A 72,089-nucleotide genomic window follows, 5' to 3' on the forward strand; every position below is an offset into this window, starting at 1 on the left:
CATCAATGTACATAAGATTAGAATCTATCTATCTATCTATCTATCTATCTATCTATCTATCTATCTATCTATCTATCTATCTATCTATCTATCAAGCAATTATATAGCGTTACCCATCACCATGCTATATGAGCACCTTGCACATAATATCAGTAGCAATAGCAAAAGTTCCTAGTGGGGTCTATGGCTCTTCTTATTTTGGGTGATGATAAATCTGATTGAGGTATCAATGCATTTGTTATTTGTTTCTCTGTTTTTTAATGTATTTTTGTTTAGCTGGTTGGTTGGTGGTTTGATTTGTTTCTTTGTTCCAGGTGGTTTTGGAGGTGGAAAGGCCTGGGGAGATGGTGAGTGTTTGGTTCAACAGGATTTTCAATGATTATCCTCTCTCGGGAGTGCACATACATCATCTCTTTGATGAGGTTTTTCTGAGCGCACTGAAGGTTTGCTCCCCACAATGATAAAAGGGTGCAAAAGAAGTTTCTGCATGGCTGAGTACCCGCTGAAATGATTATGTATATACTGTTGGGGTATTATTGTATTATTAATGATGTGTTAGGGAACAAAGAGCCTCAGGGAGGCATCTTTTTATGATTTTAACTTAAATGATTATGTAAAAGCTGTGTCATTGGTGCTGTGGTGGAAAGGCTGTTCTGAAGAGAAACTTTTTCCAGGGTTTCCTAAAGAAAATCTGATTTGGGATAATGAGGCCCAAACTGGATCCCATTGAAGTCACTGGGTCTAGCCCCTCACTTCTAAGAGATCAGGATTTGGCCAATGGCCAGTGCACACAAGGATCCAGATTTGGCTGACAGCACCCTGGTAAAAGTGAGGGTGACGGAGATGTAAGGGTCACATTTTCCAGCTCAGCTAGACCAGCACCAATGCAGAGTAGATCCACTGACATCACCAGTATAATAATAACCCAAAGTCTCTGGGTTACATTCAGTAGTAATATAAACACTGATGTAAGTTACTTGTCTGGGGTCCTTTTGTTCTAACCTTGGTGTATTTCACTAGGAGGGTGGTGAAGCATTGGAATGGGTTACCTAGGGAGGTGGACAAAGCCTTGGTTGGGATGATTTATTCTTCTACGTAAAAGAATAAATGGACACAAATTGGACATCAGCAAAGGTAACATACAAAAGCAAGTAGGGGAACAATTCAATCTTCCTGAATATTCTATAACAGATTTAGAAGTAGGCATAGTTGAACAAAAGAACTTCAGAAACAGATTTCAAAGAGAAACTGCAGAACTAAAATTCATTTGCAAATTTAACACCATTAATTTGAGCTTGAATAGGGACTGGGAGTGGATGGCTCACTACAAAATCAGGTTTGCTTCTCCTGGAATGGACACCTCCTCATCAATTATTGGGAATGGACTACATCAACCCTGATCGAATTAGCCCTATCAACACAGGTTCTCCACTTGTGAGGTAACTCCCTTCTCTTCATGTGACAGTATAATAATGCCTGCATCTGTAACTTTCTGAAGAAGTGGGTTTTTTTACGCATGAAAGCTTATGCCCAAATAAATCTGTTAGTCTTTAAATTGCCACCAGACTCCTTGTTGTTTTTGTGGATGCAGAATAACACGGCTTCCCCCTGATACTTGACACTACATCCACTGGATCTCCTTTGTTCGCATGCTTGTTGACCCCCTCAAAGAATTCTAGTAGATTGGTGAGGCATGATTTCCCTTTACAAAAACCACGTTGACTATTTCCAAACAAATTATGTTCTTCTATGTGTTTGACAATTTTGGTCTTTACGATACTTTCACCCAATTTGCCCGGTACTGAAGTGAGGCTTACTGTCCTGTAGTTGCCAGGGTCACCTCAGGAGCCCTTTTTAAAAATTGGCGGCATATTAGCCATCCTCCAGTAATTTGGTACAGAAGCTGATTTAAATGATAGGCTACAGATGACAGTTAGTAGTCTTGCAATTTCACATTTGAGTTTCTTCAGAACTCTTGGGTGAATACCATCAGGTCCTGGAGATTTATTACTGTTTAGTTTATCAATTTGTTGCAAAACTTCCTCTAATGACACCTCAGTTTGGGACAGTTCCTCAGATCTGTCACCCAGAAAGAATGGCTCAGGTCTGAGAATCTCCGTCACATCCTCAACAGTGAAGACCAATGCAAAGAATTCATTTAGTTTCTCGCAATGGCCTTATCGTCTTTGAGTGCTCTTTTAGCAACTCGATTGGTCCGTGGCCCCAATGTTTGTTTAGCAGGCTTTCTGCTTCTGATGTATTTGAAATTTTTTTTGCTATTGCTTTTGGAGTCTTTGGCTAGCTGTTCTTGAAATTCTTTTTTGTTTTTTTTAATTATATTTGTAAACTTCATTTGCCAGAGTTTATGCTCTTTTCTATTTTCCTCATTAGGATTTATCTTCCACTTTTTAAAGGATTCCTTTTTGCCTCTCACTGCTTCTTTTACTTTGTTGTTTAACCGCGGTGGTTCTTTTTCAGTTCTCTTACTATGTTTTTTAAATTGGGGTATACATTTAAGTTGAGCCTCTATAATGGTGCCTTTAAAACGTTTCCACGCAGCTTGCAGGGATTTTACTTTTGGTACTGTATCTTTTAATTTCTGTTTCACTAACCTCCTCATTTTTGTTTAGTTCCCCTTTCTGAAATTAACGGCAACAGTGCATTCTGTCACACTTACCCCTTAGGCCAGAATTTTCAGAATAACTCAGTTCCCATTCAGGCACCAGATTAACTGGTGCCCAGGAATGAATTTCTAACTGAGGGAACCATCATAACTCAACGCTAAAGCTGACCAGGAAAAAAAGTCCCATTATTCACCATTCCATCTATCTAGAGTATGTCTACCTGCCTGCCATGACTGCAGTATCTGCGCCAGGAGTGCTCAAAAATGTTCCATCAAAAAATTGCAAGTTTTCACTGGAAAAAAAAATCACATAAAGTCTCTACTACGCTTGCAATTTTTAAGTTTTTCTTTAAAAAAAAAATGAAATCTGGAAAAAGAAACATTTTGGCTGAAAATTGAATTTTTAAATTTAATTTAATAGTTTCTGGCAATTTTCAGACAAAAATGTTCAGTTTTAGAATTATTTTGAGAAAAAATCAAAATTTTCATAAAGTACAAATATTTCCAACCACCTCTGTTTTAACCCCTACCTATTTACTGTTTTTATCCTCACCCCATCCCTGTAAGGAAGGGCCGTGTTACATGTTATACCCATGTTACAGATGGGAACTGAGGCCCAGAGAGAATGATGTGCCCAAGATCACACAGGAAATCTGAGGCAAAGCAGGGATATGAGCTGGGTCTTCTAGGTTAGTATCATAGAATATCAGGGTTGGAAGGGACCTCAGGAGGTCATCTAATCCAACCCCCTGCTCAAAGCAGGACCACTCCACAACTAAATCATCCCAGCCAGAGCTTTGTCAAGCCTGACCTTAAAAACCTCTAAGGAAGCAGCTTCCACTACCTCCTTAGGTAACCCATTCCAGTGCTTCACCACCCTCCTAGTGAAAAAGTTTTTCCTGGTATCCAATTTAAACCTCCCCCACTGCAACTTGAGACCATTACTCCTTGTTCTGTCATCTGCTACCACTGAGAACCATCTAGATCCATCCTCTTTGGAAGCCCCTTTCAGGTAATTGAAAGCAGCTATCAAATCCACCCCCCCACATTCTTCTCTTTGGCAGACTAAACAATCCCAGTTCCCTCAGCCTCTCCTCATAAATCATGTGCTCCAGCCCCCAAATCATTTTTGTTGCGCTCCGCTGGACTCTTGCCAATTTTTTCACATGGTTCTTCTAGTGTGGAGCCCAAAACTATACATAGTACTCCAGATGAGGTCTCACCAATGTTGAATAGAGGGGAATGATCACATCCCTCGATCTGCTGGCAATGCCCCTACTTATACAGCCCAAAATGCCATTAGCCTTCTTGGCAACAAGGACACACTGTCGACTTATGTCCAGCTTCTCGTCCACTGTAAACCCTTGGTCCTTTTCTGCAGAACTGCTGCCTAGCCATTCAGTCCCTAGCCTGTAGCAGTGCATGGGATTCGAATGAGTGGCAGATCCTTTCTCAGTCATTGCAACATGACTAAGGGACTGAGATTCAGTACACCTGAGTTCTGTTCCTCTGAGCAGCTGTGTGATCTCAGGCCAGTCATTTCCCCTCTCTGTACAATCTGGAAAATGTGGCTGATGATACCGACCCAGCTTGATAAATCACTTTGAGATCGACAGCTAAATTTTATTGTTGCCTACATGTGCATGGTGACCGGACACAGACCACAGAAGAATACTTGCAGAGTAATTTTGGGTGGGAAATGGGTTTCCTGTCCTGCAAGACTTGTCAAGATTTTGAGAGAGACAAGGTAGGTGAGGTAACATCTTTTATTGGAACAACTTCTGCTGGTGGAAGGCGTAAGCTTTCACACTTCTCAGATCTCTTCCTTGCGTCCTGGAGAAGAGAACCAGAGTGTCCAAGCTAAATACAAGAGGGGACGAATTGTGACACTAAGAAGATCACACCTTGTAGGAGACCACTTAAAATGAAGTGGATAATTAACATGAAGTAGGTGATTAACACTCTGCAGAGTAGGCATCATGGACTCAGACTCTAAAGGAGCTACAGCCAATTTACACATGCTCGGCAACTAATATGAATTACAGGTTTTTAAAATGGCATGCAGCATTGCATCTGCAGCCCAATGAGCCTTTTAGTTTAGTGCTGTCTGCAGTAAGAGGAAAAACAATGTAAATGTTGAGAAAGAAAGAAAGAAAGAAAGAAAGAAAGAAAGAAAGAAAGAAAGAAAGAAAGATTGATTCTGGGCCATTCATCCCAAACAAAGTTGAAGATCAGATACAGAAAATCTTAGCAACACTGAATTCCTCCAAAGTTCTATCCCAAGTAGAAATGAATCTCTCCATAACCATTAAAAGTTTCACTTGTAATTAATCCCAAGGGGCAAAGACCTAAGAAAGTGCAGACAGGTTAGGAACTTTGGAATCAGCTTCACATCACTTTCACATGCAGAGAATATAGATTTGAAACTCTGTGGTGGGCCAGATCCCCAGCCAGTGTAAACCAGCATATCTCCATTCAAATCAGAGGACCAGATTCACAGTTGGAGTAAATCATCCTAACTACTGTGAAGTTAATGGAACTGTATCAATTTCCACTGGCTTTGTACCTGGCCCTTAGTTTTTAGTCTCTGCCTCAGGGTACCTCCTAGTGACCTGCTTCAAGCAATCGGGTCAGCCTGAGCAGAAGGTACCTCTGGTGGCTGCATCCCAGGAGATGCTGGTGCAATGCAAGAGAAAAAAATGTCTCTGTTCTCCCAGAGGTAATTATGTGAGGTTAATGAAGGAACAGGCTATATTAGGCCAACTGAGGCTCTGGTGCCACTAGGCTCTTAGCTATTGCAAGTTACATGTCTGTGCTATATATTTTATTTCTGCAAACACCTTGGGGTACCCTTTCAGACTCTGCCCTGCCTTGTTTTTAGACAAGGGTTCTTCCAGGGATGCTGTCATCATGAGAGATCCAGGATGGATGCTGTTTCACCTCTGTGCGTTTAGGATCAGGTAGGCAAGCTTGTCAGGATGGTTTGCTCTTGTGTTGAAATCAAAGCTGGGCTCACAGCCCTGGAGACTGGATTCAGCTGTTTAACCCCAGAGCAAGGACATCCTGGGCTGTGACCATGTCTGAAGCCCGCACAAGCTGGGATCAGCTCTAGAGCTGGGAGGGTCTTTCAGTCCCTGATCCCATTTAGTCCATCACCTCGCACCTAAGCTTGCCCTAGGAGGGAAGCAGGGAGCTCCCACCTGTGGAGTAGAACTTCAGAGAGAGCCAGCAACTCAGGATATATAGCAAGGGGACAGCAAAGTGTTCTAGATAACACAGTGACGGATGATAGATAGATAGATAGATAGATAGATAGATAGATAGATAGATAGATAGATAGATAGATAGATAATGTCCAAACAATTCTGATGCCTGAGAATCGACTGCATCACAAGCTGAGACAAATTCCACAAAGACCAGCACAGTAAGTTTGGTATTTCAATTACATATTTTGGGCTATTAATATTTAAGAACATAAATGTGAAACTACATTCTGAACTGTTTTAGGGCTGGTCTATCATGCTAAGTTGATCCGAGATACACTACTTATATTACGTAAACAATGTAACTGAAGTCAACGTAGCTTAGATCCATTTACCACAGTGTCCACACTATGCTATGTCGAAGGGAGACACTCTCCCATAGACATAGCTTCCACTTGTCGTTGAGATGGATTAACGATATCGACGGGAAAGCGCTCTCCCATTGATGTAATGTGTCTTCACCAGACACGGTAAATCGATGCTGCTGCATCATTTAAGAACTTTGATAAATCTTACTGGGTGCCTCTGTCCATCTTTAGGTTCCTAAATCCTTTTGTAATCCTGGTCCAAGGAAATTACAGAAGCTGTGGGAGATCCTAGCGCCTGTGCCATGCAGATAACAGACTAGAGGATTATATTTATATTTTAGCTTGAAAATCCATGAATTCATAACATTTTGCCTCTGGGCCTCGGCTTCTGAGCTGTTGAGGCCCCAGGGAGTGAGTCCCTGCAAGCCCTTAGAAAATAGACATGGATACAAGCCTTCTACAGCATCAGCCCTCTAGTGCCATGGAAGCTCAAAGTCAGAACCACACAGCTTTTCTACAGACCGCAACAGGTTTCAGTCTGGTTCTGTCCATTCATTCTCAGAGTGAGGGTTGAAAGGGCTCTAACATAGATGGGTCTTTGGCTTCTAGATACTAGAGTGGTAGGGAAACGGAAATAGAGAAATAATGACCAAAACATCCTGGTGCTGGAAGATCGAATACATCACAATTTGGGGAAAAATCCACAGTGACTAGCACAGTAAATTCACTATTTCAATTAAATATAGTCATGGATTAATATACAGAGCAAATGTAAGACCCTAAACATAAATTATCATTTGGATCCTTTAAGGCTTTTGCTGTCAATTACATCAGAGAGCTTGAGCCAGTCAGAGAAAAAATCAGTGCAAAACTTTGACTTTGCATCAGATACCCAAAATCAGAAAAATTTCAGGATTTGGCAACCAAACGTATTTGTTTTTAGCAAAATACCAGTGTTAAATGAAAATGTTATGTTGCCAACAAAAGAAAATTGAGGTTTTCAGTTAAAAAAAAAATTTCAAGTATAGCAGAAATTTTACCTGGACATTTTTTTTTAGTTTGAAATCCCATTTTAAAAACAAAAATGGGCAGAAAATCTCCGACCGCCCCTAATTGGAAATTGATCTTTAAACAAAAGTGGGAAACATTATTCTTATATTTAATAATGCATCCATTTGAAACCTGTTTGTTCTATTGCAAACGTGTTTATTTCTTTTTCAAAGGAATAGTTATGGAAAGGTAAAAAAACAGGATAGCAGCAAAGCCTGCAGATTGTGTTCTGTACACACTAGCACCTGTAAACACAGAGTCAGTGTTGCACCAGCCACCTGAAGCCTGTCTATCTCAACCCTGCCCAAACAGAATCAAGATCTCCTTGCTCTAGTCCCATATTCTCTGTCCCACACTGCTGCCAGCTGAACACCAATGCTGTAAACAGGTGCACAGAACATACAGATAGTAAAACACAGCCCCTCCCTAACCAAGATCATAGTCCTAGTAGACAAGGCAGAGAAAGTGGGGGAGAGAAAACAGAGGCACAGAAAGGGAAAGCGACTTGCCCATGGTCACCCAGAAGGTCAGTGACAGAGACAAGAACATAACCCAGGTCTCCTGATTGCCACTGACCTGCACAGCACAGACATGAAGGTAGAGAAGGAAACGATAAACCATAGCAGTAACAGAGGGATGCTCCCAGCCCATCATTACACAGAGATGCAAGTGCAGCTGGTATCAGGGGCCATGAATCAATCTGTAAGCAGGTAGCAGGCCATCTCTGCACAGAACTCAGTGTGGAATCATCACAGACGTGCTGGGGACAAATTTCCTTCTCATTTCCAAGCTAAATTTACTCATGGACAATTTATCCCCATTCCTTCTTGTGCTGACATTCTCCTTTAGCATCAATAGCTCTGCTCTTTCCCTGGTATTTACCCCCTTGATGTGTTTATAGAGAGTGATCATATCCCCTCTCAGCCGGCATTTTGTTGGTTAAATTAGCCAAAGTCTTTTAGGTTACATCCACTCAGCAAGTTAGGGCTGCGATTCACCAGCTTGCATACATGTACTCGTGTACGAGCTTGGTGAGATTAATTGGTGAGCGCTGTAGCTGCACTAGCCATGCTGAATTCAGACCCATCTGAACCCTGGGGCAATGTACTCAGCACAGTTTCCCCTTCTGCTATGGCTATACTAAGTTTTAGACTTGTGCTAGCCATCCTCGAGCTATTGCAAGTAGTGTATGTGATCTGGGAATCACTCCCCTGGCTCGTAGTGTAGATGTAGCCTTACTCTTCTTCCCTGACCTGGCTCTCCATTGTTGCAATAGCATGACCATCATTCTTAAGATTGTTGGGTTTGGGTTGTAATTTGTTCCATATTTACACTGCGTTCTATGAAGCCTCAACTTGGACCAGATCCTCAGATGGAGGAAACAGACGCCATCCGTTGACTGTAAGGGAACTGTGGCAATTTACAGTGGTGTAACAATGCTCCTCACTAGTGCTGTGCTTGTCAGAGGTGAGGAGATGGAAGGACTCTAGCCTGACCACTGCCCTTGCCCTTCCTTCCACAGACAGTCCATGATGTACTGAGAAAGAAAATGTCCAACCGCACCACCGTGACTGAGTTCCTTCTCCTGGGATTCTCTGAGGTTCGGGAGCTGCAGATTTTACACTCTGTGGTGTTTCTAGGGATTTACCTGGCAGCCCTGGTGGGAAATCTCCTTGTTACCATCCTTGTAGTGGTCGACCACCACCTTCACACCCCCATGTACTTCTTCCTGATGAATTTGTCCATACTAGACCTTGGATCCATCTCCGTCACTGTCCCCAAGTCCATGGCCAACTCCCTATTGAACACTAGGTCGATTTCTTATTCTGGGTGTGTTGCCCAAGTCTTTCTTTTCATTTTCTTCGCTGTTGTAGACTTTGCTTTTCTCACCATCATGGCGTACGACCGTCGCCATTTGCCAACCACTGCACTATGAGACTATAATGAACAGGGGAGCTTGTGTCCAAATGGCAGTCAGTGCCCGGATCAGTGGAATTCCCGTTTCTACTATGCAGACTGGGAACATATTTGCATTACCTTTTTGTGGTGGTAACAAGGTGAATCAGTTCTTCTGTGAAATTCCCCAGCTGCTCAAGATCACCTGCAATGACTCGTACGTCAGTGAAATTGTTATTACTTCTTTTCTCTTCTTCTTAGGTTTAAGCTGTTTTGCTTTTATAATTTTGTCATATGTTCAGATCTTCAAAGCAGTGCTGAGAATCCCTTCTGAGCAGGGCCGGCATAAAGCCTTCTCCACCTGCCTCCCTCACCTCATTGTGGTCTCATTGTTAGTTTGCACTGCCACCTTCGCCTACCTGAAGCCCACCTCCAGCTCAACATCGGGTTTTGATTTCATGGTGGCTGTTCTTTATTCCATGGTGCCTCTAGTGATGAATCCAGCCATCTACAGCATGGGGAACAAGGAAATCAAAGGTGCCCTAAGGAAACTGACTGTGGGGAAGTTATTCAAAAAGAATAAAATTTCCAGATTTCTCCCATGACCATGTTTTCATTCTGTACTTCTTTACAGATATAATCAACTGATGACATTATTGACTCCATGGGAATGTGATGTGCATGCTTTTATGCAAAAATGTTGTGTTCATAGTAGTAATAATCCAGACTAAATTCACTGAAGTCAGTGGAGTTACTCTTCTGTGAATTAGATAAGAATCTATCTAATATAATCTATCTATCAAAATTATGAGGGCATTTAATTCAATTCTGCATTTCCTTGTTAGAAGCGTGAGTTTAGCTGAACTTGACCTTCTGGACAGGCACCAGCTGTCCCTGGGAAACCTTAACTCTGTGTTAATGAAGTTTTTTGCCATTTTATTTCCTAGTTTTTCAACAGAAAAAAAACTTCTTGGTCGGAGTTAGTGGTCATTGTGGTGGCTGTAGGTCGCCATGGATATGGATGATGAGTGAAGGAACAGGCTCTTTTAAGAATCATCACGTTCTTCTAGAAAGGAGCTGCATTCTGTGCACTGCTTGGCCAATCTGGGTTCCCGTCACATCAGCCTCTCACCCCCAAATCTCTCAGTAAGTGAAGCACAAAGCTGGACACAGCCATCTGCAGCAATACAGGCTCAGTGAGGTGTGAAATGGCCTGTTCATCTCAATGAGCTGTTCTCAGCGGAGTGAGAAACACCTGCAGGAGATGGTACAACCTGAAACAATCACTCAGAGATGTGTGAACTGCTCCACTCATATCAGTCACCCAGGTGCCAGCAGGCTGTTCTGTGTGTTGTGGGTTCATGTCCCCCTTTGCCTCTTCTCAGCTTCACACCCCGAGGGGCGGCGCTTCCCCAGACCCTGGCACTCATTGGGAGTGGTGATTAGGGAGACAGGCTCAGTCCCCCCCCCCCACCACAAGCCAAGGAAAAAGCCCCCAAGATCACAAAAGCTAGAGAGGGAGGGGCATCAGACCGTCATAGATGTATCGAGAGCCCCCTGATATTGGCACATACAAGGGAGGGGAATGTGCAGCTGTCAGGCGCCCTGCCTCTTGTTCTAGTTCTGGATCCATCAGAGAAGGGGATAGACACACAGGCAAAGAGAGCGCTAATGGAAACGCAGTGGGTGCTGTGCTTGCTTTATTGTTCCCGTTGCAAAACTGGACCTAACAGGAAAGTGAGGCTTTGCACTTGGTAGGTGAGAGAGCATAGGGCCCTCTGAACATTGAAAGAGACAGAACATCACAACCCTCTGTTCTCCCAGTCCCCTGTCACTCACCTTCATGTCCCCTCTTCCCAGTGTCTCATCCCTCCTCATCTCTTGACCCCCAACTCATCTCCGACCCACCCACCCTATTCGTCCCCTTCCCCATAACCCCCTTCCCCTTGCTGCCCCCCAAACCTCACTCCCGCAATTCCCTCCATCTCTTCCACCCTCATCATCCTCCCCTCCCAGTGGGTAATTTCAAAAATTGTTTCATCAACTTATAAATATCCTGCAGTGCCCAGGTGACATTTCCCCACAGTTGGAAACCCTCAGACAGAGCCAGGTGCCTCCTTTTTCTTAGGTTCAGATTTTGGCTCAGGGTTAGATATGAACTCAAAATGCCCAGATGACATGCGGGTTTGTCAGCCACTACTGGACATTCCCTCTTCAAGGACTCACAGCCTTAAGCCAGAGGTAGCTTTCAACCAGCTCATCCTTCCTCCATGCACATGATCAGCGTAATCCATTCGGCGCGACTCCAAGCACTTTGAAGGCTGACGGGCCTAACTGAGAGCTAGACCCTTTGGCTAATAACGGTGTCACTTTATTTCCTCCAAAGAGCTGGTGAGTGGCCCTTGAGCACTGGAAACGCTCCCTGCTGTGAGGATCTGAGCCCTGGTTTGATCTCTGTCTGTGCACAATAAATCAGCACCAAAATACCCCAATGTTAAGAAAAGTTAGAAGTAATTTCTTTGGAGTCAATGGGGCTGATTCCCTCTCACTCACCCTGGTGTAAATCAGGAGTAACTTATTTGGAGTCATTGGGGCTGATTTCCCCCTCACTCACTCCATGGTAAATCCATGGTGTTACAATGGAGTATGTCTGGTCTAAGGAAGGTCCTTTGACTCCAGCCCCTGCTGAGGTGTGGCCCTTCTGTGTGTGGTCCTGGGCTCTTCAATCCCAAATCCCCTAGGGCAAAGCCCTTCTCTATGAGGTGTTGGGACCCTCAATCCCAGAATCCCCTGGAGCAAGGCCCTTCTCTGACCCCCAGCCCCTCACTGACCATAGCATCATCTACCCCATTTCTCAATCTCTCTGCCCCCCTCTGCAAACCCCCCACCTGGTGAATCTCAATGAGAACATCCTGATATAAGAGTGCCTGCTGTACCCCATCAAGGATGGCATGACTAGATACCAGGAGAGGGACATGATGGGGTACTATGGGTGGGGGTGTCCACTAACCTGGGTCTGACTGGGGCCAGCAACAGATGCTGCACTACCCATAGCAATGGAACCATACGGGTAGGATGGGGAGATCTGCCCCCACTGCAACAGGTGAAGCATTGTCTGCCTGAGTCTGAAGAGGGCCTGAGACAATGGCTCTGGGAGAAGGGAAGTGCCCCAGGCATCTCCATGGGGTTTGAACTTCCAGCACCACTGGTTCTCTGTGCGTTAATGGCTCACTGGAGACCTGCACCATGGCAGTGTAATTCAATCTCTGATCTAATCTAACCATGAAGGCTCTCGTCATCCATGACAATGTTTCAGCCCGCTGACCATTTTGTCTCAGAAAAACCTTGTGGAAGTGAGTTCCCCAGGTTAGCTGTGTGCTGGTTGGCACAGGGCAGAGGCAACACTGGAAATACTGTTCAGAAAAGGGGCTTGGCCAGGAAGAGAAAGGAGGAGAGCGGGGAAGGTAGGAAGTGGTGGCCCGGGCTTGCCAATGGGGAGAAGGAGGAGAGAATGGGCAGGTGTTAGGAGCCAGGGGTCACTGGCTGTTTCCTGGGGTTGGGGCCATGTCAGAGGAGTGGGGCTGAGCAGAAGAGAGGACTGGTGGACAGAAGAGGAGACTGGTGGGCAGAGGGGATAAGCAGGGATCTCTGAGGAAGCTGAGTCAGGAACTCTGGGTGAGGAATTGACTCTCGGCCATGGGAGGGGGACTCTCAAAGAACAGGGGCTGAGAGGGTCTGTGGGGTGGGGATTGTGAGAGGGGTGGGAGAAGATTAAGGGCTGTGGGTGTTTGCTTGGGGGTCTGGGTTAGGTGAGGGAGAGGGAGGGAAACTCTCAGGGTCTAGAATAAGATGGGTTCAGTAGGTGAATCATGGATCATCTCTAAATAAATGTTTCATTATAAAATTTTCATCCAGTCTCAATTATTATCCCTCAGATTTTGGTAAAGAGAGGCACAGAGAGTTGAGGTAATATAGCTGCATAGCTGGGCTTAGATCACAGGAGTTCTTATCATCTCTACTTTCTTTCTCTAGATGCCTGGCTGTCCAAGCTATCATTACAGGCTGGGATTCTCAAGGGCATCTAAGGGAGTTAGGAGCTCAGGATGTACATGCCTTACTGCCACAAGCACCTTTGCAAATCTCAGGCACCATTTTCTGAAATTCAGGAGAAGCCCAGGCCTTGGAAGTTAACGAGAGACATAGGGCCAGGATTACAAAGGGGTTTAGGTACCTAAAGCAGGAGACAGCTTCCTATTGCAATTTACAATAGCATCTAAGTAGGTTAAGCTCCTCACTCCCACTGAATGACCATGGGACTTAGCCACCTAGCTCATTTAGGAGCATTGATAAATCCCCGTAGGTGCCTGTCTCCATCTTTGTGATCCTGGCCCACAGATAACACAGAAGCTGGGCTGCAATCAGGGAACGCTGGGGGAGATTATAGGCCCCGTGCTATGTGAGAGTCAGACTTGAGGGACAGAATGGCTCTTTTGGCTTTATCATCTAGGCATCTATGTGCTGCTGAGCTGTGCAGGGCTCCAGGGAGTGAGTCCCGCTAGCTCTTATTAAATAGACATGAATAAATCACCTTCCCGCAGCATTAGTCCTTTAATGCCAGTGATACTCAACGCCAGCTACACACAGCTCATCTGCAGAGAGCAACAGGTTTGAGTCTAGTTCTGGCAGTGCAGGCTCAGAATGAAGGGGGAAAGGATTGTCAGATGCCTGGGACTCTAGCTTCTAGATTCTGGTACATAGGTAGATATTGACCAAAGAATCCTGGTGCTGGATGACTGAATGGATCATACGTTGGGAAAAAATCCACAAAGATCACTACAGTAAGTTTCTATTTCAATTAAATATGTTTGGGGATCAACATACAGGGAAAAATTAAGATGATAAATATGAATTACAATATGAACTTGTTAAGACTTTTACTCTCAATTTAATCAGATATCTACTGCTGATTGTAATCTTTCCACCCTTCAGGAAAATTTTGACTTTTCACTGAAAACCCCAAATCCATTTTTTCCCCCAGTTTTTGGCAAATGAAAACTTTTTGCTGAAAACTGGATTTTTTTAATCACAAAACCAAAAATGTTTGGGCTTTGAGTTTTCAATTCCTTTACAAACCAATCACACAATTTTTGGAGAAAAGCAGACAGATTCTGAAATTTGTTGTTGTTTAGCTGAAAACCCACTCGGCATTAAAAAGAAAACAGCTGAAAATTTCCAACCAGCTTAAACTTCAAATAAATTGGGGAACATTAATATTGCCTGATAAGACCTTAATTTCAAACCATTTATTCTATTGCATCTGTGTGATTTCTCTTCCAAAGGGATAGTTCTGAGAAGGTAACAACTGAATAACTGGTTAAGTTGGCAGCACACAGACTATATTTTATATAAACTAGCCACTTTAAAACCTCGGTTAGAGTTGAACCAAGCAGCCAAACCCTGTCTATCCTGACACCATTCAAGGACATACAGGAGATCACTGGGAGTAGAACTCAGAGCTTCTGTCCTAATCCTCAGATGGGGTGAAGTAAGGAAACTCCATTGCCTTTAAATGAGCCAACCCAATTTACACTAGTGTGATAACGTGACTGATTGATTGTCAGAGTTGAGGAGCACCAACAAAACCTCATCATTGCAAGTGATGAGTGCTGTGCACCTTTGACTTTTAAATAATGAGATATTAGAGAAAAGGGAATCAGGGCCATCCCCACTGTCGCTCTCATCCTGACCATAGTCTTTCTCATTCCCCCTACAGCCATCACAGAATGGACTGAGGAAGAAAATGTCCAACCAAACCACCATGACCGAATTCCTTCTCCTGGGATTCTCTGATGTTCGGGAACTGCAGATTTTACACTTTGTGGTGTTTCTAGCTCTTTACCTTTTATCGCTGGTTGGGAATCTTCTCATCTTCATAGCCATAGCCATCAACCACCAACTTCACACCCCCATGTACTTCTTCCTGATGAATCTGTCCATCCTAGACCTCGGCTCCATCTCTGTCACTGTCCCCAAATCCATGGCCAATTCCCTCATGAACACCAGATCGATTTCTTATTCTGCATGTGTTGCGCAAGTTTTTCTCTTTGCCTTCTTTGCTTCAGCAGATTATGCCATACTGACCATCATGGCGTACGACCGATATGTCGCCATCTGCCAACCACTGCACTATGAGACAGTGATGAACAGAAAAGCTTGTGTCCAAATGGCCGCCAGTGCCTGGATCAGTGTTTTTCTCTACTCTGCAGTGCACACTGGAAACACGTTTGCAATATCCTTCTGTGGAGGCAACATGGTGGATCAGTTCTTCTGTGAAGTCCCCCAGCTACTCAAGCTCGCCTGCTCTGACTCAGACCTCAGTGAAGTCGGGATTCTCATCTTTAGTTTGTGCTTAAGCTCAAGCTGCTTTGTTTTCATAATTGTGTCATATGTTCAGATCTTCACCACAGTCCTGAGAATTCCCTCTGAGCATGGCCGGCATAAAGCCTTCTCCACCTGCGTCCCTCACCTCATTGTTGTCTCTTTGTTAACCTGCACAGGGACCTTTGCCTACTTGAAACCCACCTTCAGCTCAACTTCAGGTCTGGATCTAGTGGTGGCTGTTCTCTATTCTGTGTTACCACCAATGATGAATCCGATCATCTACAGCATGAGAAACAAGGAGCTCAAAGGTGCACTGAGTAAACTGATAGGTTGGAGGTTATTCTCTAAGAATAAAATGTCCATATTTCTCCTTCAGTAACAATTTAATTCTGTGTTTCTTTATATAATCAGCTGATGACATTATTGCCTGCATGAGAAAATACTGTTCAATCTGTTTATGCAGAATTGGGTATTTATACTAGTAAAACTCCAGACAAACATGACTCAGGAAAAAAGAAGTTATTATAGGTTTACACAATGTAAATAAGATCAGAATCTATCTATCATATACTACTACCCATCACCATACTATCTGAGCACCTTGCCCATAGAATCAGTTGCCATAGCAAAGCCCCGAGTGAGGTCTCTGGCTCTTCTTATTTTTGGGGCTAATTTCTGATTGAGGTATCAATGCATTTGTTCTTTGTATTTCTTGTTTACTTGTTTGTCAGATTTTTTTTTTCTTAACTGGTTGGCTGGTGGTTTGGTTTGTTTCTCTGGAGGTGGGAAAGCCTGGGGAGATAGTGAGTGTTTGGTTAGACAGGATTTTCGATGTTTGTTCTCTCTTGGAAGTGCCAATATGTCATCACTTTGATGGGGTTTTCTGAGTGAGCTGAAGATTTGCTCCCCACAATGACAACCTCATTGAGTCATAATGATAGATTTCTATTTCATTGTGAATTATGTTAGCTAGCTAGGTAAATAATGAATAATCTATGGAGATTATTGTGCTTCTTTTCCTGTTAATGATTGTCTATGTCCACATCATGATTTTCTTATAAATACTCCTTCTTAAACATTATTTAACAATGATTTTTATGGCTATAACTTAGTCTAGCTGTCATTTACAAACAGTTCATCCTAAAATACTTGGTGTTTGAACTTTGAGCTGTTTTGACAGGATACATTTTTAACATGTCCTCGTTTGCTTTTCTGAACAAATGGAAGTATCACCCTCGGGATCCTTAAAAATCACGGAACCAATCCTCAGCTGGTTTAAATTGTCATAGCTCCATTGAGGTCAATAGATCTCTGAGAATTTTCACCAGCTGAGGATCTGCTCCAAACACTCATGATTATGAATTTAAAACTCATGCCCTTGGAATGTTCTGTACAAAGGCCCTGATTCCACAGCCACTTCAGCCCAGTCTTTACTTTAATCGCATGAGTGGCCCCATTGAAGGTTGAAAGGTAAACTCATGCTTAAGTCCCTTTGGATATGGGTTAGGGTTATGCATAGCGCTTAAGGCTAACAACAAACTGGTGTCAGACCCTGACACTGTCTCCATTTCTCTCCTTTCCCAGTCAAATAAAGCCTTACAATTGGTGCATTGGAATTACTCTCCCCTTCTTGGGTCTGAATTATTAACATAAAATAATTTTTTTATCTCAAAGCCAGAATCTCTGGGCCTTCTTCTCCAGACTTACCAGTCCTTTACAACTTTTCATCATCAACCTCTCCCTCTTGGAAATCCTGCTCACCAGCATGCTCATCACCAGGATGTTGACCAACATGGTGTACAATTGGAAGACCAGTTTCTTCCCTAGCTTCCATGCAAGTGCCATTGCGTGCACTGACCAAAACCCCGTCCAATTTGCCAAAATGTCTCTGTTTCCATAAACGTTCCAGTTTGCATGGCTGGAATGTTCACATAGGGGCCATCAACTCAGCTGAATCACATTTCCTGAAAAAGCAAAGTTATTACTCATACAAAAAGATGTATCTGTATTCATTCAGTTTTTCCAGTGACATGGAGTAGGAGCTCACTCCAGCTTCTGTCAGAGGTAAATCACAGGGTAACTCACAAGTAGAGGTGGCTGGAAAATTTATGCTGAAACAGAGTTTTGTCCAAAAATGCTGATTCATAGAACCCAAAATGATTCAAAGAAACATCTCAGGTTTGATGAACTTTCAGGGAAGCAAGGTCAGATTGGCAATGGATTGCCTGCCTGCCAAGCTGAGCTGCTAAGGAGCAGGAAGTTTGAAGACCCTGGTATGGGCTCCCAGAGGCTCTAGGGAAATCTCAGCATGCAGACAGCCCTGGCCCAGGAACACCAGGGCTTCCAAATGGCCACTGAGTCACATAGTCTGGGCAACCAGCTGGCCTGGGAACCAGGAATCAGCTGTTGAGTGAAACTCACAATCTGCTCCTATTAGCAGCCATGAAACTGACAAGAATGTCAATTTCACTCAGCAGATGCCGGGGTCCTGTGGAGCAAATTTTGTTTCTGAAGCACCATGTGTTGGTGTTTGTAAAACATTCCCCCCCCCCCCCCCACCGACCCCTAGAGTTTTCAGTTAGGGGGAAATTTTGAAATAGCAACATTTCCGACAAAGCGGAAATCCCATGTTTTGGCCAGCTCTGCTTTCAAGCTTTGTTTGTTGTTATGGCTTCACTGGAAAACATCAAGGTACAGTGTCCCTCCTCTCATCCTAATGTAGACACCAGGGCAACAGTAATCTGCTGAGGCACCTGAACAAACCAATGATGCTTCATTGAGAGTGGAATTGTCTTCTGAAGTTGCAAACCAAGTCTGTTGACCTTCAAGATGTGCTGCTGGCCTACCTATTCTCCCAATCTTTCCTTGAGGGCTTGGCTGGGTTGATGGGAAAATTATATGGAAGTTTCATTGGTTGAGGAGGAAGAATGTTAAAGTCAATGAATGGGGAATGATCTACTGGTCAGTGAAAAGGGAAGAAGTCTAATTTGGTTAAGGCAAATTGTATGTATTGTGAATAGGGAATAAGGAGGAGGGAAGATCTGTGATTGCTGTCAAGTGCAGAATACTATGGGTGATGAAGGGCAAAGAGGTTTATGGCTGGTTCTGCTGGAGAATGTTTTGGTGGGTGAATGGAGGATAATCTTATAATTGGTAGAGGGCAGAGGAGTCTATGGATGGTGAAGGACAGATTTGTCTAGTTAGTGGAGGGCAGAGAGGTCTACAGCTGATTGAAGGAGGAAAACATTCTCGTTGACTGATGGGGGAAATTTTGCCATTGGTTAATGGTGAAAAATTACAGTCAGTTAATGGGAGAGTTTTATGCTGAAGGAAGGAGAATGTTTCCCAGCATGAATGGATGAGGATTTGGTGGACCAAGTCAGTGTATTTTACATATATTCTTACAATACTGGGCAGAGGTCTAGCGTATGGGCTTTCTTATGAGTCCAAAAGAACAAATAACACAAATATTGCTGTCAATTGATTTTACGGCATTTCTGAGAACTTGCAAGGAGTCTCCAGACTTGAAACTGTGGGTCTTATGAGGAACAGCACAAATTTAGCTCTTATGTAAACTGGCAGGGCAATGTTACCTACATTAAAGTTGTGCCGTCTGACATCAATACTGGATTGGAATCACTGAGTTTTACAGCACCGGTAGTACCCCATTTCAATAGAGGGGGGAGTCATTCTTCCACTCTTGCTGGCTTCTTTCAATAATTAGGATTCTGGGACCTTAGACAGGTGTCAGTGACTTTAGACACCTCACTGATGAATGGAGGAGAGAGCGACATCATCCTTCATACGGGCTTGCATAGAGAAAGGATCCAGTGCCCCTGTTGACATTGTCAGTGTTAGGGGTGTTCTGATGTGAGGCTCCCACAGTCACTCCATTTGAAGCTGTTCCACTCTGGATAAATAATGGTTAGTTCTTCCCAATTTCTTTAGGGTGGCCTGTACAAAATGCACTGGGGTTCTTTGTCCAGTTCCCAGAGGATGTCTCCCCATCACACTATTATCAACATTACTGGCCATAATTTGCACCCTTGTGGTCCATTACTAAGGAAGCATACAAGGATATGGAGAAGGGAATTTCTTTTTATGTACAGAAAGGGTCCTTCCAGGGCAGAGTAGAGGCACATTTCCAGAGAGTGTTGAGTGGGGGAAGATAGTAGAGCTGCCACTTGGGCTTCTGTGTGCTCTGTTTTGTTCTATGACCAGAGGAGTGTTAATGTGACACTTCATCTTGAATGGTTCCTTGGAATATGCCCTAACTACTTATGCTAAACTATCTGTTCTACCTCATATTTAGCCATGACACTGTGGCCTTGTCTACATTGCACAGTTTTGTTGACTAAAGGCAGCTTCTTTCAACAAAACAGTGGTGCTGTGCACACTGCAATTCTCAGCCCACTGATGTAACTCTCCTGCTACATCAACATAATAAAGCCACCTTGATGATAGGCGTAGAGTTTTTTGCAACATAGATAGAGCGACACAGCGTCAGTGTAGACACTACATTCCTTACATCACCGTAACTTGCCTCTGGGAGGTACCCCAGAATGCCCACCGTGACCGCTCTGGTCACCGTTTTGAACTCTGCTGCCCTGCATCCAGCTACACAGTCATGCTCCCCTCCTCTTTCAAAGCACCAGGAAGTTTTGACATTGCTCTTCCTGTTCGCTCGGTGTGGAGAGTTCACATAGCTACTCTCCAGCTGAGCATGCTAGCTCCCTGCAGCAAACACATTCCTGCCTGGACTGCATGGGAGGGGGTGGATCTCATGGGTTTGTGGGGAGAGGAGGCTGTGGGACTGTGGCTGGGTCTTTGGGGAGAAATCACTGTAGGGAGGCAGTGGGAGATAATCACATGGACCTCCCTACACTGTGTTTTCCCCAGGAACTGAAATTAAGGAGGGCTTTGGAATATTCGGGGTGGGAGGGGGAGGGGAGGGCAAACAAAGGTTGAGACTGTGAGTGCACAGGTGGGCTGTATGGCAACGTAGTAAAAACTGAAAAATGTTTCACGACCATTTTTTTAAATTGAACTCATGTTTTAAAATCATCATAAAAAATTAAAGTTGGCTACTCAAGCTTACTAGGAAGCACAGTATCTACATCCGTCTTGGTTTCTTGCACTCTTTGGTGTCTTCTTGTGTGTCTGTTACTTCTAGTCCTTCACGACATGCTGATGATCTGGCAGAAGGAAAATTTTTAGAAAATAAAATGAGGAGAAGGAACACTCAACGATAGCAGTTGTGACTGGGAATAGAAAGAGATGAATTCCTATATCTTTCATCCCAGGAAACATAGCACAAAATTTGGGTCAAACCACTAGTGATGATAAAGAAGTTGAAGTTAAATCTTCACTCGTTCATTGTATGATATTACACTCTATTCAAATTCTCTTTTCTGTCCTGATCACATGGCAACCCCATTGCTGGTAGTGGCTTATTCCACTCATCTCTCAGTGTTTTATAAGACAGGCATCTCTAAAAATGATGTGGAGGTTGACAGAATCTAGAAATCGCTATTGTAGATTTGTAAGAATCAAGTCTGTGTACTTTTTCAGCTGGCTTAACAAACACTTCTTGTCCTCTTCACTTAAGGAGTCAATATATTAAGTTACCTTCATTAGTCAACTTCTGAACTGGTGTCTTTGCTTCTTCCAGTACATTTTCAATGGACATCTCTGACTAATCCAAGGCTTCCACACTAGCTTCTATTGCTGGACAAAGATCTTCTACTGTTCCAGCAGATGCCTGGATGACATTGTATAATGACCCAAGTGGTTTCAACAGGAGACTTACAAGAGAGAGAGAATGGCAATAGTCGTCTCTGAACATAGTAGCAAAAGTAATCCACCAGCCTCACTACTTAGATCTGTCCTATTTGGTGGATACTTTCCAAAGCCAGTAATAACAGGTGCAGTAATTTTAAGACAACAGCCAAGGATCATTCATGAGAAAGCCAGCAGGTTTTCCCAGGTTGGATTAATTTGAACTTCAATCCCAGTGTATATTTTATTTGTTTCCAAGAGTTTCAGCCCTTTTGGACTCTTGCTGGAAAAAAAGAGTAGAAAAAGCCATTACATGTATGCCTTTTCAATGTCTTTTGAAGATTCTGCAGTTTGTACTAGCACTTGCTGGAGTAGATGGCCTCTGCAGTGTGTATAGGAGAGATTAGGGTTACACTTTTCTCTGAGCAAATCTTGTACTCCACTATGTCTTCCCGAGATGTTTGTAGCTTCATCAGATGCACAAGCAGCCATCTGTTTGGGGTTCAATTTACACGCATTTAACTCTTCTAAGATGTCACAGATGCAGCTGATGTGTCTTCTATAACCAGAACACCAGAAATGCGTCTACTGGCCTACCACAAACATCAGTGACATACACAATGACTTAATACTTGATACTTGATGCCTATTTGCACTGGTGCATTCATCAGCCATGTATTCACATATTTTGAATATGGTGAGAGAGTTCTTCACTTTTTCAACTGCTGAGTCTTTCACTGTTGCACCACATACTTCTGGAGAGTCAGTTGAGTTTTTTTTTTCAGAAAGATAGTGAGCATTTGCCAGTCTTGTTCAAAACCAGTCCCCAAGTTCAGGATTAACAAGTGACAATGCACTTAACATTGGCCTCTTGTTTATAGTGTGTGGTATGATGCAACAGCCATGTTGGTTCACATAAACTGAGTTGTGTCTCCAGCATTCTTAACAGCCTCAGTAAGTACTTATAAAATTGGATTTGACAGTGACTGCCTTATAAGGCTTTCTGCATGTTGATGCAGTCTAGAGGCAAGGTGGTTTGCAGGCTTTTCATACCGTGCTATCTGTTTATGCATAATTTACACTAGTAAAAATCCAGACAAACTTTGTCTCTTCGTTTCTTTGTTCCAGGTGGTTTTGGAGGTGGAAAGGCCCGGAAAGATGGTGAGTGTTTGGTTCAACAGGATTTTCAATGTTTATCCTCTCTCGGGAGTGCCCATAAATCATCTCTTTGATGAGGTTTTTCTGAGCGCACTGAAGGTTTGCTCCCCACAATGATAAAAGGGTGCAAAAGAAGTTTCTGCATGGCTGAGTACCTGCTGAAATGATTATTTATATACTGTTGGGGTATTATTGTATTATTAATGCTGTGTTGGGGAACAAAGAGCCTCAGGGAGGCATCTTTTTATGATTTTAACTTGATTATGTAAAAGCTGTGTCATTGGTGCTGTGGTGGAAAGGCTGTTCTGAAGAGAAAGTTTTTCCAGGGTTTCCTAAAGAAAATCTGATTTGGGATAATGAGGCCAAAACTGGATCCCATTGAAGTCACTGGTTCTAGCCCCTGACTTCTGAGAGATCAGGATTTGGCCAATGGCCAGTGCACACAAGGATCCAGATTTGGCTGACAGCACCCTGGAAAAAGTGAGGGTGACAGAGATGTAAGGGTCACATTTTCCACCTCAGCTAGACCAGCACCAATGCCGAGTAGATCCACTGACATCACCAGTATAATACTGATGTTGTTCTGACCCAAAGTCTCTGGGCTACACTCAGTAGTAATATAAACACTGATGTAAGTTACTTGTCTGGGGTCCTTTTGTTCTAACCTTGGTGTATTTCACTAGGAGGGTGGTGAAGCATTGGAATGGGTTACCTAGGGAGGTGGACAAAGCCTTGGCTGGGATGATTTATTCTTCTAAATAAAGGAATAAATGGACACAAATTGGACATCAGCAATGGTAACATACAAAAGCCAGTAGGGGAACACTTCAATCTTCCTGAACATTCTATGACAGATTTAAAAGTAGCCATACTTGAACAAAAGAACTTCAGAAACAGACTTCAAAGAGAAACTGCAGAACTAAAATTAATTTGCAAAATTAACACCATTAATTTGGGCTTGATTAGGGACTGGGAGTAGCTGGCTCACTACAAAATCAGGTTTGCCTCTCCTGGAATTGACACCTCCTCATCAATTATTGGGAATGGACTACATCAACCCTGATCGAATTAGCCCTACCAACACTGGTTCTCCACTTGTGAGGTAACTCCCTTCTCTTCATGTGACAGTATAATAATGCCTGCATCTGTAACTTTCACTCCATGTATCTAAAGAAGTGGGGTCCCAATGTTTGTTTAGTAGGCTTTCTGCTTCTGATGTATTTGAAATTTTTGTTGCCATTGCTTTTGGAGTCTTTGGCTATCTGTTCTTGAAAATAATTTTTGGTCTTTTTAATTATATTTGTAAACTTCATTTGCTAGACTTTATGCTCTTTTCTATTTTCCTCATTAGGATTTATCTTCCACTTTTTAAAGGATTCCTTTTTGCCTCTCACTGATTCTTTTACTTTGTTGTTTAACCGCGGTGGTTCTTTTTCAGTTCTCTTAGTATGTTTTTTTAAATTGGGGTATACATTTAAGTTGAGGGTGTCTTTAAAAAGTATATTATGGTGTCTTTAAAAAGTTTCCACTCAGCTTGCAGGGATTTTACTTTTGGTACTGTATCTTTTAATTTCTGTTTCACTAACCTCCTCATTTTTGTGTAGTTCCCCTTTTTGAAATTAACAGCTACAGTGTATTCTGTCACACTTACCCCTTAGGCCAGAATTTTCAGAATAACTCAGTTCCCATTCAAGCACCAAATTAAATGGTGCCCAGGAATGAATTTCATCTGATAATAAAAATAGCCTCATGATTCCCTCTAACTGAGGGAACCATCATAACTCAACGCTAAAGCTGACCAGGAAAAACAGTCCCATTATTCACCATTCCATCTATCTAGAGTGTGTCTACCTGCCTGCCATGACTGCAGTATCTGCGCCAGGAGTGCTCAAAAATGTTCCATCAAACCTTTTCCAATAGAAAATCACAGGGTTCACTGAAAAAATAATCACACAAAGTCTCTACTGTGCTTGCAATTTTTCAGTTTTTCTTAAAAAAAAAAAAAAATGAAATCTGGAAAAAGAAACATTTTGGCTGAAAATTGAATTTTTAAATTTAATTTAATAGTTTCTGGCAATTTTCACACAAAAATGTTCAGTTTTAGAATTTTTTTTGAGAAAAAGGTCAACATTTTCATAAAGTACAAATATTTCCAACCACCTCTGTTTTAACCCATACCTCTTTAATGTATTTATCCTCACCCCATCCCTATTAGGCAGGGCTGTGTTATTATACCCATGTTACAGATGGGAACTGAGGCCCAGAGAGAGTGATGTGCCCAAGATCACACAGGAAATCTGTGGCAAAGCAGGGATTTGAGCTGGGTCTTCCAGGTTAGAATCATAGCATATCAGGGTTGGAAGGAACCTCAGGAGGTCATCTAGTCCAACCTCCTGCTCAAAGCAGGACCACTCCACAACTAAATCATCCCAGCCAGAGCTTTGTCAAGCCTGACCTTAAAAACCTCTAAGGAAGGAGATTCCACCACCTCCTTAGGTAACCCATTCCAGTGCTTCACCACCTTCCTAGTGAAAAAGTTTTTCCTAGAATCCAACCTAAATCTCCCACACTGCACTTGAGACCATTACTCCTTGTTTTGTCATCTGCTACCACTGAGAACCGTCTAGATCCATCCTCTTTGGAACCCCCTTTCAGGTAGTTGAAAGCAGCTATGAAAATCCCCCTCATTCTTCTCTTTGGCAGACTAAACAATCCCAGTTCCCTCAGCCTCTCCTCATAAGTCATGTGCTCCAGCCCCCTAATCATTTTTGTTACCCTCCACTGGACTCTTTCCAATTTTTCCACATCCTTCTTGTAGTGTGGAGCCCAGAACTGGACATAGTACTCAAGATGAGGTCTCACCAATGTTGAATAGAGGGGAATGATCAAGTCCCTCGATCTGCTGGCAATGCCCCTACTTATATAGCCCAAAATGCCATTAGCCTTCTTGGCAACAAGGGCACACATATCCAGCTTCTCGTCCACTGTAACCCCTTTGTCCTTTTCTGCAGAACTGCTGCCAAGCCATTCAGTCCCTAGTCTGTAGCAGTGCATGGGGTTCGACTGAATGGCACATCCTTCCTCAGTCATTGCAACATGACTAAGGGACTGGGACTGAGTACACTTGAGTTCTGTTCCTCTGAGCAGCTGTGTGATCTCAGGTCAGTCATTTCCCCTCTCTGTACAATCTGGAAAATGTGGCTGATGATACCGACCCTGCTTGATAAATCACTTTGAGATCAACAGCTAAATTTTATTGTTGTCTACATGTACATGGTGACCAGACACAGACCACAGAAGAATACTTGCAGAGTAAAGTTGGGTGGGAAATGGGTTTCCTGTCCTGCAAGACTTGTCAAGATTTTGAGAGAGACAAGATAGGTGAGGTAACATCTTTTATTGAAGCAACTTCTGCTGGGGGAAGGCGTAAGCTTTCACACTTCTCAGAGCTCTTCCTTGGGTCTTGGAGAAGAGAACCAGAGTGTCCAAGCTAAATACAAGAGGGCACATATTGTGACACTAAGGAGATCACACGTTGTAGGAGACCACTTAAAATGAAGTGGATAATTAACATGAAGTAGGTGATTAACACTCTGCATAGTAGGCATCATGGACGCAGACTCCAAAGGAGCTACAGCCAATTTACACATGCTGGGTAACTAATATGAATTACAGGTTTTTAAAATGTCATGCAGCGTTGCATCTGCAGCCCAATGAGCCTTTTAGTTTAGTGCTGTCTGCAGAAAGAGGAAAAACAATGTAAATGTTGAGAAAGAAAGAAAGAAAAAAGAAAGAAAGAAAGATAGAAAGAAAGACTGATTCTGGGCCATTCATCCCAACAGAAGTTGAAGAACAGATACAGAAAATCTTAGCAACACTGAATTCCTCCCAAGTTCTATCCCGAGTAGAAATGAATCTCTCCATCACCATTAAAAGTTTCACTTGTAATTAATCCCAAGGGGCAAAGACTTAAGAAAGTGCAGACAGGTTAGGAACTTTGGAATCAGCTTCACATCACTTTCACATGCAAAGAATATAGATCTGAAACTCTGTGGTGGGCCAATCCCCAGCTGGTGTAAACCAGCATATCTCCATTCAAATCACAGGACCAGATTCACAGTTGGAGTAAATCATCCAACTACTGTGAAGTCAATGGAACTGTATCAATTTCCACTGGCTTTGTACCTGGCCCTTAGTTTTTAGTCTCTGCCTCAGGGTACCTCCTAGTGACCTGCTTCAAGCAATTGGGTCAGCCTGAGCAGGAGGTACCTCTGGTGGCTGCATCCCAGAAGATGCTGGTGCAATGCAAGAGAAAAAAAAATCTCTGTACTCCCAGAGGTAATTATGTGGGGTTAATGAAGGAAGAGGCTATACTAGGCCAACTGAGGCTCTGTTGCCACTAGGCTCTTAGCTACTGCAGGTCACATGTCTATGCTATATATTTTATTTCTGCAAACACCTTGGAGTACCCTTTCAGACTCTGCCCTGCCTTGTTTTTAGCCAAGGGTTCTTCCAGGGATGCTGTCATCATGAGAGATCCAGGATGGATGCTGTTTCACCTCTGTGGTGTTAGGATCAGCTAGGCAAGCTTGTCAGGATGGTTTGTTCCTGTGTTGAAATCAAAGCTGGGCTCACAGCCCTGGAGACTGGATTCAGCTGTTTAACCCCAGAGCAGGGACATGATGGGCTGTGAACATGCCTGAAGCCTGCACAAGCTGGGATCAGCTCTAGAGCTGGAAGGGGCTTTCAGTCCCTGATTCCATTTAGTCCATTGCCTTTCAGCCAAGCTCCCATCTATGGAGTAGATCCTGGTCTGCTAGGAACTTCAGAGAGAGCCAGCAGTTCAGGACATACAGCAAGGGGACAGCAAAGGGTTGCTGGATAACACAGTGATGGGTGCTAGATAGATAGATAGATAGATAATGTCCAAACAATTCTGATGCCTGAGAATTGACTGCATCACAAGCTGAGACAAATTCCACAAAGACCAACACAGTAAGTTTGGTATTTCAATTACATATTTTGGGCTATTAATATTTAAGAACATAAATGTGAAACTACATTCTGAACTGTTTTAGGGCTGGTCTATCATGCTAAGTTGATCCGAGATACACTACTTACGTTACGTAAACAACGTAACTGAAGTCAACGTAGCTTAGATCCACTTACCACGGTGTCCACACTATGCTATGTCGAAGGGAGACGCTCTCCCCTCGACATATCTTCCACCTCTCTTTGAGATGGATTAATGATATCAATGGGAAAGCGCTCTCCCATTGATGTAATGTGTCTTCACCAGACCCGGTAAATCAATGCTGCTGCATCATTTAAGAACTTTGATAAATCTTACTGGGTGCCTGTGTCCATCTTTAGGTGCCTAAATCCTTTTGTAATCCTGGTCCAAGGAAATTACAGAAGCTGTGGGAGATCCTAGGGCCTCTGCCATGCAGATATCAGACTAGAGGATTATATTTATATTTTAGCTTGAAAATCCATGAATTCATAACATTTTGCCTCTGGGCCTCTGCTTCTGAGTTGTTTAGGCCCCAGGGAGTGAGTCCCTGCAAGCCCTTAGAAAATAGATATGGATAGACAGCCTTCTACAGCATCAGCCCTCTAGTGTCAGGGAAGCTCAAAATCAGCACCACACAGCTCTTAAACAGACCGCAACAGGTTTCAGTCTAGTTCTGTCCATTCATTCTCAGAGTGAGGGTTGAAAGGGCTCTTACATAGATGGGTCTTTGGCTTCTAGATACTAGAGTGGTAGGGAAATGGAAATAGAGAAATAATGACCAAAACATCCTGGTGCTGGAAGATGGAATACATCACAATTTGGGGAAAAATCCACAGTGACTAGCACAGTAAATTCAGTATTTCAATTAAATATAGTCATGGATTAATATACAGAGCAAATGTAAGACCCTAAACATAAATGATCATTTGGACCCTTTAAGGCTTTTGCTGCCAATTACGTCAGAGAGTTAGAGCCAGTCAGAGAAAAAAATCCGTGCAAAACTTTGACTTTGCATGAGATACCCAAAATCAGAAAAATTTCAGGATTTGGCAACCAAATGTATTTGTTTTTAGCAAAATACCAGTGTTAAATGAAAATGTTATGTTGCCAACAAAAGAAAATTGAGGTTTTCAGTTAAAAAAAATGTTTCAAATATAGCAGAAATTTTACCTGGACATTTTTTTTCAGTTTGAAATTCCATTTTAAAAACAAAAATGGGCAGAAAATATCCGACCGCCCCTAATTGGAAATTGAGCTTTAAACAAAGGTGGGAAACATTATTCTTATATTTAATAATACAGCCATTCCAGACCTGTTTGTTCTATTGCAACCGTGTTTATTTCTGTTTCAAATAAATAGTTATGGAAAGGTAAAAAAACAGGATAGCAGCAAAGCCTGCAGATTGTGTTTTGTACACACTAGCACCTGTAAACATGGAGTCAGTGTTGCACCAGCCACATGAAGCCTGTCTATCTCAACCCTGCCCAAACAGAATCAAGATCTCCTTGCTCTAGCCCCATATTCTCTGTCCCACACTGCTGCCAAATGAACACCAATGGGGTAAACAGGTGCACAGAACATACAGATAGTAAAACACAGCCCCTCCCTAACCAAGATCATAGTCCTAGTAGACAAGGCAGAGAAAGTGGGGGAGAGAAAACAGAGGCACAGAAAGGGAAAGCGACTTGCCCATGGTCACCCAGAAGGTCAGTGACAGAGACAAGAACATAACCCAGGTCTCCTGATTGCCACTGACCTGCACAGCACAGACATGAAGGTAGAGAAGGAAACGATAAACCATAACAGTAACAGAGGGATGCTCCTAGCCCATCATTACACAGAGACGCAAGTGCAGCTGGTATCAGGGGCCATGAATCAATCTGTAAGCAGGTAGCAGGCCATCTCTGCACAGAACTCAGTGTGGAATCATCACAGACGTGCTGGGGACAAATTTCCTTCTCATTTCCAAGCTGAATTTACTCATGGACAATTTATCCCCATTCCTTCTTGCGCTGACATTCTCCTTTAGCGTTAATAGCTCTGCTCTTTCCCTGGTGTTTACCCCCTTGATGTGTTTATAGAGAGTGATCATATCCCCTCTCAGCCGGCATTTTGTTGGTTAAATTAGACAAAGTCTTTTAGGTTACATCCACTCAGCAAGTTAGGGCTGCGATTCACCAGCTTGCATACATGTACTCGTGTACGAGCTTGGTGAGCATAAATTGATGAGTGGTGTAGCTGCGCTAGCCATGCTGAATTCAAACCCACCTGAACCCTGGGGCAATGTACTCAGCACAGTTTCCCCTTCTGCTATGGCTATACTAAGTTTTAGACTTGTGCTAGCCATCCTCGAGCTATTGCAAGTAGTGTATGTGATCTGGGAATCACTCCCCTGGCTCGTAGTGTAGATGTAGCCTTACTCTTCTTCCCTGACCTGGCTCTCCATTGTTGCAATAGCATGACCATCATTCTTAAGATTGTTGGGTTTGGGTTGTAATTTGTTCCATATTTACACTGCGTTCTATGAAGCCTCAACTTGGACCAGATCCTCAGATGGAGGAAACAGACGCCATCCGTTGACTGTAAGGGAACTGTGGCAATTTACATTGGTGTGACAATGCTCCTCACTAGTGCTGTGATTGTCAGAGGTGAGGAGATGGAAGGACTCTAGCCTGACCACTGCCCTTGCCCTTCCTTCCACAGACAGTCCATGATGTACTGAGAAAGAAAATGTCCAACCGCACCACTGTGACTGAGTTCCTTCTCCTGGGATTCTCTGAGGTTCGGGAGCTGCAGATTTTACACTCTGTGGTGTTTCTAGGGATTTACCTGGCAGCCCTGGTGGGAAATCTCCTTGTTACCATCCTTGTAGTGGTCGACCACAACCTTCACACCCCCATGTACTTCTTCCTGATGAATTTGTCCATACTAGACCTTGGATCCATCTCTGTCACTGTCCCCAAGTCCATGGCCAACTCCCTATTGAACACCAGGTCGATTTCTTATTCTGGGTGCGTTGCCCAAGTCTTTCTTTTCATTTTCTTCGCTGTTGTAGACTTTGCTTTTCTCACCATCATGGCTTACGACCGATATGTCGCCATTTGCCAACCACTGCACTATGAGACTATAATGACCAGGGGAGCTTGTGTCCAAATGGCAGCCAGTGCCTGGATCAGTGGAATTCTCGTTTCTACTATGCAGACTGGGAACATATTTGCATTACCTTTTTGTGGTGGTAACAAGGTGGATCAGTTCTTCTGTGAAATTCCCCAGCTGCTCAAGATCACCTGCAATGACTCGTACGTCAGTGAAATTGTTATTACTTCTTTTCTCTTGTTCTTAGGTTTAAGCTGTTTTGCTTTTATAATTGTGTCATATGTTCAGATCTTCAAAGCAGTGCTGAGAATCCCCTCTGAGCAGGGCCGGCATAAAGCCTTCTCCACCTGCCTCCCTCACCTCATTGTGGTCTCATTGTTAGTTTGCACTGCCACCTTTGCCTACCTGAAACCCACCTCCAGCTCAACATCGGGTTTTGATTTCATGGTGGCTGTTCTTTATTCCATGGTGCCTCCAGTGATAAATCCAGCCATCTACAGCATGAGGAACAAGGAAATCAAAGGTGCCCTAAGGAAACTGACTGCGGGGAAGTTATTCAAAAAGAATAAAATTTCCAGATTTCTCCCATGACCATATTTTCATTCTGTGCTTCTTTACAGATATAATCAACTGATGACATTATTGACTCCATGGGAATGTGATGTGCAGGCTTTTATGCAAAAATGTTGTGTTCATAGTAGTAATAATCCAGACTAAATTCACTGAAGTCAGTGGAGTTACTTTACTGTGAATTAGATAAGAATCTATCTAATCTAATCTATCTATCTATCTATCTAAATTATGAGGGCATTTAATTCAATTCTGCATTTCCTTGTTAGAAGCGTGAGTTTAGCTGAACTTGACCTTCTGGACAGGCACCAGCTGTCACTGGGAAACCTTAACTCTGTGTTAATGAAGTTTTTTGCCATTTTATTTCCTAGTTTTTAAAAGAAAAAAAACTTGTTGGTCGGAGTTAGTGGTCATTGTGGCGGCTGTAGGTCGCCATGGATATGAATGATGAGTGAAGGAAAAGGCTCTTTTAAGAATCATCACATTCTTCTAGAAAGGAGCTGCATTCTGTGCACTGCTTGGCCAATCTGGGTTCCCGTCACATCAGCCCCTCACCCCCAAATCTCTCAGTAAGTGAAGCACAAAGCTGGACACAGCCATCTGCAGCAATACAACCTCAGTGAGGTGTGAAATGGCCTGTTCATCTCAATGAGCTGTTCTCAGGGGAGTGAGAAACACCTGCAGGAGATGGTACAACCTGAAACAATCACTCAGAGATGTGTGAACTGCTCCACTCATATCAGTCACCCAGGTGCCAGCAGGCTGTTCTGTGTGTTGTGGGTTCATGGGCCCCTTTGCCTCTTCTCAGCTTCACACTCCGAGGGGCGGCGCTTCCCCAGACCCTGGCACTCATTGGGAGTGGTGATTAGGGAGACAGGCTCAGTCCCCCCCTCCCACCACAAGCCAAGGAAAAGCCCCCAAGATCACAAAAGCTAGAGAGGGAGGGGCATCAGACCGTCATAGATGCATCGAGAGCCCCCTGATATTGGCACACACAAGGGACGGGAATGTGCAGCTGTCAGGCGCCCTGCCTCTTGTTCTAGTTCTGGATCCATCAGAGAAGGGGATAGATGCACAGGCAAAGAGTGTGCTGATGGAAACGCAGTGGGTGCTGTGCTTGCTTTATTGTTCCCGTTGCAAAACTGGACCTAACAGGAAAGTGAGGCTTTGCACTTGGTAGGGGAGAGAGCATAGGGCCCTCTGAACATTAAAAGAGACAGGACATCACACCCCTCTGTTCTCCCAGTCCCCTGTCACTCACCTTCATGTCCCCTCTTCCCAGTGTCTCATCCCTCCTCATCTCTTGACCCCCAACTCATCTCCGACCCACCCACCCTATTCGTCCCCTTCCCCATAACCCCCCTCCCCTTGCTGCCCCCCAAACCTCACTCCCGTAATTCCCACCATCTCTTCCACCCTCATCATCCTCCCCTCCCAGTGGGTAATTTCAAAAATTGTTTCATCAACTTCTAAATATCCTGCAGTGCCCAGGTGACATTTCCCCACAGTTGGAAACCCTCAGACAGAGCCAGGTGCCTCCTTTTTCTTAGGTTCAGATTTTGGCTCAGGGTTAGATATGAACTCAAAATGCCCAGATGACATGCGGGTTTGTCAGCCACTACTGGACATTCCCTCTTCAAGGACTCACAGCCTGTGAGCCAGAGGTAGCTTTCAACCAGCTCATCCTCTCTCCATGCACATGATCAGCATAATCCATTCGGCGCGACTCCAAGCACTTTGAAGGCTGACGGGCCTAACTGAGAGCTAGACCCTTTGGCTAATGACGCTGTCACTTTATTTCCTTGAAAGAGCTGGTGAGTGGCCCTTGAGCATTGGAAACACTCCCTGCTGTGAGGATCTGAGCCCTGGTTTGATCTCTGTCTGTGCACAATAAATCAGCACCAAAACACACCAACATTAAGAAAAGTTAGAAGTAACTTCTTTGGACTCAATGGAGCTGATTTCCCCCTCACTCACCCCAAGGTAAGTCCATGGTGTTACAATGGAGTATGTCTGGTTTAAGGAAGAGGAGATTAAGGTCCTTTGACTCCAGCCCCTGTTGAGGTGTGGCCCTTCTGTGTGTGGTCCTGGGCACTTCAATCCTATGGCTTGCCAATGGGGGAGGGATAGCTCAGTGGTTTGAGCATTGGCCTGCTAAACCCAGGGTTGTGAGTTCAATACTTGAAGGGGCCGCTTAGGATTTGGGGCAAAATCAGTACTTGGTCCTCCTAGTGAAGGCAGGGGGCTGGACTTGATGACCTTTCAAGGTCTCTTCCAGTTCTAGGAGATGGGATATCTCCATTATTATTATTATTTTTTTAAATCCCCTAGGGCACAGCCCTTCTCTATGAGGTGTTGGGACACTCAATCCCAGAATCCCCTGGAGCAAGGCCCTTCTCTGCCCCCCACCCCCTCACTGACCATAGCATCTCCTACCCCATTTCTCAATCTCTCTGCCCACCTCTGCAACCCTCTCCCCACCTGGCGAATCCCAGTGAGAACCCCCTGATATAAGAGTGTCTGCTGTACCGCATCAAGTATGGCATGACTAGATACCAGGAGTGGGGCATGATGGGGTACTATGGATGGGGGTGTCCACTGCCCTGGGTCTGACTGGGGCCAGCATCAGATGCTGCACTACCCACAGCCTGGAACAATAGGGATAGGATGGGGAGATCTGCCCCCACTGCAGCAGCTGCAGCATTGTCTGCCTGAGTCTGAAGAGGGCCTAAGACAATGGCTCTGGGAGAAGGGAAGTGCCCCAAGCATCTCCATGGGGTTTGAACTCCCAGCACCACTGCTCTGGAGCACCCCAACAACCCCACCCCAGCACGGGGATCTCTGTGCAGGGGAGGGGAAGAGCACAGCAGTCCCGACACCCTCACCCAAGCAGACACACCCTGTCTGGGGAGGTAAGGACTGGGGGCACCATGACTGCCCTCTGCCTGTCTGTGGGCACCTACCTGTTCCCAAGGGGTTGGGCGAGAGTCACCTGCTCCTCCTCTGGGACAGACCAGGGGTTCCATGCCATTGTCCCAGCCTCTCTTTGAAGCGCCCCCGCCCCACTCCATGCATGGCTCTGGAGTTTCTGAATCCAGCCCTGAGAGTCAGAAAAGATTTATGGGACTAAATGTGCCTCTTTCCATAGGCTCCTGGGAACAGCCCAGTTCAGAGCTGTGACCCTTGGAGGGACCAGCGCCAGCTGCTGAAGAAAGAAGGACAGGGACCCCCACCCCAGTGGACAATTCTGCACTGATCTCCATTTCAGGGAGGTTCCCTGTGAGTTAATGGCTGGCTGGAGACCTGCACCATGGCAGTTTAATTCAATCTCTGATCTAATGTAACTATGAAGGCTCTCGTCATCCTTGCCAATGTCTCACCCGCTGATGATTTTATCTTAGCAATACCTTGTGGAAGTGAGTTTCCCAGGTTAGCTGTGTGCTGGTTGGCACTGGGCAGAGGCCAGCCTGGAAATACTGTTCAGAAAAGGGGCTTGACCAGGAAGAGGAAGGAGGAGAGCGGGGAAGGAAGGAAGTGGTGGCCGTGGCTTGCCAATGGGGAGAAGGAGGAGAGAATGGGCAGGTGTTGGGAGCCAGGGGTCGGTGGCTGTTCCCTGGGGCTGGGACCATGTCAGAGGAGTGGGGCTGAGCAGAGGAGAGGACTGGTGGTCAGAAGAGGAGACTGGTGGGCAGAGGGGTTAAGCAGGGATCTCTGAGGAAGCTGAGTCAGGAACTCTGGGTGAGGAATTGACTCTCGGCCATGGGAGGGGGACTCTCAAAGAACAGGTTCTAGAGGGTCTGTGGGGTGGGGATTGTGAGAGGGATGGGAGAAGATTAAGGGCTGTGGGTGTTTGCTTGGGGGTCTGGGTTAGGTGAGGGAGAGGGAGGGAAACACTCAGGGTCTAAGGTAAGATGGGTTCAGTAGGTGAATCATGGATCATCTCTAAATAAATGTTTCTTTATAAAATTTTCATCCAGTCTCTATTATTATCCCCCAGATTTTGGTAAAGAGAGGCACAGAGAGTTGAGGTAACATAGCTGCATAGCTGGACTTAGATCACAGGAGTTCTTAGCATCTTCATCTGCTTTCTATAGATGCCTGGCTATCCTAGTTATCATTACAGGCTGGGATTCTCAACGGCATCGAAGGGTGTTAGGAGCCCAAGATGTACATGCCTTACTGCCATAGGCTCCTTTTTCGAATCCTAGGCATCATTTTCTGAAATTCAGGAGAAGCCTAGGCCTTGGAAGTTAACGAGAGACACAGGGCCAGGATTACGAAGGGGTTTACAAAAACAACAAGGGGTCTGGTGGCACCTTAAAGACTAACAGATTTATTTAGGCATAAGCTTTCGTGGGTAAAAACCTCACTTCTTCGGATGCATAGAGTGAAAGTTACAGATGCAGGCATTATATACTGACACATGGAGAGCAGGGAGTTACTTCGCAAGTGGAGAACCAGTGTCGACAGGGCCAATTCAATCAGGGTAGATGTAGTCCACTCCCAATAAGAGATGAGGAGGTGTCAATTCCAGGAGAGGAAAAGCTGCTTCTGTAATGAGCCAGCCACTCCCAATCCCTATTCAAGCCCAGATTAATGGTGTTGAATTTGCAAATGAATTTTAGTTCTGCTGTTTCTCTTTGAAGTCTGTTTCTGAAGTTTTTTTGTTCAATGATAGTGACTTTTAAATCTGTAATAGAATGACCAGGGAGATTGAAGTGTTCACTTACGGGCTTATGTATGTTAGCATTCCTGATGCCCGATTTGTGTCCATTCATTCTTTTGCGGAGGGACTGTCCGGTTTGGCCAATTTACATGGCAGAGGGGCATTGCTGGCACATGATGGCATATATAACATTAGTGGATGTGCAGATGAATGAGCCCTTGATGGTGTGGCTGATGGGGTTGGGTCCTCTGATGGTGTCGCTAGAGTAGATATGGGGACAGAGTAGGCAACGAGGTTTGCTACAGGGATCGGTTCCTGGGTTGGTGTTTCTGTGGTGTGGTGTGTAGTTGCTAGTGAGTATTTGCTTCAGGTAGGGGGGTTGTCTGTAACCGAGGACTGGCCTGCCTCCCAAGATCTGTGAGAGTGAGGGATCGTTATCAGGATAGGTTGTAGATCGTGAATAATGCGCTGGAGAGGTTTTAGCTGGGGGCTGTATGTGATGGACAGTGGTCTATTATTGTCCTTGTTGGGCCTGTCCTGTAGTAAGTGATTTCTGGGTACCTGTCTTGCTCTGTCAATCTGTTTCCTCACTTCCGCAGGTGGGTATTGTAGTTTTACGAATGCTTGATAAAGATCTTGTAGGTGTTTGTCTCTGTCTGAGGGATTGGAGCAAATTCTGTTGTATCTTAGGGCTTGGCTGTAGAGAATGGATCATGTGATGTGTCTTGGATGGAAGCTGGAGGCATGTAGGTACGTATAGCGGTCAGTACGTTTCCGGTATAGGGTGGTGTTTATGTGGCCATTACTTATTTGCACTGTAGTGTCCAGGAAGTGGATCTCTTGTGTGGACTGGTCCAGACTGAGGTTGATGGTGGGGTGGAAATTGTTGAAGTCCAGGTGGAATTCTTCAAGGGCCTCCTTTCCATGGGTCCATATGATGAAGATATCATCATTCTAGCGCAAGTAGAGGAGGGGCACTAGGGGACAAGAGCTGAGGAAGCGTTGTTCTAAGTCAGCCATAAAAATGTTGGCATACTGTGGGGCCATGCGGGTACCCATAGCAGTGCCACTGACTTGAAGGTATAGGTTGTCCCCAAATCTGAAGTGGTTGTGGGTGAGGACAAAGTCACAAAGCTCAGCCACCAGGCGTGCTGTGGCCTCATCAGGGATACTGTTCCTGACAACTTGTAATCCATCCTCATGTGGAATATTGGTGTAAAGTTCTTCTACATCCATGGTGGCCAGGATGGTGTTTTCAGGAAGAACACCAATATATTGTAGTTTCCTCAGGAAGTCGGTGGTGTCTCGAAGATAGCTGGGAGTGCTGGTAGTGTAGGGTCTGAGGAGAGAGTCCAAATCGCCAGATAATCCTGCTGTAAGAGTGCCCATGCCTGAGATGATGAGGCATCCAGGGTTTCCGGGTTTATGGATCTTGGGTAGCAGATAGAATACCCCTGGTCGGGGTTCTGGGGGTGTGTCCATGTAGATTTGTTCCCGTACTGTAGCTGGGAATTTCTTGAGCAGATGGTGTAGTTTCTTTTGGTATTCCTCAGTGGGATCAGAGGATAGTGGCCTGTAGAATGTGGTCTTGGAGAGTTGCCTGGCAGCCTCCTGTTCATAATCCAAACTGTTCATTATGATTACAGCACCTCCTTTGTCAGCCCCTTTGATGATAATGTCAGAGTTGTTTCTGAGGCTGTGTATGGCAGGGTTTAGGTATCTAAAGAAGGAAATAGCTGCCTATTGGGATTTACAATAGCATCTAAGCAGGTTAAGTTCCTCACTCCCACTGAATGACCATGTGACTTAGCCACCTAGGTCATCTGGGAGCATTGATCAATCCCCGTAGGTGCCTGTCTCCATCTTTGTGATCCTGGCCCACAGATAACTGAGGCCTGGTCTACACTACGAGTTTAGGTCGACTTTAGCAGCATTAAATCGAATTAAGCCTGGACACGTTCACAGGACCAAGCCCTTTCTTTCGACTTAAAGGGCCCTTTAAACCGGTTTCTTTACACCACCTCCGACGAGGGGATTAGCGATAAAATTGGCCTTTGCGGTTTGGAATTGGGAAAGTGTGGACGGAATTGCACGTTATTGGCCTCTGGGAGGTATCCCACAGTGCTTCATTGTGACCGCTCTGGACAGCACTCTCAACTCAGATGCACTGACCAGGTAGCCAGGAAAAGCCCCGCGAACGTTTGAATTTGATTTCCTGTTTTCCCAGTGTGGAGAGCACAGGTGACCACGCAAAGCTCATCAGCACAAGTAACCATGATGGAGTCCCAGGATCGCAAAAGAGCTCCAGCATGGACCAAACGGGAGAAGTACGGGATCTGCTCGCCATATGGGGAGATGAATCAGTGCTAGCTGAACTCCGTAGCAGTAAAAGAAATGGCAAAGTATTAGAAAAGGTCTCCAAGGCCATGAAAGACCGAAGCCATAACAGGGACACACAGCAGTGCCGTGTGAAAATTAAGGAGATACGGCAAGGCTACCCCAAAGCCAAAGAAGCAAGCGGAAGGTCCGGGGCAGAGCCGCAAACTTGCCGTTTGTACGCGGAGCTGCATGCCATTCTAGGGGGTGCAGCCACCACTACCCCAACCGTGTTCTATGACTCCCTCACTAGAGAAACACACAGGGAAGAGGGTTCGGGGAATGAGGAAGATGAGGATGGAGGTAATGTAGGTAGCTCACAGCAGCAAGGAAGCGGAGAAACCGGTTTCCCCAACAGCCAGGATATGTTTGTCACCCTGGACCTGGAACCAGTAATCCCCGAACTCACCCAAGACCCTGAGGGCACACAGGGGACCTCTGGTGAGTGTACCTTTGTAAATATTACACATGGTTTAAAAGCAAGCGTGTTTAATGATTAATGATTAATTTGCCCTGGCAATCGCGGCCAGTACAGCTACTGGAAAAGTCTGTTAACGTGTATGGGGATGGAGCGGAAATCCTCCAGAGACATCTCCAGAAAGTTCTCCTTCATGTACTCCCAAAGCCTTTGCAAAAGGATTCTGGGGAGGGTTGCTTTATCCCGTCCGCCATGGTAGGACACTTTACCACACCAGGCCAGTAGCACGTAGTCTGGAATCATTGCATAACAAAGCATTTTAGCGTATGGTCCCGGTATTTGCTGGCATGCAGACAACATCCATTCCTTATCGCTCTTTGTTATCCTCAGGAGAGTGATATCATTCACAGTCACCTGGTTGAAATGGGGCGATTTTATTAAGGAGACATTCAGAGGTGCCCGTTCCTGCTCTTCTGAACAGAAATGTTCCCCACTGTTAGCCACGTGGTGGGGGGAGGAGGGGTGAAATGATCATCTCAGAGAATTGGGTGTGTGGGGGGAGGGGGTTTAGTTGGGTTTGTGCTGCATGTTAACCCGGAAACCGCAGCCCCTCTTTTTACATTGAAAACCCATTTTAAATAGCCAACCCAATTCATCCTTGATATGGGAAATGAGGGCGCTGCAGTTTGAAACCATTCCCACATGTTTAGAAGGTTAAAAAAGGCAAAAGACTGTGGCTTACCATGGCTGCCTGCAAGCCGAAATCTGTTGCCTGGCACTGCGTGAGTGATCTCTCACAGCAAACGGGCAGGCCCTCACTATAAGAGGAAAAATGCGACCTTGTAACGGAAGAGTGTACCCATTGTTCTCTAAAATGTGTCTTTTTTAACCACCTCTCCCTTCTCCTCCACCAGCTGCAAATGTTTCACCTTCACAGAGGCTAATGAACATTAGAAAGAGAAAACTGAGGACGCTGGACGATATGTTCACGGAGCTCCAGATGTCCTCCCACGCCGATAGAGCACAGCAGAATGCGTGGAGGCAGTCAATGTCAGACATGAGAAAAGCACAATATGAACGAGAGGAGAGGTGGCGGGCTGAATCGCGGGATGAACAGAGCAAGTTGCGGGCTGAAGATGATAGGTGGCGTCAGCTTGCAGACAGAAGGCAAGAGTCGATGCTCTGTCTGCAGGAGCATCAAACTGATATGCTCCAGCGTATGGTTGAGCTGCAGGAAAGGCAGCAGGAGCAGAGACCGCCGCTACAGCCCCTGTGTAACCAACAGCCCTCCTCCCCAAGTTCCATAGCCTCCTCACCCAGACACCCAAGAACACGGTGGGGGGGCCTCCGGCCACCCAGTCACTCCACCCCACATGATTGCCCAAGCATCAGAAGGCTGGTCTTCAATAAGAGTTAAAGTTTTAAAATGCAGTGTGTCCTTTTCCTTCCCTCCTCCCCCACCCATCCCGGGCTACCTTGGCAATTATCCCACTAGTTGTGTGAGGAATTAATAAAGAATGCATGAATGTGAAATAACAATGACTTTATTGCCTCTGAAAGCGGTGCTCGAAGTGGGGAGGGGAGGGTGGGTGGTTGGTTTACAGGGAAGTAGAGTGAACTGGGTGTGGGGGGCGGAGGGTTCATCAAGGAGAAACAAACAGAAGTTTCACACAGTAGCCTGGCCAGTCACAAAACTCGTTTTCCAAGCTTCTCTGATGCACACCACACCCTGCTGTGCTCCTCTAACTGCCCTGGTGTCTGGCTGCGTGTAATCAGCGGCCAGGCGATTTGCCTCAACCTCCCACCCCGCCATAAATGTCTCCCCCTTACTCTCACAGATATTGTAGAGCGCACAGCAAGCAGCAATAATAATGGGGATATTCTTTTCGCTGAGGTCTGAGTGAGTCAGTAAGCTGCACCAGCGCGCTTTTAAATGTCCAAATGCACATTCCACCACCATTCGGCACTTGCTCAGCCTGTAGTTGAACAGGTCCTGACTCCTGTCCAGGCTGCCTGTGTATGGCTTCATGAGCCATGGCATTAAGGGGTAGGCTGGGTCCCCAAGGATCACGATAGGCATTTCAACATCCCCAACGGTTACTTTCTGGTCCAGGAAGAAAGTCCCTTCCTCCAGCTTTCGAAACAGAGCAGAGTGCCTGAAAACGCGAGCATCATGTACCTTTCCTGGCCATCCCACGTTGATGTTGGTGAAACGTCCCTTGTGATCCACCAGGGCTTGCAGCAGCATTGAAAAGTACCCCTTGCGGTTTATGTACTTGGTGGCTTGTTGCTCCGGTGCCAAGATAGGGATATGGGTTCCGTCTATCGCCCCACCACAGTTTGGGAATCCCATTTCAGCAAAACCATCCACTATTGCCTGCACGTTTCCCAGAGTCACTACCCTTGATATCACTAGGTCTTTCATTGCCCTGGCAACTTGGATCACAGCAGCCCGCACAGTAGATTTGCCCACTCCAAATTGATTCCTGACTGACCGGTAGTTGTCTGGTGTTGCAAGCTTCCACAGGGCTATCGCCACTCGCTCCTCAACTGTGAGGGCTGCTCTCATCCTGGTATTCTGGCGCTTCAGGGCAGGGGAAAGCAAGTCACAAAGTTCCATGAAAGTGCCCTTATGCATGCGAAAGTTTCGCAGCCACTAGGAATCGTCCCACACCTGCAGCACGATGCAGTCCCACCAGTCTGTGCTTGTTTCCCATGCCCAGAATCGGCATTCCACAGCATGAACCTGCCCCAGTAACACCATGATTTCCACATTGCTGGGGCCTGTGCCTTGTGAGAGGTCTATGTCCATGTCAATTTCCTCATCACTCTCATTGCCGCGCTGCAATCGCCTCCTCGGCTGGTCCGGGTTTCGCCTTGGCATGTCCTGGCTCTGCATATACTCCAGGACAATGCGTGTGGTGTTCATAGTGCTCATAATTGCCGCGGTGATCTGAGCGGGCTCCATGATCCCAGTGCTAGCTATGGTGCCTGGTCTGAAAAAAGGCGCAAAACTAGTATCTGACGGACCAGGGGAAGGAGGGAGGGAGGGAGGGGCGAGTGACAACACGGCGTACAGGTATAGGGAATTAAAATCAAGAAAGGTGGCTGTGCATCAGGGAGAAACACAAACAATTGTCACACAGAATGGTCCCCCCAAAGATTAAACTGAAAACCCTGGGTTTAGCAGGCCGTTGATTTCACGGAGGGAGGGGAAGCAAATGAATACAGAAAAAATCTATTTTTTACATCTTAAGCTGGCAGCCGACGGTGCAGCATGACTGATAGCCTCTGCAGTACAACGACGATGGATACCAGTCATAATATACCATCTTCTACCAAAAGGCAAGGGGCTGGTGCAATGCAGCCCTATGGCTGCCAGCCCCATGGCTACCAGTCATGCTGCACCGTCTACCGCCAAAAGGCAGTTAGCTGCTGCTGCTGTGTAGCAATGCAGTACCACGTCTGCCGGCACCCAGAAGACATATGGTGACGGTGAGCTGATCTGAGCGGGCTCCATGCTTGCCATGGTATGTTGTCTGCACAGGTAACCCAGGTAAAAAGGCCCGAATCTATTGTCTGCCGGTGCTCTGACGGAGGGGGAGGGGCCTGACGACATGTACCCAGAACCCCCCGCGACACTGTTTTGCATCATTCAGACATTGGGATCTCAACCCAGAATTCAAATGGGCGGCGGAGACTGCGGGAACTGTGGGATAGCTACCCATAGTGCAATGCTACGGAAGTCGACGCTAGACTCGGTACTGTGGACGCGGTCCGCCGACTAGAGCACTTAGAACATTTTATGTGGGGACACACACAATCGGCTGTATACAACCGATTTCTATAAAACCGGCTTCTATAAATTTGACCTAATTTCGTAGTGCAGACATACCCACAGAAGCTGGGCTGCAATCAGGGAACATAGGCCCCATCCTATGTGAGGGTCATACTAGAGGATCTGAATGGTTCTTTTGATTTTATCATCTTGGCATCTATGCACTTCCCTCTGGGCCTCTGCTGCTGAGCTGTGCAGGGCTCCAGGGAGTGAGTATCACTAGTCCTTAGGAAATAGACATAAATAAATCACCCTCCCGCAGCATTAGTCCTTTAATGCCAGTGATGCTCAAGGCCAGCTACAAACAGCTCATCTGAAGAGAGCAACAGGTTTGAGTCTAGTTCTGGCAGTGCACTCTCAGAATGAAGGGGGAAAGGATTGTCAGATGCCTGTGCCTTTAGTTTCTAGATTCTCGTACATAGATAGATATTGACCAAAGAATCCTGGTGCTGGATGACTGAATGGATCATACATTGGGAAAAAATCCATAAAGATCAGTACAGTAAGTTTCTATTTCAATTAAATATGTTTGGGGATCAACATACAGGGGAAAATTAAGATGATAAATATGAATTACAATATGAACTTGTTAAGACATTTACTCTCAATTTAATCGGATAGCTACTGCTGATTGGAATTTTTCCACCCTTCAGGAAAATTTTGACTTTTCACTGAAAACTCCAAATCCATTTTTTCCCCCAGTTTTTGGCAAATGAAAACTTTTTGCTGAAAACTGGATTTTTTTTTATCACAAAACCAAAAATGTTTGTTTTTTGAGTTTTCAATTTCTTTACAAACCAATCGCAAAATGTTTGGAGAAAAGCAGACAGAGTCTGAGATTTGTTGTTGTTTAGCTGAAAACCCACTCGCCATTAAAATGAACACAGCTGAAAATTTCCAACCAGCCTTAAACTTCAAATAAATTGGGGAAAATTAATATTGCCTGATCAGACCTTAATTTCAAACCATTTATACTATTGCATCTGTGTGATTTCTCTTCCAAAGGGATAGTTGTGAGAAGGTAACAACTGAATAACCAGTTAAGCTGACAGCACACAGACTATGTTTTATACAGACTAGCCACTTTAAACCCTGGGTTAGAGTTGAACCAAGCAGCCAAACCCTGTCTATCCTGATACCATTCAAGGATATACAGGTGATCACTGGGAGTAGAACTCAGAGCTCCTGTCCTAGCTCCACACCGCTGCTGGCTGAGTATAAACCGTGTAAATGGATGTGCAGAACTTACACATAACAAGACATGGGGCAATGTTCCCAAGGTATTTCAGCACCGAGTGGGATTTTCAGAAGCACCTAGGACCTTATAACTCGTTGATTTCAAGGGGTGTTGAGGGCCCTGATAGGGTGACCAGACGTCCCGATTTTATCGGGACCGTCCCGATATTTCCTTGTTTGTCCCGCATCCCGACCGACGTGCGGTCGGGACAACCGGACAAACAAGGAAATGCCCCGAGCCTCGAGCCCGGAAGTGCTCGCGCCCCCCCCCCCCCCGCCCCGACTCCGCCCCCTCCTCCCCCGATTGGCTCCCTCCCCGAATCCCCGCCTCTTCCCCGGGCTCACCATTCCCCCTCCCTCCGCAAGTGCTGGAGGGAGGCCCGGGAGACGCAGGGGAAGCGCGGGGCCGGGGTGAGTAACAGTCCGGCCTGGCCCAGTGCAGGCAGGACTCAGTTGGGTGGTGGGAGAGGAGGGGGGCGGCCCGCGGGGCCAGGCGACGGGGGAGGAAGCGGCCATGGCGCTCGGCGGCTCTGGCGCCCCCGAACCCCCCGAGCCGGGGCCTGCAGCAGCGCGTACGCTGGGCCCAGCCCCTGGCTAGGCACGTCTGGGCTGCCCAGCTAGTGCTATCGCGCGGTGGCCCCGGGGCGGAGGCATCGGCAGCCCAGCCCCGTTCGTTCCCCTGCGGGACGGGGGGGCTGGGGCCTGCTGCCCCCACTCCGGGGCCGCCGCAGGATAGCACCAGCTGGGCAGCAGCCCAGACGCTGGCCAGGGGCTGGGCGCAGCGTGCGCGCTGCTGGGTCCCCGCAGCAGGCCCCGGCTCGGGGGGTTCGGGGGCGCCAGAGCTGCAGCCGCGGAGCGCCATGGCCGCTTCCTCCCCCGCGGCAGTGGGAGCTGCAGCAGCGGCTGCTCCCGAGTCCCGCTGCCCGGGGGGGAGAACAGCCGCCTCCTGGCCCCGCGGGCCGCCCCCCTCCTCTCCCTACCGCCCGACTGAGTCCTGCCTGCAAGGGACCAGGACGGACTGTTACTCACCCCGGACCCGCGCTTCCCCTGAGTCTTCCGGGCCTCCCTCCAGCACTTGCGGAGGAAGTTTTTTTTTTTTTTTTTTTGGCCCCGCCCCCCGCCCACGTCACCCCCCCGCCACGCCCCCCCCACGTAACCCCCCCCCCCCCCCCCGCGTCCCGATATTTGTCTTTGGTGATCTGGTCACCCTAGGCCCTGATGCTTTTGAGAATCCCACTAGGTGCATCAATACCTTTAAAAATCTGCCCCACAGCCTCTCTCTGAAAGCCCTTACAGTCCTAGTAGACATGGCATAGAAAGGGAGGGAGGGGAAACAGAGGTAGAAAGAGGGGAAATGACTGGCCGAAGGTCACACAGCAGGTCACTGACAGAGACAAAAGTATAGCCCAAGTGTCCTGACAACCCCTGCACTGAACAGCACAGAATAAATGATACAATATAGCGGTGATGGAGGGATGCTGCTAGTGCATTGTTACACACATTGAAAATGTGTTGGCATTTTAGTCTATCTGTTTCATAGCCAAGCTGTGAGCTTGGTGATGTTTGCAACAGAGGGACGTCTTTTGGACGATTTTTGGGGTTTGGATTGTATTCTGTTCCATTCTTCATACTGCATTTTAACAAGCCACATCTTGGGCCAAATCCTCAGATGGGGTAAAGTAATGAATTCCATTGACTTTAAAGGAGCTGACCCAATTACACTAGTTTGATAACAGGACTGATTGCTTGTCAGATGCGAGAGCAATAACATCACCTAAACATTGTAAGTGACGAGTGCTGTGCATCTTTGACATTCATAAAATGAGATATAAGAGAAAAGGGAATCAGGGCCATTCCCACTGTCGCTCTAATTCTGACCATTGTCTTTCTCATTCCCCCTACAGCCTTCACATATTGAATTGAGGAAGAAAATGTCCAACCAAACCACCATGACTGAATTCCTTCTCCTGGGATTCTCTGATGTTCCGGAACTGCAGATTTTACACTTTGTGGTGTTTCTAGTGCTTTATCTGGCATCCCTGTTAGGGAACCTTCTCATCATCACAGCCATAGTCCTCGACCACCACCTTCACACCCCCATGTACTTCTTCCTGATGAATCTGTCCATCCTAGACCTCGGCTCCATCTCTGTCACCATCCCCAAATCCATGGCCAACTCCCTCATGAACACAAGAGTGATTTCTTATTCTGGATGTGTCACCCAAATCTTTTTTTTTCTTCTTCTTCGCTTCAGCAGATTTTGCCATACTGACCATCATGGCGTACGACCGATATGTGGCCATCTGCCAACCACTGCACTATGAGACAGTGATGAACAGAAAAGCTTGTGTCCAAATGGCCGCCAGTGCCTGGATCAGTGTTTTTCTCTACTCTGCAGTGCAGACTGGAAACACGTTTGCAATATCCGTCTGTGGAGGCAACATGGTGGATCAGTTCTTCTGTGAAATCCCCCAGCTCCTCAAGCTCGCCTGCTCTGACTCAGACCTCAGTGAAGTCGGGTTTCTCATCTTTAGTATGTTCTTAGGCTCAAGCTGCTTTGTTTTCATAATTGTGTCATATGTTCAGATCTTCACCACAGTGGTGAGAATCCCCTCTGAGCAGGGCCGGCATAAAGCCTTCTCCACCTGCCTCCCTCACCTCATTGTTGTCTCACTGTTTATTTGCACAGGGACCTTTACCTACTTGAAACCCACCTCCAGCTCAACTTCAGGTCTGGATCTAGTGGTGGCTGTTCTCTATTCGGTGTTGCCACCAATGATGAATCCGATCATCTACAGCATGAGAAACAAGGAGCTCAAAGGTACACTGAGTAAACTGGTAAGTCAGAAGCTATTCTCTAAGAATAAAATGTCCATATTTCTCCTTCAGTAACAATTTCATTCTGTGTTTCTTTATATAATCAGCTGATGACATTATCGCCTCCACGAGAAAATACTGTTCAATCTGTTTATGCAGAATTTGGTATTTATACTAGTAAAACTCCAGACAAACATGACTCAAGAAAAAGGAAGTTATTATAGGTTTACACCAGTGTAAATAAGATCAGAATCTATCTACAATATACTGATACCCATCACCATACTATCTGAGCACCTTGCTCATAGAGTCAGTAGCCATAACAAAGTCCCTAGTGAGGTCTCTGGCTCTTCTTATTTTTTGGGATAATCTCTGATTGAGGTATCAGTGCATTTGTTCTTTGTATGTTTTTTTTACTTGTTTGTCAGATTATCTTTTTTTTTGCTTAACTGGTTGGGTGGTGGTTTGGTTTGGTGGGAAAGCCTGGGGAGATGGTGAGTATTTGGTTAGACAGGATTTTCAATGTATGTTCTCTCTTGAAAGTGCCAATATGTCATCACTTTGATGGGGTTTTCTGAGTGAACTGAAGGTTTGCTCCCCACAATGACAACCTCATTGAGTCATAATGATAGATTTCTATTTGATTGTGAATTATGTTAGCTAGCTAGGTAAATAATGAATAATCTATGGAGATTTTTGTGCAAATTATTGTACTTCTTTTCCTGTTAATGATTGTCTATGTCCAGATCATGATTTTCTTACAAATACTCCTTATTAAACATTATTTAACAATGATTTTTATGGCTATATCTTAGTCTATTTGTCATTTACAAACAGTTCATCCTAAAATACTTGATGATTGAACTTTGAGCTGTTTTGACACGATACATTTTTAACATGCTCTTTCTCGTTTCTCTGAACAAATGGAAGTATCACCCTCGGGATCCTTAAAAATCAAGGAGGCAATCCTCAGCTGGTTTAAATTGTCATAGCTACATTGAAGTCAATAGATCTCTGAGAATTTTCACCAGCTGAGGATCTGCTCCAAACACTCATGATTATGAATTTAAAACTCACTCCCTTTGAATACTCTGTACAAAGGCCCTGATTCCACAGCCACTTCAGCACAGTCTTTACTTTAATTGTATGAGTGGCCCTGTTATAACTATAAAGGGAAGGGTAACAGCTGTCCTATGTACAGTACTATAAAATCCCTCCTGGCCAGAGACTCCAAAATCCTTTTCCCTGTAAAGGGTTAAGAAGCTCAGGTAACCTGGCTGGCATCTGACCTAAAGGACCAATAAGGGGACAAGATACTTTCAAATCTTGGGGGGGGGAAGGCTTTTGTTTGTGTTCTTTGTTTGGGAATGTGTTCGTTCTCGGGACTGAGAGGGACCAGACATCAATCCAGGTTCTCCACATCTTTCTAAACAAGTTTCTCCTATTTCAAACTTGTAGGTAAATAGCCAGGCAAGGCATGTTAGTTTTCCTTTGTGTTCTCAACTTGTAAATGTACCTTTTACTTGAGTGTTTATCTTTGTTTACTGTGCTTTGAACCTAAGACTAGAGGGGAGTCCTCTGAGCTCTTTAAGTTTGATTACCCTGTAAGGTTAATTTCCATACTGATTTTACAGAGATGATTTTTACTTTTTTTTCTTTAATTAAAAGCCTTCTTTTTAAGAACCTGATTGATTTTTCCATGTTTTAGATCCAAGGGGGTTGGATCTGTATTCACCAGGAGTTGGTGAAAGGAAGGAGGGGGGATGGTTAATTTCTCCTTGTTTTAGATCCCAGGGGGGTTGGAACTGTATTCACCAGGAGTTGGTGGGAGGAAGGAGGGGAATGGTTAATTTCTCCTTGTTTTAAGATCCAAGGGGTTTGGATCTGTATTCACCAGGGAATTGGTGAAGGTTTTTCAAGGCTTCCCAGGGCGGGAATCCATTGAAATGGTGGCAGCGAAACCAGAGCTAAGCTGGTAGTTAAGCTTAGAAGTTTTCATGCAGGCCCCTACATTTGTACCCTAAAGTTAAAAGTGGGGATACAGCCTTGATAGGCCCCATTGAAGGTTTAAAGGTAAACTCATGCTTAAGTCCCTTTGGATATGGGTTAGGGTTATGCATAGGGCTTAAGGCTAACAACAAACTGGTGTCAGACCCTGACACTGTCTCCATTTCTCTCCTTTCCCAGTCAAATAAAGCCTTACAATTGGTTCATTGGAATTACTCTCCTGTTCTTGGGATTGAATTATTAAGATAAAATATTTTTTTTATCTCAAAGCCAGAATTTCTGCACCTTCTTCTCCAGACTTACCAGTCCTTTACGACTCTTCATCATCAACCTCTCCCTCCTGGAAATCCTGCTCACCAGCATGCTCATCACCAAGATGTTGACCAACATGGTGTGCAATTTGAAGACCAGTTTCTTCGCTAGATTCCATGCAAGTGCCATTGCGTGCACTGACCAAAACCCCGTCCAATTTGCCAAAATGTCACTTTTTCCAGAAACGTTCCTGTTTGCACGGCTGGAATGTTCGCACAGGGGCTGTCAACTCAGCTGAATCACATTCCCTGAAAAAGCAAAGTTATTATTCATACAAAAAGATTTATCTGTATTCATTCAGTTTTTCCAGTGACACAGAGTAGGAGCTCACTCCAGCTTCTGGCAGAGGTAAATCACAGGGTAGCTCACAAGTAGAGCTGGATGGAAAATTTCTGCTGAAACAGAGTTTTGTCCAAATATGCTGATTCATAGAACCCAAAATGATTCACAGAAACATCTCAGGTTTGATGGATTTTCAGGGAAGCAAGGTCAGATTGGCAATGGATTGCCTGCCTGCCAAGCTGAGCTGCTAAGGAGCAGGAAGTTTGAAGACCCTGGTATGGGCACCCAGAGGCCGTGACTCTAGGGAAATCTCAGCATGTAGACAGCCCTGGCCCAGGAACACCAGGGCTTCCAGACTTCCGGGCCAGCTGGCTTCCTAAAATGGCCTCTGAGTCACATAGTCTGGGCAACCAGCTGGCCTGGGAACCTGGAAACAGCTGTTGAGTGAAACTCACATTCTGCTCCTAATAGCAACCATTAAACTGACAAGAATGTCAATTTCACTCAGTAGATGCCTGTGGAGCAAATTTTGTTTCTGAAGCACCACGTGTTGGTGTTGGTAAAACATATCTAGTTCTTTTTTGAACCCTGTTATAATATTGGCCTCCACAACATCCCTGGCAATTAGTTACATGGGTGCCTGTGTGTGATGTGAAAAAAAATACTTCCTTTTGTTTATTTTAAAACTGCTGCCTATTAATTTCATTGGTGAGCCCTGGTTCTTGTGTTAAGTGAAAAGGTTAATAACACTTCCTTATTCATTTTCTCAACATCAGTCAAGATTTTATAAGCCTCTATCATATCCCCTCTTAGTTGTCTCTTTTCCAAGCTGAAAAGTCCAAGTTTTATTAATCTCTCCATACATGGAATCTGTTCCATACCCCTAATCATTTTTGATGCCCTTCTCTATACCTTTTCCAATTCTAATATATCTAATATATCCACCCCCCTACCCCCAGAGTTTTCAGTTAGAGGGAAATTTTGAAATAGCAACATTTCCCACAAAGCGGAAATCCCATGTTTTGGCCAGCTCTGCTTTCAAGCTTTGTTTGTTGTTATGGCCTCATTGGAAAACATCAAGGTACAGCGTACCTCCTCTCATCCTAATGTAGACACCAGGGCAACAGTAATCTGCTAAGGCATCTGAACAAACCAATGATGCTTCATTGACAGTGGAATTGTCTTCTGAAGTTGCAAACCAAGTCTGTTGACCTTCAAGATGTGCTGCTGGCCTACGTATTCTCCCAATCTTTCCTTGAGGGCTTGGCTGGCTTGATGGGAAAATGTTAAAGTCAATGAATGGGGAATGATCTACTGGTCAGTGAAAAGGGAAGAAGTCTAGTTTGGTTAAGTCAAATTGTATTGATTGTGAATAGGGAATAAGGAGGAGGGAAGGTCTGTGATTGTTGTCAAGTGCAGAAGACGGTGGGTGGTGAAGGGTAAAGAGGTCTATGGCTGGTTCTGCTGGAGAATGTTTTGGTGGGTGAATGGAGGATAATCTAATAATTGGTAGGGGGCAGAGGAGTCTATGGGTGGTGAAGGCCAGATTTGTCTGGTTAGTGGAGGGCAGAGAAGTCTACTGCTGGTTGAAGGAGGAAAATATTCTCGTTGACTGATGGGGGAAATTTTGCCATTGGTTAATGGTGAAAAATTACAGTCAGTTAATGGGAGATTTTTATGCTGAAGGAAGGTAAATGTTTCCCAGGATGAATGGGTGAGGATTTGGTGGACCAAGTCAGTGTATTTTACATATATTCTTACAATACTGGGCAGAGGTCTAGCGTTTGGGCTTTCTTATGAGTCCAAAAGAACAAATAACACAAATATTGCTGTCACTTGATTTTACGGCATTTCTGAGAACTTGCAAGGAGTCTCCAGACTTGAAGCTGTGGGTCTTATGAGGAACAGCACAAATTTAGCTCTTATGTAAACTGGCATGGCAATATTAACTAGATTAAGGTCATGCCCTCTGACACCAGTACTGGATTTGAATCACTGAGTGTTACAGCACTGGCAGTACCCCATTTCAATAGAAGGGGGAATCGTTCTGCCACTCTTGCTGGCTTCTTTCAATAATTAGGATTCTGGGACCTGGTGTGTCAGTGACTTTAGACACCTCATTGATGAATGGAGGAGAGAGAGACATCATCCTTCATACGGGCTTGCATAGAGAAAGGATCCACTGCCCCTGTTCACATTGTCAATGTTAGTGGTATTCTGATGTGAGGCTCCCACAGTCACTCCATTTGAAGCTGTTCCATTCTGGATAAATAATGGTTAGTTCTTCCCAATTTCTTTATGGTGGCCTGTACAAAATGCACTGGGGATCCTTGTCCAGTTCCTAGAGGATGTCTCCCCATCAGAGCCGGCTTTAGGAAGTGCGGGGCCCGATTCGAACAGTTTTGACTGGGCCCCAGCAAGGATGACTGAAAAAAGAAAAAACATGTAAAAAAACATCTGGGGCTTGTACTCACCGGGCGGCACTCGTAGTCTTCGGCGGTTTGTCCTTCACTCGCTCCGGGTCTTTGGTGGCACTGAAGGACCTGCTGCTGAAGTGTCGCCGAAGACCCAGAGCGCTGCCGGGTGAGTAAAAATTAAAAAGGAGCCTCTAGCCAGGGAAGGGATTCTCGGCCACTTGCCCCCACCCCGGCAGCCCTGGCACTGGAGGAGTGATAACGGGACACTTCATCTTGAATGGTTCCTTGGAATATGCGCTAACTACTTATGCTAAACTATCTGTTCTACGTCGTATTTAGCCGTGACACTGTGGCCTTGTCAACATTACACAGTTTTGTCGACAAAAGGCACCTTCTGTCAACAAAACAGTGGTGATGTACACACTGCAATTCTCAGCCCACTGATGTAACTCTCCTGCTACATCAACATAATAAAGCCACCTTGATGAGAGCCGTAGAGTTTTTTGCAACATAGATAGAGCCACACAGCGTCAGTGTAGACACTGAGTTCGTTACATCACCGTAACTGGCCTCCAGGAGGTACCCCACAATGCCCACCGTGACCGCTCTGGTCACCGTTTTGAACTCTGCTGCCCTGCATCCAGCTACACAGGCTCCCCTCCTCTTTCAAAGCCCCAGGAAGTTTTGAAATTGCTTTTCCTGTTTGCTCGGTGTGGAGAGTTCACATAGCTACTCTCCAGCTGAGCATGCTAGCTCCCTGCAGCAAACACATTCCTGCCTGGACTGCATGGGAGGGGGTGGATCTCCTGGGTTTGTGGGAAAGGTCGCTGTGGGTCTGTGGCTGGGTCTGTGGGGAGAAATCACTGTAGGGAGGCAGTGGGAGATAATCACATGGACCTCCCTACACTGTGTTTTCCCCAGGAATTGAAATTAGGGAGGGTGTTGGAATATTCGGGGGGCGGGGAGGGCAAACAAAGGTTGAGACTGTGAGTGCACAGGTGGGCTGTATGGCAACATAGTAAAAACTGAAAAATGTTTCATGACCATTTTATTAAATTGAACTCATGCTTTAAAATCATCATAAAAATTAAAGTTGGCTACTCAAGCCTACTAGGAAGCACAGCATCTACATCCGTCTTGGTTTCTTGCACTCTTTGGTGTCTTCTTGTGTGTCCGTTACTTCTAGTCCTTCATGACATGCTGATGATCTGGCAGAAGGTGACTTCTTTTAGAAAATAAAATGAGGAGAAGGAACACTCAACTATAGCTGTTCTGACTGGGAATAAAAAGAGATGAATTCCTATATCTTTCATCCCAGTAAACATAGCACAAATATTGGGTCGAACCACTAGTGATGATAAAGAAGTTGAAGTTAAATCTTCATTCGTTCATTGTATGATATTACACTCTGTATTCAAATTCTCTTTTCTGTCCTGATTACATGGCCACCCCATTGCTTGTAGTGCCTTATTCCACTCATCTCTCAGTGTTTTATAAGACAGGCATCTCTAAAAATGACGTGGAGGTTGATAGAATCCAGAAATCGTTATTGTAGATTTGTAAGAAACAAGTCTGTGTACTTTTTCAGCTGGCTTAACAAACACTTCTTGTGCTCTTCACTTAAGGAGTCAATATATTAAGTTACCTTCATTAGTCAACTTCTGAACTGGTGTCTTTGCTTCTTCCAGTACATTTTCAATGGACATCTCTGACTAATCCAAGGCTAGCTTCTACTGCTGGACAAAGATCTTCTACTGTTCCAGCAGATGCCTGGATGACATTGTATAATGACCCAAGTGGTTTCAACAGGAGACTTACAAGGGAGAGAATGGCAATAGTCTTCTCTGAACATAGTAGCAAACGTAATCCACCAGCCTCACTACTTAGATCTGAACATGTTTTGAATATGGTAAAAGAGTTCTTCACTTTTTCAACTGCTGAGTCTTTCACTGTTGCACCACATGCTTCTGGAGAGTCAGTTGAGTTTTTTTCAGAAAGATAGTGAACATTTGCCAGTCTTGTTCAAAACCAGTCTCCTAGTTCAGGATTAACAAGTGACAATGCACTTAACATTGGCCTCTTGTTTGTAGTGTGTGATATGATGCAAGAGCCATGTTGGTTCACATAAACTGAGTTGTGTCTCCAGTATTCTTAATAGCCTCAGTAAGTTCTTATAAAATTGGCTTTGACAGTGACTGCCTTATAAGGATTTCTGCATGTTGATGCAGTCCAGAAGCATGGTGTTTTGCAGGCTTTTCATACAGGTTGCCAGTATTATTTTAGCTGATCAATCTGGCAAACCAAGCTCCTCCACTTTTACTATATAAATCCATGATATGCCCACATCTGGAATACTGCATGCAGTTCTGGTCACCCGATCTCAAAAAAAGATATATTAGAATTGGAAAAGGTATGGAGAAGGGCAGCAAAAATGATTAGGGGTATGGAACAGATTCCATGTAAGGAGAGATTAATAAAACTTGGACTTTTCAGCTTGGAAAAGAGACAACTAAGAGGGGATATGATAGAGGCTTATAAAATCTTGACTGATGTTGAAAAAATGAATAAGGAAGTGTTATTAACCTTTTCACTTAACACAAGAACCAGGGGTCACCAATGAAATTAATAGGCAGCAGTTTTAAAATAAACAAAAGGAAGTATTTTTTTTCACATCACACACAGGCACCCATGTAACTAATTGCCAGGGATGTTGTGGAGGCCAATATTATAACAGGGTTCAAAAAAGAACTAGATACATTCATGGAGGTTAAGTCGTTCAATGGCTATTAGCCAGGATGGGCAGGGATGCAAAACCATGCTCTGAGTGCCCCTAGCCTCTGTTTGCCAGAGAAGCTGGGAATGGACAACAGGGGATGAATCACTCAATGAGTCCCTATTCTGTTCATTCCCTCTCAAGCACCTGGAATAGTCACTGTTGGAAGACAGAATACTGGGATAGATGGAACATTGGTCTGATCCAGTATGGCAGTTCTTACATAAAAATAATTATAATAATAAAAAACTTTAGTACAGAAACTCCCCAAAATAATGACCTCTTGAGATAGCGATGTTGTGAGATAACGACCTTGGCAAATAATGCATTTTAAAAATTTTGGCCTATACTATATATATACAGAGAGAGAGAGAGAGAGAGAGAGAGAAACAAAGAGCGAGAGAAATTTCCCAGTCACAAATCCAGCATTCTGCAGTGAAATTACTAAAACATAGTCCAATGCTCTAGCCGCTGTTATTTGTTATGCCATCATTCTCTCTACCGTTCCGTCCCAAATTGACCTGCACTGTCACCTTCTGCTGCCACTTGCCTCTGTGATTTCTCCACCCACCTCTCAGTGATTTCAGCTCTCAGTGGGGGAACCTTGCTGCCAGATCTAATGCATCCAAGGGTGCTAAAGGAATTGGCTGATATGATTGCAGAGTCATTGGCCATTGTCTTTGAAAATTCATGGTGATTCGTGGAGGTCGAGGACGATTGGAAAAAGGCAAATATAGTGCCCATATTTTAAAAAAGGAAGAAAGAGAACCAGGGAACTACAGACTGGTCAGCCTCACTTCACTCCCCAGAAAAATCATGGAGCAGGTCCTGAGGGAATCCATTTTGAAGCACTTGGAGGAGAGGAAGGTGATCAGGAACAGTCAACATGGATTCACCAAGGGGAAGTCAGGCTTGACCAACCTGATTGCCTTTTATGATGAGATAACTGTCTCTGTGGATATGGGGAAAGCAGTGGACATGATATATCTTGACTTTAGCGAAGCTTTTGATATGGAATCCCACAGTATTCTTGCCATCAAGTTAAAAAATTATGGATTGGATGAATGGACTATAAGATGCATAGAAAGCTGGCTAGATTGCTGGGCTCAATGGGTAGTGATTAATGGCTCGATGTCTTGTTGGCAGCCGGTATCAAGCACAGTGCCACAGGGGTCAGTCCTGGGGCTGGTTTTCTTTAACATCTTTATTAATGATCTGGATGATGGGATGAATTGCACCCTCAGCAAGTTTGCAGATGACACTAAGCTGGGGAGAGAGGTAGATATGCTGGAGGATAGGGAGAGGGTCCAGAGTGACCTAGACAAATTGAAGGATTGGGTCAAAAGAAATCTGATGAGGTTCAACAAGGACAAGTGCAGAGTTCTGCACTTAGGAAGGAAGAATCCCATGTACCGCTGCAGTCTGGGCACCAACTGGCTAAGCAGCAGTTCTGCAGAAAAGGACCTGGGGATTACAGTGGACGAGAAGCTAGATATGAGTCCGCAGTGTGCCCTTGTTGTCAAGAAGGCCAATGACATATTGGGCTGTATTTGTAGGAGCATTGACAGCAGATCGAGGGAAGTGATTTATGCTGTGTAGGTCCATTAGGAACAATGGCCGTACAGGACAGATTTTTCAAAAACACCGCCGAGGATATGTCAACACAGCTGGCCGCAGTGAGCCTTCCAGCCCAGTTTGACAATTTGCCCTTCTCACAACCAGCCAAATCATCTAAGAACCAAGAAAGCTCACATCCACTCCTCTTTTTTCACCTATGCTTATCTTTCTTAGGCTACTTTCTGCCCAACGTATGAAGTTGGTCCATTGTCCATTCCCCTGAGGGTGTTAAGAGCAGAGAATGCAGGAACCCCCGTGCTCAGGGTCACAAACTGAGCCCAACCAAAGGCACTGAAGCAAACTCAAATTGTGCTCCAGCTTCCTCCCTCAGAACCACAAGAGCAACACAAAGAAAACTTAAGAGGAACAAGCCTCCGCTGCTTTCATTTACCCAACCACCCTCTCAGCAGCCTATCTGCACCCTCTCCCGGGAAGGACACGCAGATGGTAGGAGCTCTGGCATAGAAACTTTGAGAGGGATGTTGCTGCTGTGAGCTGATAGCATTCTGTGTAAAGGGGCTCTGAGCTTTGCCATGTTCTGAGTTCTGTGCCCTCAGGAAGCAGCCAAAGTGACACCAGCCACCACTTCTTTTGGGCCCCTGGGAACATGGTGTTTGCACAGCAGCTGCAAGCCCTTCTTTCCTGTCTTTGTCTTCCTTGGCTATCCCGGCCCCTTCCCCCAAAATGGTTTCATCAGATGCTGGAGGGGCCTAAGGCCCTGCAGGTTTCCCTCACCCACCTCCTAAGGCAAACAGTCTTTCCCTTCTATGACATTCCTGGAGCTGCGCATCCTTGGAGGAGTTCTACCCAAGGGAGATTTGATTCTCTGCAAAAATATGTGTCTGGTGGCCGGAGGGGGAATGTCTTGTCTGCCCCCTGTTTGGGAGCTGAGATGCTTTTTCAGACTCTCCTTCACTGGATGAGTGCAACAGCACCTCCTCCCGGTGGGAGATTCCTAAATTCCACTCTCCCACAAAGGTTTTTCTGAGCAGCTGCTAGATGAACCCCACTTCTCTGGTCTAGACACCAGCATCAAACTAGCCTTGTAACAGGCCCTGTTTGCTAGCTGGAGAGCGGAGCCAGGAAAGAATGCAAATGTCAGAAAACGAAGCTCAGCTCACAAAGAAACTTCCTTAGAGCTCCTTCTGCACTGTCTGTGCCTTTGGAAAGGCTTCAGGCAGAGCCCAACTAGCTCAGTTGGTAGCACATGAGATTCTTATTCTCAGGGTTGGAGGTTCAACCCCATGGTGAGCATTTCATCTTGCAGCCTTAGGGTATGTCTCCATTACAGAATTAGGTCAGTGTAATAGAAGTTAATCTTTAGAAAATGATTTTATAGTGTCCATTGTGTATGTCCCCACTAAGGGCAGTAGGCAAAGGTGAAAGTAAGCCGGTACGGTCCAGTACCATGTATCGGCAAGAGCCTGTATGCCGTGCCGGACTGGACTGGCTTCTGCGGCGGTGATTTAAAGGGCCCAGGGCTCCAGCTGCTGTGGGGAGCCCCGGGCCCTTTAAAACGCCCCTGGAAGTCCAGCATCCGGATTTAAAGGGCCCGGAGCTCCGCGGTGACCAGAGCCCTGGGGCTCCCAGATGCCTCTGCAGCTGGTAGCTCCGGGGTGATTTAAAGGCCCTGGGGCTCCCAGCCACAGCTGGAGCCCCAGGGCCCTTAAATCTTGAAAGGCCCCGCCTCTTCCGGGTGAGGCCACGCTTCTTCCGGTTGACTCCACGCCCACACTCAGGACTCCGGCGTACCGGTAAGTCCTTTAAGTTACTTTCACCCCGGCAGTAGGTCTGTGGAGTGTCTCCTCAATACCATGGCTAGAATTGACTCACGGAGTGGTGCACTGTGGGTAGCTATCTCACAGTCCCTGCTGCCCATTGGAATTCTGACTTAAGCTCCAAATGCCTGATGGAGCAAAAACATTGTTGCGGGTGTTTTGGGGTACATGTTGTCAGTCTCCCCTCCCTTACTCCCTCCTTGAAAGCAATGGCAAAGAATCGTTTCAAACCTTTTTTCCTGGGTTATCTGTGGAGACACCATAGCACGGCAAGCATGGAGCCCGCTCAGCTGCACACTGCTTTTGTGAGCATTTTAAACACCTCGCGCGTTATCCTGCAGTTTGTGCAGAGCCTGGCTAGGAGCTACCAGCACGAGGACGATTGTGAGGAGCACATGGACACAGACATCAGAGGGGTAGCCGTGTTAGTCTGGATCTGTAAAAGCGTCGAAGAGTTCTGTGGCACCTTATAGACTAACAAACGTATTGGAGCATGAGCTTTCAACGAAGTGCATCCGATGAAGTGGGTATTCACCCATGAAAGCTCATGCTCCAATACATTTGTTAGTCTATAAGGTGTCAAAGAACTCTTTGCCGCATGGACACAAACGTTTCTGAAAGCATGGGATGGCAATTGGGACATCATGGTGGCAGTGGTGTTATACTTAAAGTACTGCACAGGATCTTTTCAGGGGGAATAAGACAAAATGCCACATTTATTAGTAATACATGTATTTATTAACACTGCATCATATGCATATAATAAATTACACTTACACTTACACACACACACACACACACACACTCTGTCTTGTTGTTACCAATTAGTTGCTCCCCTTAACTTCACTGACCAGGTGAGTTAGATGGGGGAGGGGATGGAGCCGGGCTTCTGCCGATCCGGATCGATGCTCCCATGTTGACAAGATGAGACCCGGGGTCCTCTGCAAGACACCTCACTTTTATAGCAGCTTTCCTCTTATGCAAATCTATACCAGATTCAATCTCTGTGTCTGTGTCCATTGGTCCTTTGTGCTGCTTTCTTTTGAGTGTTGTCCCAACGCTGCAAAGAGGGTGTTTCCAAAAGAAGGTGCTTGCTTCTAACCCCCGAGGCCATTGGTATGTCTGCTTGTTTTTAATGAGCCACTTGACAGGTTTTATTGTCCTTGGGTCTGGCTCCCAGCCCCTCTCCAACAGTTGAGGCTGTCTGAAGGTGCTGCCTTCCATGCCTTGCTCATCCACACCTCATTCATTCAACAGGGCAAGTGATTAAGAGTGTGTGTGGGGGGGGGGGGGAGAGCTCTTGTTCTACTGCTAGCAAAAAGAAATTTTTCTTCTATCTTATTCTATCCTTAGGGGCTATAATATTATACCAAGGTCAATGCAAAGTTTCTAAATGAGGCTTTGATACAAAGTCCCATGAAAACAGAGGTCACACGTGGGTAGACCCACCACAAGGTTATATGAAGAGGCACAATGTAAAATCATATGAAAATTATCAGAGATTTATCTACAGTGGGGCAGGTTGATACAGTGGAATGCCGATTCTGGGCCCGGCAAACAAGCACAGACTGGTTGAACTGAATAGTGTTGCAGGTATGGGATGATTCCCAGTGGCTGCAAAACTTTCGCATGCGTAAGGCCACTTTCCTGGAACTTTTTGAGTTGCTTTTCCCCACCCTGAAGCATAGGAATGCCAAGATGAGACCTGCCCTGACAGTTGAGAAGCGAGTGTCAATAGTCCTGTGGAAGTTTGCAATGTCTGACTGCTACCGGTCAGTTGGGAATCAATTTGGAGTGGACAAATCTACTGTGGAGGCTGCTGTGGTCCAAGTAGCCAAAGCAATCAGTAACCTTCTTCTAACAAGGGTAGTGACTCTGGGAAATGTGCAGGTCATAGTGGATGGCTTTGCTGCAATGGGGTTCCTTAACTGTGATGGGGCAATAGACAGAACACATATCCCTATCTTGGCACCGGATCACCTTGCTTATAAAATCGACCGAATGCAGCTAATTTCAACCTACCCTCATAGCGTAGACCAGCCTCTAGTCCCATAAAGCTCTTCAGACTCTCAGGGCTGGGTTCAGACACTCCAGGGCCATGCATGGGGTCGGCCCCATTGACCCTGTGCCCATGTGAAATGTCAGTGGTGGGTGGGATGGTGGCATGGGAACCCTGCTCCTTGCCCGAAGAGGCAGTGGGTAACTCTCCCCCACCCCTTGAGATCAGCGAGGTGCCCACAGACAGGCAGGGGGCAGTCATAGTCGCCACGGTCGTTACCTTCCCAGCCAGTGTGTATCTGCTTGGGTGAGAGGGTCAGGACTGCTGTGGTCTTCCCCTCCCCCTGCACACTAAGCCCCCTGATGGGGCGGGGTTATTGGGATCCTCAGAGAAGTTGGGCTGGGAATTCAAACCCCATGGAGATGTGTGGGGCAGTTCTGCTCTCCCAGAGCGATTGTCTCAGGCTCTCTGCAGACTCAGGCAGACAATGCTGCAGCTGCTGCCCTGGGGGCAGATCTCCTCACTACCCAAACCTTTACTCCAGACTGTGGGTGGTGCATGATCTGGGGCTGGCCCCAGTCAGACCCAGGGCACTGGTCTCTGACAAATCCTATGTTCCTGTGGAAAATAAGGAAAATCTGCTTGAAAAAAATGACAAATATTTCACCCAGATCTGTGAAAATTCATTAAAAGCTCAAACAAAACTGAATCATGGAGCAGCTCTAAATAAATGATTCTTTATGAATTGTTCTTCCCATCCCAGATAATATTCCCCAGATTAATTGTTTTGGTAAACTGAGGCACAGAGAGTTGAGGTAATATAGTGCATAGCCAGGCTTAGATCACAGAAACTTCCAGTGTCTTGACTCCTTTCTCTAGCCACTGCTGTCTGCTCTACTTGCTATAATTTAAGGTCGCAATTCTTAAGGGCGTCTTAGGGAGTTAGAACCCCAAGATGCACATGCCTTATTCTCTTAGGCTCCTTTGCAAATCCTGCCGTCATTTTCTGGAATAGCAGAGAAGCCCAGGCCTTGGAAGTCAAAAGAAAAGTTGCAATGCCAGGATTACAAAGGGGCTTAGGCACCTAAAGAAACTGATAGGTGCCTACTGGGATTAACAATAGCGCCAACAGTTTAGGCACCCAACTCCCATTGAATTCCCATGGGATTTAGCCATTTAGCTCACATAGGAGCTTTGATAAATCCCAGTCAGTGCCTGTCTGCATCTAATTACATGCCTAAATCCATTTGTAATCCTGGCCTACAGACAACGCAGAAGCTGGGCAGGAATCAGGGAACCTGGGGAGATCGTAGGCCCTGTGCTAGGCAGGGGATCAGATTAGAGGATCAGAAGGACACTTTTGGCTTTATCACCTAGGCATCTATGCACTTTCCTCTGGGCCTTTGCTGCTGAGCTGTGCAGGGCTCCAGGGAGTGAGTCCCACTAGCCCTTAGGAAATAGAAGTGTATAAATCACCTTCCTGCAGCATGGGTCTTTAATGCCAGTGCAAATCAAAGCCAGCTACACACAGATCTCCTGCAAAGAGCAACAGGTCTGAGTCAAGTTCAGTCACACAGTGAGTGGTGAAATGGTGCTCAGATACCTGTGCCTTTAGCTTCTAGTTTGTGTTATATAGATAGATATTGACCAAAGAATCCTGGTGCTGGATGACTGAATGCGTCATATGTTGGAAAAAAAATCCACAAAGATCAGCACAGTAAGTTTGTTATGTTAATTAACAATATACAGGGGAAATCATACAGGAGGAAATTCAGATGATAAATATGAATTACAATATGAACTCGTTAAGATTTTACTCTCAGTTTAATCAATTATCTACTGCTGAGAGGAATTTTCCGCCTCTAGGAAAAGGTTGACTTTTCACTGAAAATGCAAAATCAATTTATTTATATTTTAATTTTTGGCAAATGAAAACTTTCTACTGAAAACTCAATTTTTTTAATCACAAAACCAAAAATGTTTTTTTTTTTGCACAATAATCCCAAAATGTTTGAGAAAAGCAGACAGATTCTGAAATTTGTTGTCGTTTAGCTAAAAAACCAATGTCCATTATAAAAGATACAGCTAAAAATTTCCAACCTGCCTTAAACTTTAAATTAATTGGGGAACATTAATATTCTCTGATAAAGCATTAATTTCAAGTCCATTTATTCTATTGCATCTGTGTGATTTCTCTTTCAAAGTGATAATTGTAAGAAGGTAACAATTGAATAACTGTGTTTTATACAGACTAGCCCCTTTTAACCCTGGGTTAGAGTTGAACCAAGCAGCCAAACCCTGTCTATCCTGAGACCGTTCAAGAACATAGGGGAAATGACTGGGAGTAGAACTCAGAGCTCCTGTCCAAGCTCCACACTGTTGCTGGCTAAGTATAAATGGTGTAAATGGGTGTGCAGAACTTACATATAACAAGACATGGAGCCATGTTTCCAGAGGTATTTTGGCACCTAGTGGGATTTTCAAAAGCACCTAGGAGCTTATAACTTGTTAATTTCAAGGGGTGTTGGGGGCCTAAATGTTTTGAGAACCCCACTAGGTGCCTCAATACCTTTAAAAATCTGCCCCACAGCCTCTCTCCAAAAGCCCTTACAGTTCTAGTTGACATTGCAGAGAAAGGCAGAGAGAGGAAACAGAGGCAGAAAGATGGGAAATGACTGGCCAAAGTTCACTAGCAGAGACCAAAGTATAGCCCAAGTGTCCTGACAACCCCTGCACTGCACAGCACAGAATAAACGATACAACATAGAGATGATGGAGGGATGCTGCTAGTCCATTATTACACGCATTTAAAATGTTTTGGCATTTTAGTCTATCTGTTTCATAACCAAGCTGTGAGCTTGGTGATGGTCGCAACAGAGGGACCTCCTTTGGACGATTTTTTGGGTTTGGACTGTACTCTGTTCCATTCTTCATACTGCATTTTAACAAGCCACATCTTGGGCCAAATCCTCAGATGGGGTAAAGTAATGAAGTTCCATTGACTTTAAAGGAGCTGACCCAATTACACTAGTTTGATAAAAGGACTGATTGCTTGTCAGAAGCGAGAGCACTAACAGCACCTAAACATTGTAAGTGATGAGTGCTGTGCATCTTTGACATTCATATAATGAGATATTAGCGAAAGGGGAATCAGGGCTATTCCCTGTATCACTCTAATCCTGACCATTGTCTTTCTCATTCCTTCCACAGCCGTCACACAGCATACTGAGGAAGAAAATGTCCAACCAAACCGCCGTGAGCGAATTCCTTCTCCTGGGATTCTCTGATGTTCGGGAACTGCAGATTTTACACTTTGTGGTGTTTCTAGCGCTTTACCTTTTATCGCTGGTTGGGAATCTTCTCATCTTCATAGCCATTGCGCTCAACCACCAACTTCACACCCCCATGTACTTCTTCCTGATGAATCTGTCCATCCTAGACCTCGGCTCCATCTCTGTCACTGTCCCCAAATCCATGGCCAATTCCCTCATGAACACCAGATCGATTTCTTATTCTGCATGTGTTGCTCAAGTCTTTCTCTTTGCCTTCTTTGCTTCAGCAGATTTTGCCATACTGACCGTCATGGCGTACGACCGATATGTCGCCATCTGCCAACCACTGCACTATGAGACAGTGATGAACAGAAGAGCTTGTGTCCAAATGGCCGCCAGTGCCTGGATCAGTGTTTTTCTCTACTCTGCAGTGCACACTGGAAACACGTTTGCGATATCCTTCTGTGGAGGCAACATGGTGGATCAGTTCTTCTGTGAAATCCCCCAGCTCCTCAAGCTCGCCTGCTCGGACTCAGACCTCAGTGAAGTCGTGATTCTCGTCTTTAGTTTGTGCTTAACCTCAAGCTGCTTTGTTTTCATAATTGTGTCATATGTTCAGATCTTCACCACAGTGGTGAGAATCCCCTCTGAGCAGGGCCCGCATAAAGCCTTCTCCACCTGCCTCCCTCACCTCATTGTGGTCTCATTGTTTATTTGCACAGGGACCTTTGCCTACTTGAAACCCACCTTCAGCTCAACTTCAGGTCTGGATCTAGTGGTGGCTGTTCTCTATACTGTGTTGCCACCAATGATGAATCCGATCATCTACAGCATGAGAAACAAAGAGCTCAAAGGTGCACTGAGTAAACTGATAGGTCAGAGGTTATTCTCTAAGAATAAAATGTCCATATTTCTCCTTCAGTAACAATTTCATTCTTTGTTTCTTTATATAATCAGCTGATGACATTATTGCCTCCATGAGAAAATACTGTTCAATCTGTTTATGCAGAATTGGGTATTTATACTAGTAAAACTCCAGACAAACGTGACTCAAGAAAAAAGAAGTTATTATAGGTTTACACCAATGTAAATAAGTTCAGAATCTATCTATCATATACTGATACCCATCACCATACTATCTGAGCACCTTGGCCATAGACTCAGTAGCCATAGCAAAGTCCCTAGTGAGGTCTCTGGCTCTTCTTATTTTTGGGGGTAATTTCTGATTGAGATATCAATGCATTTGTTCTTTGTATTTCTTGTTTACTTGTTTGTCAGATTTTTTTTTCTTTTTTTTCTTAACTGGTTGGCTGGTGGTTTGGTTCGTTTGTTTGGAGGTGGGAAAGCCTGGGGAGATGGTGAGTGTTTGGTTAGACAGGATTTTCTATGTTTGTTCTCTCTTGGAAGTGCCAATATGTCATCACTTTGATGGGGTTTTCTGAGTGAGCTGAAGGTTTGCTCCCCACAATGACAACCTCATTGAGTCATAATGATAGATTTCTATTTGATTGTGAATTATGTTAGCTAGCTAGGTAAATAATGAATAATCTATGGAGATTATTGTGCAAATTATTTTGCTTCTTTTCCTGTTAATGATTGTCTATGTCCAAATCATGATTTTCTTATAAATACTCTTTATTAAACATTATTTAACAATGATTTTTATGGCTATATCTTACTCTATCTGTCATTTATAAACAGTTCATCCTAAAATACTTGATGTTTGAACTTTGAGCAGTTTTGACAGGATACATTTTTGACATGCTCTCTTTCATTTCTCTGAACAAATGGAAGTATCACACTCGGGATCCTTAAAAATCAAGGAGCCAGTCCTCAGCTGGTGTAAATTGTCATAGCGCCATTGAGGTCAATAGATCTCTGAGAATTTTCACCAGCTGAGGATCTGCTCCAAACACTCATGATTATCAATTTAAAACTCACTCCCTTGGAATACTCTGTACAAAGGCCCTGATTCCACAGCCACTTCAACACAGTCTTTACTTTAATCGTATGAGTGGCCCCATTGAAGGTTTAAAGGTAAAATCATGCTTAAGTCCCTTTGGATATGGGTTAGGGTTATGCATAGTACTTAAGGCTAACAAGAAACTGGTGTCAGACCCTGACACTGTCTCCATTTCTCTCCTTTCCCAGTCAAATAAAGCCTTACAATTGGTGCATTGGAATTACTATCCCCTTCTTGGGTCTGAATTATTAACATAAAATAATTTTTTATCTCAAAGCCAGAATCTCTGGGCCTTCTTCTCCAGACTTACCAGTCCTTTACAACTCTTCATCAACAACCTCTCCCTCCTGGAAATCCTGCTCACAAACATGCTCATCACCAAGATGTTGACCAACATGGTGTGTTTCTTCCCTAGCTTCCATGCAAGTGCCATTGCGTGCACTGACCAAAACCCGTCCAATTTGCCAAAATGTCACTGTTTCCAGAAACGTTCCTGTTTGCATGGCTGGAATGTTCGCACAGGGGCCATCAACTCAGCTGAATCACATTTCCTGAAAAAGCAAAGTTATTATAAATACAAAAAGATTTTTCTGTATTCCTTCAGTTTTTCCAGTGACACAGAGTAGGAGCTCACTTCAGCTTCTGTCAGAGGTAAATCACAGGGTAGCTCACAATTAGAGCTGGATGGAAAATTACTGCTGAAACAGAGTTTTGTCCAAAAATGCTGATTCATAGAACCCAAAATGATTCACAGAAACATCTCAGGTTTGATGGATTTTCAGGGAAGAAAGGTCAGATTGGCAATGGATTGCCTGCCTGCCAAGCTGAGCTGCTAAGGAGCTGGAAGTTTGAAGACCCTGGTATGGGCTCCCAGAGGCTGTGGCTCGAGGGTAATCTCAGCATGCCGAAGGTCCTGGCCCAGGAACACCAGGGCTTCCAGACTTCCAGGGCAGCTGGCTTCCTAAAATGGCTACTGAGTCACATAGTCTGGGCAACCAGCTGGCCTGGGAACCTGGAATCAGCTGTTGAGTGAAACTCACATTCTGCTCCTATTAGCAGCCATGAAACTGACAAGAATGTCAATTTCACTCAGCAGATGCCTGTGGAGCAAATTTTGTTTCTGAAGTACCATGTGTTGGTGTTTGTAAAACATCCCCCCCCTCCGACCCAGAGTTTTCAGTTAGAGGGAAATTTTGAAATAGCAACATTTCCCACAAAGCGGAAATCCCATGTTTTGGCCAGCTCTGCTTTCAAGCTTTGTTTGTTGTTATGGCCTCACTGGAAAACATCAAGGTACAGTGTCCCTCCTCACATCCTAATGTAGACACCAGGGCAACAGTAATCTGCTGAGGCACCTGAACAAATCAATGATGCTTTATTGAGAGTGGAATTGTCTTCTGAAGTTGCAAACCAAGTCTGTTGACCTTCAAGATGTGCTGCTGGCCTACCTATTCTCCCAATCTTTCCTTAGGGCTTAGCTGGCTTGATGGGAAAATTATATGGAAGTTTCATTGTTGGAGGAGGGAGAATGTTAAAGTCAATGAATGGGGAATGATCCCCTGGTCAGTGAAAAGGGAAGAAGTCTAGTTTGGTTAAGTCGAATTGTATGGATGGTGAATAGGGAATAAGGAGGAGGGAAGGTCTGTGATTGTTGTCAAATGCAGGTCTATGGCTGTTTCTGCTGGAGAATGTTTTGGTGGGTGAATGGAGGATAATCTAATAATTGGTAGGGGCAGAGTAGTCTATGGATGGTGAAGGACAGATTTGTCTGGTTAGTGGAGGGCAGAGAAGTCTACTGCTTGTTGAAGGAGGAAAATATTCTCGTTGACTGATGGGGGAAATTTTGCCATTGGTTAATGGGCGATTTTTATGCTGAAGGAAGGAGAATGTTTCCCAGGATGAATGGGTGAGGATTTGGTGGACCAAGTCAGTGTATTTTACATATATTCTTACAATACTGGGCAGAGGTCTAGCGTTTGGGCTTTCTTATGAGTCCAAAAGAACAAATAAGACAAATATTGCTGTCACTTGATTTTACGGCATTTCTGAGAACTTGTAAGGAGTCTCCAGACTTGAAGCTGTGGGTCTCATGAGGAACAGCACAAATTCAACTCTTATGTAAACTGGTAGGGCAGTGTTAACTACATTAAGGTCAAGCCCTCTGACACCAGTACTGGATTTGAATCACTGAGGCCTGGTCTACACTAACCCCCCAATTCGAACTAAGGTACGCAACTTCAGCTACGTGAATAATGTAGCTGAAGTTCGAAGTACCTTAGTTTGAACTTACCTCGGTCCAGACGCGGCAGCAAGGCTCCCCCGTCAACTTCGCGGTACTCCTGTCGCCGAGCTGGAGTACCGCTGTCGATGGCGAGCACTTCCAGGTTCGACTTATCTTGTACAGACAAGACACGATAAGTCGAACCCAGAAGTTCGATTTGCTTGCTGCCGAACTACCGGGTAGTGTAGACGTAACCTTATTGTTACAGCACCGGTAGTACTCCATTTCAATAGAAGGGGGAATCGTTCTGCCACTCTTGCTGGCTTCTTTCAATAATTAGGGTTCCGGGACCTGGTGTGTCAGTGACTTTAGACACCTCACTGATGAATGGAGGAGAGAGAGAGATCATCCTTGATACGGGCTTGCATAGAGAAAGGATCCACTGCCCCTGTTCACATTGTCAGTGTTAGGGGTGTTCTGATGTGAGGCTCCCACAGTCACTCCATTTCAAGCTGTTCCACTCTGGATAAAGAATGGTTAGTTCTTCCCAATTTCTTTATGGTGGCCTGTACAAAATGCACTGGGCATCTTTATCCAGTTCCTAGAGGATGTCTCCCCATCACACTAATATCAACATTACTGGCCATAATTTGCACCCTTGTGGTCCTTTACTAAGGAAGCATACAAGGATATGGAGAAGGGAATCTCTTTTTATGTACAGAAAGGGTCCTTCCAGGGCAGAGTAGAGGCACATTTCCAAAGACTGTTGAGTGGGGGAAGATTGCAGAGCTGCCACTTGGGCTTCTGTGTGCTTTGTTTTGTTCTAGAACTGGAGGAGTGTTAACGGGACACTTCATCTTGAATGGTTCCTCGGAATATGCGCTAACTACTTATGCTAAACTATCTGTTCTACCTCATATTTAGCCGTGACACTGTGGCCTTGTCTACATTGCACAGTTTTCTTGACTAAAGGCAGCTTCTGTCAACAAAACAGTGGTGGTGTACACACTGCAATTCTCAGCCCACTGATTTAACTCTCCTGCTACACCAACATAATAAAACCACTTCGATGAGAGGCGTAGAGTTTCTTGCAACATAGATAGAGCGACACAGCTATTGTAAATTTGTAAGAATCAAGTCTGTGTACTTTTGCAATGGACATCTCTGACTAATCCAAGGCTAGCTTCTATTGCTGGACAAAGATCTTCTACTGTTCCAGCAGATGCCTGGATGACATTGTATAATGACCCAAGTGGTTTCATCCTAGACCTCGGCTCCATCTCTGTCACTATCCTCAAATCAATGGCCAATTCCATGATGAACACCAGATCGATTTCTTATTCTGGATGTGTTGCCCAAGTGTTTTTCTTTGCCTTCTTTGCTTCAGCAGATTATGCCATACTGACCGTCATGGCGTATGATCGATACGTCGCCATCTGCCAACCACTGCACTATGAGACAGTGATGAACAGAAAAGCTTGTGTCCAAATGGCAGCCAATGCCTGGATCAGTGTTATTCTCTACTGTGCAGTGCACACTGGAAACACATTTGCAATACCTTTCTGTGGAGGTAACATGGTGGATCAGTTTTTCTGTGAAATTCCCCAGCTCCTCAAAATCACCTGCTCTGACTCAGACCTCAGTGAAGATGGGTTTCTCATCTTTAGTTTATTCTTATGCTTAAGCTGCTTTGTTTTCATAATTGTGTCATATGTTCAGATCTTCACCACACTGGTGAGAATCCCTTCTAAGCAGGGCTGGCATAAAGCCTTATCCACCTGCCTTCCTCACCTCATTGTGGTCTCCTTGTTACTTTTCACTACCACTTTTGCGTATCTGAAACCCATCTCCAGCCCTCCATCGGTTCTGAATCTCTTGGTGGCCGTTCTCTATTCTGTGTTGCCACCAATGATGAATCCAATCATCTACAGCATGAGGAACAAGGAGCTCAAATGTGCACTGAGGAAACTGATAGGTTGGAGGTTATTCATGAAGAATGAGAAGTCCATATTTATTCTTTGAGCATGATTTCATTCTGTGTTTCTTAGAAAAATAATTATTTGATCATATTATTGTCTCCATGAGAACATACCGTGTTCTCCAGCATTCTTAACAGCCTCAGTAAGTTCTTATAAAATTGGATTTGACAGTGTCTGCCTTATAAGGTTTTCTGCATGTTGGTGCAGTCCAGAGACATGGTGTTTTGCAGGCTTTTCATACCGTGCTATCTGTTTTTGCAGAATTAGGTATTTACACTAGTAATAATCCAGACAAACTTGACTGAATGAAAAAAGAGTTATTATAAGAATATAAGAACATAAGAATATGGCCATATTATGGGGGGGAGGGATAGCTCAGTGGTTTGAGCATTGGCCTGCTAAACCCAGGGTTGTGAGTTCAATCCTTGAGGGGGCCACTTGGGAATCTGGGGCAAAATCAGTACTTGGTCCTGCTAGTGAAGGCAGGGGGCTGGACTCGATGACCTTTCAAGGTCCCTTCCAGTTCTAGGAGATGGGATATCTCCATTATTATTATAAGAATGGCCATACTGGGTCAGACCAAAGGTCCATCCAGCCCAGTATCCTGTCTATTGGCAGTGGCCCATGCCAGGTGTCCCATAGGGCATGAAGCTAACAGGTAGTGATCAAGTGATTTCTCTCCTGCCATCCATCTCCACCCTCTGACAAACAGAGGCTATGGACACCATTTCTTGCCATCCTGGCTAATAGCCATTAATGGATTTAACCACCATGAATTTATCCAGTTATTTTTTAAACCCTGTTATAGTGGGTTTTTTACCCATGAAAGCTTATGCCCAAATAAATCTGTTAGTCTTTAAGGTACCCTATTATAGGTTTACATCAATGTACATAAGATAAGAATCTATCTATCTATCTATCTATCTATCTATCTATCTATCTAGCAATTATATAGCGTTACCCATCACCATGCTATATGAGCACCTTGCACATAATATCAGTAGCAATAGCAAAAGTTCCTAGTGGGGTCTATGGCTCTTCTTATTTTGGGTGATGATAAATCTGATTGAGGTATCAATGCATTTGTTATTTGTTTCTCTCTTTTTTAATGTATTTTTGTTTAGCTGGTTGGTTGGTGGTTTGATTTGTTTCTTTGTTCCAGGTGGTTTTGGAGGTGGAAAGGCCTGGGTAGATGGTGAGTGTTTGGTTCAACAGGATTTTCAATGTTTATCCTCTCTCGGGAGTGCACATACATCATCTCTTTGATGAGGTTTTTCTGAGCGCACTGAAGGTTTGCGCCCCACAATGATAAAAGGGTGCAAAAGAAGTTTCTGTATGGCTGAGTACCTGCTGAAATGATTATGTATATTCTGTTGGGGTATTATTGTATTATTAATGATTTGTTAGGGAACAAAGAGCCTCAGGGAGGCATCTTTTTATGATTTTAACTTAAATGATTATGTAAAAGCTGTGTCATTGGTGCTGTGGTGGAAAGGCTGTTCTGAAGAGAAACTTTTTCCAGGGTTTCCTAAAGAAAATCTGATTTGGGATAATGAGGCCCAAACTGGATCCCATTGAAGTCACTGGGTCTAACCCCTCACTTCTAAGAGATCAGGATTTGGCCAATGGCCAGTGCACACAAGGATCCAGATTTGGCTGACAGCACCCTGGTAAAAGTGAGGGTGACGGAGATGTAAGGGTCACATTTTCCAACTCAGCTAGACCAGCACCAATGCAGAGTAGATCCACTGGCATCACCAGTATAATGCTGATGTTGTTCTGGCCCAAAGTCTCTGGGTTACACTCAGTAGTAATAGAAACACTGATGTAAGTTACTTGTCTGGGGTCCTTTTGTTCTAACCTTGGTGTATTTCACTAGGAGGGTGGTGAAGCATTGGAATGGGTTACCTAGGGAGGTGGACAAAGCCTTGGTTGGGATGATTTATTCTTCTACGTAAAAGAATAAATGGACACAAATTGGACATCAGCAAAGGTAACATACAAAAGCCAGTAGGGGAACAATTCAATCTTCCTGAATATTCTATAACAGATTTAGAAGTAGCCATACTTGAACAAAAGAACTTCAGAAACAGACTTCAAAGAGAAACTGCAGAACTAAAATTCATTTTCAAATTTAACACCATTAATTTGAGCTTGAAGAGGGACTGGGAGTGGCTGGCTCACTACAAAAGCAGCTTTGCCTCTCCTGGAATTGACACCTCCTCATCAATTATTGGGAATGGACTACATCAACCCTGATCGAATTAGCCCTATCAACACTGGTTCTCCACTTGTGAGGTAACTCCCTTCTCTTCATGTGACAGTATAATAATGCCTGTATCTGTAACTTTCACTCCATGCATCTGAAGAAGTGGGGTTTTTTACGCATGAAAGCTTATGCCCAAATAAATCTGTTAGTCTTTAAATTGCCACCAGACTCCTTGTTGTTTTTGTGGATGCAGAATAACACGGCTTCCCCCTGATACTTGACATTACATCCGAAGAAGTGGGCTGTAGTCCACGAAAGCTTATGCTCTAATAAATTTGTTAGTCTCTAAGGTGCCACAAGTCCTCCTGTTCTTCTTATTACATCCACTGGATCTCCTTTGTTCGCATGCTTGTTGACCCCCTCAAAGAATTCTAGTACATTGGTGAGGCATGATTTCCCTTTACAAAAACCATGTTGACTATTTCCAAACAAATTATGTTCATCTATGTGTTTGACAATTTTGGTCTTTATGATACTTTCAACCAATTTGCCCGGTACTGTAGTGAGGCTTACTGGCCAGTAGTTGCCAGGGTCACCTCTGGAGCCCTTTTTAAAAATTGGCGGCATATTAGCCATCCTCCAGTAATTTGGTACAGAAGCTGATTTAAATGATTCATAGATTTCATAGATTCTAGGACTGGAAGGGACCTCGAGAGGTCATTGAGTCCAGTCCCCTGCCCGCATGGCAGGACCAAATACTGTCTAGACCATC

At 44.9% G+C, this 72,089-nt stretch overlaps 3 protein-coding genes and 1 pseudogene across 3 annotated transcripts; all 4 read left to right on the forward strand.

The window, feature by feature from the left end:
- Positions 1-14,940: 14,940 nt before the first annotated feature.
- LOC135974590 (olfactory receptor 14A16-like) lies at positions 14,941-15,900 on the forward strand. The gene has a single exon (XM_065563009.1). It carries the CDS (start codon positions 14,941-14,943, stop codon positions 15,898-15,900), a length of 960 nt encoding a protein of 319 aa, XP_065419081.1.
- Positions 15,901-30,201: 14,301 nt separating this feature from the next.
- LOC135974861 (olfactory receptor 14A16-like) lies at positions 30,202-31,158 on the forward strand. Its single transcript, XM_065563900.1, has one exon. It carries the CDS (start codon positions 30,202-30,204, stop codon positions 31,156-31,158), a length of 957 nt encoding a protein of 318 aa, XP_065419972.1.
- A 14,444-nt stretch (positions 31,159-45,602) lies between these two features.
- On the forward strand, positions 45,603-46,563 carry LOC101945347 (olfactory receptor 14A16-like; annotated as a pseudogene).
- A 16,347-nt stretch (positions 46,564-62,910) lies between these two features.
- On the forward strand, positions 62,911-63,870 carry LOC135974591 (olfactory receptor 14A16-like). The gene has a single exon (XM_065563010.1). The coding sequence runs from the start codon at positions 62,911-62,913 to the stop codon at positions 63,868-63,870; it is 960 nt and encodes a 319-aa protein (XP_065419082.1).
- The last annotated feature ends 8,219 nt before the right edge of the window (positions 63,871-72,089 follow it).

This window comes from Chrysemys picta, chromosome 12 (assembly GCF_011386835.1).
Source record: "Chrysemys picta bellii isolate R12L10 chromosome 12, ASM1138683v2, whole genome shotgun sequence".
Lineage (NCBI taxonomy): Eukaryota > Metazoa > Chordata > Testudines > Emydidae > Chrysemys > Chrysemys picta.

Coding starts and splice junctions, on each gene's coding strand:
- LOC135974861 (XM_065563900.1), top strand. CDS start 30,202: ATGTCCAACCGCACCACTGTGACTGAGTTCCTTCTCCTGGGATTCTCT.
- LOC135974591 (XM_065563010.1), top strand. CDS start 62,911: ATGTCCAACCAAACCGCCGTGAGCGAATTCCTTCTCCTGGGATTCTCT.
- LOC135974590 (XM_065563009.1), top strand. CDS start 14,941: ATGTCCAACCAAACCACCATGACCGAATTCCTTCTCCTGGGATTCTCT.